Below are 72,089 nucleotides of genomic sequence, written 5' to 3' on the forward strand. Positions count from 1 at the left end.
GTGCCTCCAGTTCAGTGACCACCAGTATACATGTCCCCAATGCAGAGCTATGTGTGCGTGCCTCGAATGACCACCTGTATACATGTCCCCAATGCAGAGCTATGCGTGTGTGCCTCCAGTGCAGTGACCACCAGTGTACATGTCCCCAATGCAGAGCTATGCGTGCGTGCCTCCAATGCAGTGACCACCAGAATACACGTCCCCAATGCAGAGCTATGCGTGCGTGCCTCCAGTGCAGTGACCACCAGTATACATGTCCCCAATGCAGAGTTATGCGTGCGTGCCTCCAGTGCAGTGACCACCAGTGTACATGTCCCCAATGCAGAGCTATGCGTGCGTGCCTCCAGTGCAGTGACCACCAGTATACATGTCCTCAATGCAGAGCTATGCGTGCGTGCCTCCAGTGCAGTGACCACCAGTATACATGTCCCCAATGCAGAGCTATGCGTGCGTGCCTCCAATGCAGTGACCACCAGTATACATGTCCCCAATGCAGAGCTTTGTGTGCGTGCCTCCAGTGCAGTGACCACCAGTATACATGTTCTCAATGCAGAGTTATGTGTGCGTGCCTCCAGTGCAGTGACCACCAGTGTACATGTCCCCAATTCAGAGCTATGCGTGCGTGCCTCCAGTGCAGTGACCACCAGTATACATGTCCTCAATGCAGAGCTATGCGTGCGTGCCTCCAGTGCAGTGACCACCAGTATACATGTCCCCAATGCAGAGCTATGCGTGCGTGCCTCCAGTGCAGTGACCACCAGTATACATGTCCCCAATGCAGAGCTATGCGTGCGTGCCTCCAGTGACCACCAGTATACATGTCCCCAATGCAGAGCTATGCGTGTGTGCCTCCAGTGCAGTGACCACCAGTGTACATGTCCCCAATGCAGAGCTATGCATGCGTGCCTCCAGTGCAGTGACCACCAGTATACATGTCCCCAATGCAGAGCTATGCGTGCGTGCCTCCAGTGCAGCCAGTGACCACCAGTATACATGTCCCCAATGCAGAGCTATGTGTGCGTGCCTCCAGTGACCACCAGTATACATGTCCTCAATGCAGAGCTATGCGTGCGTGCCTCCAGTGCAGTGACCACCAGTATACATGTCCCCAATGCAGAGCTATGCGTGCGTGCCTCCAGTGCAGTGACCACCAGTATACATGTCCCCAATGCAGAGCTATGTGTGCGTGCCTCGAGTGACCACCTGTATACATGTCCCCAATGCAGAGCTATGCGTGTGTGCCTCCAGTGCAGTGACCACCAGTGTACATGTCCCCAATGCAGAGCTATGCGTGCGTGCCTCCAATGCAGTGACCACCAGAATACACGTCCCCAATGCAGAGCTATGCGTGCGTGCCTCCAGTGCAGTGACCACCAGTATACATGTCCCCAATGCAGAGTTATGCGTGCGTGCCTCCAGTGCAGTGACCACCAGTGTACATGTCCCCAATGCAGAGCTATGCGTGCGTGCCTCCAGTGCAGTGACCACCAGTATACATGTCCTCAATGCAGAGCTATGCGTGTGTGCCTCCAGTGCAGTGACCACCAGTATACATGTCCCCAATGCAGAGCTATGCGTGCGTGCCTCCAGTGCAGTGACCACCAGCATACATGTCCCCAATGCAGAGCTATGCGTGTGTGCCTCCAGTGACCACCAGTATACATGTCCCCAATGCAGAGCTATGCGTGTGTGCCTCCAGTGCAGTGACCACCAGTGTACATGTCCCCAATGCAGAGCTATGCATGCGTGCCTCCAGTGCAGTGACCACCAGTATAAATGTCCCCAATGCAGAGCTATGCGTGCGTGCCTCCAGTGCAGCCAGTGACCACCAGTATACATGTCCCCAATGCAGAGCTATGTGTGCGTGCCTCCAGTGACCACCAGTATACATGTCCCCAATGCAGAGCTATGCGTGCGTGCTTCCAGTGCAGTGACCACCAGTATACATGTCCCCAATGCAGAGCTATGCGTGCGTGCTTCCAGTGCAGTGACCACCAGTATACATGTCCCCAATGCAGAGCTATGCATGCGTGCCTCCAGTGCAGCCAGTGACCACCAGTATACATGTCCCCAATGCAGAGCTATGCGTTCGTGCCCGACTGAGAGCAGTGCACTTACCTGTGAGTCACGGCGGCTTCTCCCTCTCCTCTTCTTCGTTCGGCGGCGGGAAGGTGAGCGGCGCTTCTCCCTCCCGGCCTCTTCTGCGGCGGGCGGCGTCGCTGGCTTCTTCTCCGGACTGGACTCCTCTTCGGCGGTGGGAGGCTGACCGGGCGGTGGCGGTGAGTGACTGATGCACGCACCGGCACCGCCCCCATTGCGACGTCAGCGGGGTCACAATCGGATGTCCTGGATGATGATTGGTCCAGGCTGGAGACTGGACCAATCACAGCCAGGATATCACGAAAGTGGGGGTGTCCTAGCGCAATGACCTGCGCCCAGGATATGCCCCCAGAAGGCAGTCAATCGGCGCCTCTTCTGGGTCGTAAACCCCACCCCAGAAGCCGGCGAACGCAATTTTTTTTTAAACTTTATTGTTCTTTTTGTAATTTTTTTTCTCCTTTTTTTTAGGGGGGGGCGGCGCCCTGGCGCCCCCTATGCACAGGTCGCCACTGGGTAAAACCCCTGCACATTTACGAGATACGAAACATGTCCTAAATTAGCTAAAAAATCTTTAATTTAGAGAGGGTATGTTCCTAGTGACAGCGGATGTCACATCTCTTTATACAAATATTATACTTATGCCTGGATAAAGGGTTGCATTTACCCAGAGAAGATTTATTCTGGACCTGCTATTGTTTGCAATGACACAACTTTTGTTGGTTTAATAATATATTTTATTTATAACAAAGGAACAAAGTGGTGTGGCTTTGGGAGCTAAATTTGCCCCTAGCCAACTAGTTTATGTCTCATTGGGAGAGTGAAGTAATTTTTACTGGTATGGAATGGTGATGGGGATTCATTGGAGTATTTTATGAATATCTTAAATACCAATGAACGTAACATACAACTTTCCTTCTCTACAAGTTTAACTGAAAACAACTTCTTAGATTGAACAATTTCAATGAAGGAGGGAGTATTGTACACTAAAACATTCTTTAAAGCTACAGATAGGAATAACTATATACCAATGACAAGTTGTCATCATCCCACCTGGTTGTGAAATGTCCCAAAAGGACAGTTTATGAGGTTTAAATGTAAATGTACATCTAATTTGGATTATTACGAACAAGCAAGTATCCTGAGAGATTGTTTCTTAGAGAAAGGATATGAGGACAAGATTTTAGGAAAAACGATAGAAGATGTGGGAAATATGGAAAGAACTAGATTGTTAGAGATTAAAACCGCAAAAGAGAAAAATAATAAAATATGGCCTTTTATCACTGATTATATTACACAATAATATCAAGTTAAAGGAATTATTAAAAGAGATGGGCAATTCTTAGGTTGGATCCGGTTCTGAGTGGATTGCTTCCGGATAAGCCTATGGTAATCTTTAGAAGGGCTCCAAATTTGAGAGATAAACTGGCCCAGAATATTGTAAAAAAAGGTAACTTTTGTTAGAGAACTAAAAGGTTTTTATCCCTGTAACAACTGTTTCATATGTAAATTGAGCCATATGACACTAAAAGATTACCCAGTTCTCTTCTAAGAGTACAGGTAAAACTAATGATATAGACTAGTTTATTAAATGTGAGACTAGATATGTAGTTTATTTATTAGAATGTGATTGTCAAAAACAGTATATAAGTCAGACTTCCAGGAGGTTGAGGGACCGTTTAAGAGAACACGTGTACAAAATTAGAAAAGGCTTTCAGAAACACAGTTTATGTTTACATTTAAGGAAATATCATAATCATGATCCAAGTAGTTTGAAATACACTGCAATCTCCAAATTAAAGCCCCATTGGAGAGGGAGTAATCAAATTAGGGAAATTTCTAAACAAGAGATGTATGTATGTGTATGATGTATGAGCTTAAGTCTTATTTTCCCTTTGGGCACAATATTATATTCTACTATCTTCATCTTTTTATTACCTAATAATAGGAATGGGTGTTTAAGTTATGTTGGCTGCTTTGATTGTAATTGATGCTATGTACCTATGGAGAAATACATTTTTTTTTTTTTTTTTGCCTACAGGATTTTGTTTGTAAGTTATTATGGGAGTGGTGGAGGTTATATGTATTTCCGTGTTCTACATGAAAATGGCGCCTGGGGGTTACTTTTGGTAGACCGTTGAGATAATGGCACTGTCATCGTAAGAGATGTAGTGCTGGAATATAGTGGTTGTTTACATCTATATGCCTAAGGTAAAATAGCGCCGTAACCAGAAGTGATGTATCGTTCCACAGCAAAATGGCGCCAAAAGCGGATATGACATTTGTCGTGATTCCGCTACTAAGTTATAAATGTAGGGCCAATCACACTGGACACTAGAGGCCCCTGAAGACAAGCATTGGCTGGAAACGAGTTGGGCGGTGCTGCTCATGTGACATCATGCCACCGTGGGTGCCGTTCGTGACTCTTTACTTGATTTGTACAGATTTTTATACTATGGCTATCTTATAATAAATTATACTTCACCGTGACACATTGTTTGTTCTATTTGGATGCCATATGGCGAGGAGAGAGTGTGTGACTGTCCCCTTACCAGTCTCATGTTGGGATCCCTGTGGCGGTGACATTGTTGATGGAACATGGTGTAGAAGGTGATAGGCGTATTGCAAATTAACATCTGGTGAGTTTGCATTGCATGTGGGGTCAATGGAGTGAAGCACTGGAAGTTCACTTTAATTATCACGGGTGTACTTCTCCTTTCTGTTGTGCAAGAGTATAACAATATACTACACCATGATTGTTATTATTTGTCATGTTTTTCCCATGTTCTGATGTGTGGAAGAAGTACTCACAAACACCTACAGAACCTCCTCCTCTGGAGATTTGTACAGATATTTTCATTGAGCTAAGGAATTTGATTTTTATCACCTGCGGTTTTTTTTTGGTGAGTGACATTCTTCATTTTAAGAATTAACAAAACACAGTCAGACTGTATGGACTTATGCTGAATCTCAAGTAGCTGAGTATGGACTAATATACACAGTTTTTATTAGCGCTGCAATCTATTATTATAATTCTCAAACTGTTCTTGGTACTGGCCAATTTGTATGATGTTGAGGACATTTTCTTTATTTTTTAAGCATAAATATTCCATCGATTCACGCCTATTGCACTTGATTAGAATTCACATCTAAAACTACATAAATAAAACCCTTTTGTTCAAGTTGAAATGAGTACGTTTGATTGAAAACGAAATTACACAAAGTGATTCCAGATAACAGTGTAGTTGACACTGTCTGTGAAAATCATTCTGCTCTGTAACATCACAGTTTAAGGGCATATGGCAAGCATGCAATTAAAAATTCTGCTGTGATGAACAACATCCCTTGTAATAGCATTGGTCGTAACAGGTCCTCTTTATGGAGAGATCTGGGGTCTATTGGACCCCAAATCTCTCATCTGGCCTCCAATGCAGTCGATCACACACAGATCAGTCTGAGTGTCCACTACACTGACCACTACACTAACCTACCTGATTCCTATACTTAACTACCTGACCACTACACTAACCTACCTGATTCCTATAGTGACCTACCTGATCCCTACACTAATCAGGGCTCTCCCCAGCACCGGGTACTGTTCTGGAGTCCCACCATCCAGCCACTCCTCTGTATCTCCCAGCCCAGCGAGAGCTCCATCAACAGCCACCGTACACTCTGCACGCAGGACCGCCCCTCCCCCTCCGCCATTCTCACACACATGGTCCGGCCGCACCAGGGGGATCACAGGGGACAGGCTGGACCACAGGAGTACCTGGGTGGGGGGAGAGTGCTGTGGAGTAATGCCCGGGATATGCCTCGTCGGAAAGGGTAGAGGGCTGAGGGAGGCACTCGGCCGCAACACACAGCACACTTGGGACGGCACAGTCGGCATACTCAGTACAGCACAGTAATAATTTTGCACCCCCCACCACTGCCGACGGGCCCCCCCCCTTTCCCAGGTCGGGCCTTTGGAACCATGGCCAAACTGACCGGTCAGTCCGCCCTTGCTGCTAGGAGAAATGAAGAAGTAGGGAAGAGAAATACCACTGACAGCTGAAATGTCATCGGTTGTTAAGGACACGGCAGCCTCGCTCCTTAACAACCAATAATTGCCGGAATTCTTTTGCATAACTTTCAGCTGTCAGTGGGGGAATCCCGATGACGGACGATATCAGTTTCTAGTATCGGTGCATTTGCACGAGTACCGATACTCATGCAAATGCTTAGTATCGGCACGATACCAGTATGGGTATCGGTGCAACCCTAAAATTGGGAATAACTGCTAAGTTTGGATTTGATGAATATCAAGCAGGATTCAATGTACCCCCAGAGAGTCAAACCCAGGCAGATTCATCAGTTTTTGTTCCCCTCTACAGAATTATGCAGAACAGGAGATACCAAGTAAAGTCAGAAGTCCATGTCTGTATATTTGGATCAGGTCGGATGCTCAAAGTATCAAACCTATATGGTAAACATAACAACCAGGCATCTAGATTATTGTAGGAAAAGGAATAGCAAGATCCATTTTCTTTTTTAATAAGATTAATTTAAACCACAACCATTTATGTCTGTGTCTATTGTGTAATTTCACTGTGCAATTTACTGAGTATAAAATTTAATTTTTATCAAATGTCGGCTGTATGCCCAGAACTGGCTCCAGACCTCAAAGATTGATCATCAACGTTTTTTTAGAATTAATAAAAATGTTTATTAAAAAAATATGTTTATAGCACTCAAAAACAAAACAAGATTTGTGGCACCACTTAAAAAGTATTTTGGGCCAAGTTGATCATGTAACAGGATGGACTTCGGCCATCTATAGACTTTTATGGAACTGGAAATATATAAAAGATAGAGCTTTACTCAAGTTTTGCACATCATTCCTTTTCATGCGCTCCATTTGTCATACACTCTGTTGTGTCATCTTGGACAGCAGTTCCAGTGATTTCAATTCCTAAAGTTATCTATCGGAATAGATAGAAGATATAGAGAATGGAGTCCACCACGAAAAAACTTTACTCTGTTCATGGGTTTGATCCAAAGACTCTACTGGAAACCTACTTCTCACCAAAAGCTCCAAAACAGCTTTTTTATGTGAGCACTGAATTTATAATGATTGCTCTTCGTACGGCTTTTAAGTCAGGTATGTGTTTTTTTAAGGTCTGTCTGTGATGCCTGCATGTATGTTGTATTCGTGTTGTTAGTGTTGTTAAAGAGGGAAAATTCTGTATGAAGAGATTGGTGCAGTAGGGTTAGGTTAGTATTGTGGGGTAAAATGATTAGTAAAAAGCAGTGTGCTTTTAAACATAAATAAACAATAGTGCAGCGCTCAAGGTGATATATGTAACAAAAAGCAATATAAAACCTCGATTTAAGAATAAGTTACCAATAGCACCAATTATAAAGTGAATTAAATCATACTTATTGGGTCCATTAAATAATATACCAGTGATGCAATAAACAAAGGACTCGTAAATAAAACAAAACCAAAATGTAGATGCACAGTCCTAAAAAATCAGGAGTGTGATGCAATCCAAAAAAATGTAAACCAAAGTTTATAAATAAATCAAAAAAATCCTAAAGTGAAATAATCCTTTAAAGGAAATAAATTCCATAAGTTGATTAGAGGTCATCCGTGAAGAGACAAAATGTGATCAAACTTCACCATCTGTGTATGCTCCACCACCATAGTATTAAAAAAGCTCAGATCAAAATAGAGATATTAAGCACAGGTACCACCGTCTCAATATTGAATATAGAAAAGAGAACAGGGGGGGTGGGAGCTAAGTGGACTTTAAGGGTACCGTCATGGACAAATAGTATACATGAATACAGTAATTAGAAAAATATCAAAAGTTTATTAAACAAAACCACAGTAATATAAAATTGTCCATAACCTAGACACTATAGGCAACCAATTACACAATAGGTCAGTAATACCAGCAATATTCATATGATTGGTGCATCAACTACAATAGATGGGGCAGATGTTCAAAATGCCCTAAACTGACTGCCACAGTCAGACATGAGGAGTAGCTAGAGTGCTCATATGCCCGACATGTTTCGCGTGTTGTGCTTCTTCAGGGGCGAGCAAAAATGTGTACAGTTGATGTAACACACAAATGGCTACATGTAAGAGAAAGGATAAAATCAAATCACAGCTAGACAAAGAAAAAACATCATCATATCAGTTACTATAGCTTTAAGGCATGTCTGATACCCACATGATACATCTCCCACGGCTGAGCCAAACCCACCTCATCCTAGAGCGGCCCACAAGTCCAGCAATATGGAAGTGGCCAGGTGTAGGTCTCCCCCGGGGCGAGCATTGAGACTGCAGTATATACACGGACCACAGGTAATGGTTAAGAATAAAAGTATGTATCCAGCACTCTAAAATCAAGGATTATTATAATGGTAAGTGTTCCTATAGTAATTTAGCTAGGAGTACCGGTACGTCGCTTTGCCCAGGAGGGGCTGACCGCCGCAGTATATGTACTTGCGGCGGTCGGCAAGTGGTTAACCATTACCTGTGGGCTGTGTATATACTGCAGTCTCCATGCTCGCCCCGGGGGAGACCTACACCTGGCCGCTTCCATATTGCTGGGCTTGTGGGCTGCTCTCGGATGAGGTGGGTTTGGCTCAGCCGTGGGAGATGTATCATGTGGGTATCAGACATGCCTTAAAGCTATAGTAACTGATACAATGATGTTTTTTCTTTGTCTAACTGTGATTTGATTTTGTCCTTTCTCTTACATATAGCCATTTGTCTGTTACACCAACTGTACACTTTTTTGCTCGCCCCTGAAGAAGCGCAACATGCGAAACATGTCGGGCATATGAGCACTCTAGCTACTCCTCATGTCTGACCATGGCGGTCAGTTTAGGGCATTTTCAACATCTGCCCCATCTATTGTAGTTGATGCACCAATCATATGAATATTGCTGATATTACTGACCTATTGTGTAATTGGTTGCCTATAGTGTCTACATTATGGACAATTTTATATTACTGTGGCTTTGTTTAATAAACGTTTGATATTTTTTTTTTTTTCAAGAAAATTTTTATTTGTATTTCAAAAAAATTAACAATAACGCACAAAGTACCATGCATTTACAGAAACTCAAAACATTAATTGCATCAAGCAGTAAACTCTCAAACATGTTCTGTAAAAGCATTATGAAATCAGGAGGGTAGTAGCAATGTAGGGGGGTGATAAGGAGGGAGATGGGGTTAAGGGGGGGGGGGAGAAAGGGGGGGAGGGTAGTCATATGAATGCACTAGTGCATCCTTGTGATTATCTGATCACCAACGAACACGCCCCCTCACGGTGTGGGAATTGGAAGTGTTTTGGGCCTGAACCACGAAAGAGTATTAGTAGAGAGGCAAGCCATAAAAAAGGGGGGGGGAGGAGTGATGAGGGAAGGGGGGGGAGACCGAGTGATCAAACACTGAAAGAAATAGTGACATAACTAATCTTTTAAAATGCAAGCTGAGTACATATCCTAATACAACTGGACATGAACTAAATCGCTGTTACTAGATGGAGTCACTGGTTAGGTGGAACGTGGAAGGGGGGGATGTTCTCCCGTCTGTGTTGTCTGGGAAAGCTCCGTGTGGGCTACGGGGGAGATGGGTATGGTAAAGTTCCGCATATGCAGCCCATTTCCTCCAAAACTTGACTGAGCTGGCTTTGTTCAAGGTCAGGTCCAATTGCTCTTTTTGTAGGAGGGCGGTGAGGTCAGACTTGACTTCCCCCACCCGGGGCGGCGCAGAGGACAACTCTCCTGGACACCATGAAGCAGGTAACCAACCAGGGTTTGTGTTTCCGTACAACCAAAGATCTTTGTTTAAGGTCCACCCCTGGAGCAGGCTTGGGTGTCCCATCCAAGTATCCAAACAGAAGGGGGAGAGGGTCCCTGGTGGGTTGGAGGGTGGTGGTAACCCTAAGGGTCAAAAGTTCCACTTGGTCCCAGAACTTCGATACATGTGGGCACGACAACAACTTATGCAGCAGGGTGGGACGAGGGGATAGACACCAGGAGCAAGCCTGGTAGGGGGAGTCCAGCCGGGAGGAGGAGAAGGGAGCATAGGCATGGTGGAGTATTTTTAGTTGTTACTCTCTCCAGAAGGCATTGCAGATGTAAGTGCAGGTGGTGTTGAATCCTGCCAACAGGAGAGGTTTTGTGGGCGTGAGCGAAAGAGCCTTGACCCAGGATGAAGTGTGGTAGTCTTTGGATTTGGATTCCAATTCGAACTGAAGGGGGCGGTAGATCTGCGACAACTTCAAGGGGGGTTCCATATGCAAAGAGTCCAGAGGGTCAAGGGCAAAACGTCCATTTGGTTAAGAACAGAGAGAGTTTACAAAGCCATGTAGTTGGTGCACGTAGAGGTACTGAATTGAGGGTATTCCAAAGGATGATCGAATGGTAGTGAAGGAAAGTAGAGGTCCAGAAACGGGGTCATAGAGTTGAAACAGGAATTTTAAACCACGGGTTGCCCAGAGGGAGTAGATCCATTCCAGGTTGAGGTGGAAGAGGGCAGGGTGATCTCCAATAGGCAGATATCGGGATACATGTTTAGGTAAACTGAGTTTCTTGCGTACTTCCTTCCATGCAGCCCCAGTGTCTCTGAGCAGGATATGCTGTCTTAGGTGCACAGGTAAGTCACCCAGTTTGCAGTGCAGAATAGCACCAAGACTAAATGGCTGTGCAATTTGCGATTCCAATAGAAAATTTGAGACAGTAGAGGTACCATGGATCCAGTCTAGCCCTACCCTCAATAGGCTACACAAGTTATAAAGTCTGATATCAGGGAGATTCATGCCGCCTCTGGGTCGTGGAGGGTACAACTTATGCAGGGCGATACGGGGTTTCTTAGAAGACCATAGGAAGACAGTGAGAGACTTGTGAAACACGACCAAATCTTTGTGTTTAATTAGGAGGGGTAGGATCTGTATCACATATAATAATTTAGGGAAGGAGACCATTTTATAAAGGTGACATCTCCCAATGAGGGAAATAGGAAGTTTGGACCATCGGGATAGTTCTTTGGTGATTTTCAGGAAAAGTGGGGAATAATTCAGGTTGTACAAGGACGACGGGGTCTTACCAATTTGGATCCCCAGGTATTTAATGTGAGTTTTGGCTATCGGAAAAGGAGAGGACTGTGACCAAGGGGGTGACTGTGTGTATTTCAGGGATAAGATCTCGCTCTTAGCGTAATTTATGCGAAGTCCAGAGCAAAGACTGAACCTGTCAAAGATACTCTTGACCCTTCCTGCGTCCTGTGCCGGATTAGAAGTGAAAAGTAATATATCGTCGGCAAATAGAACCGAACGCAGTTCCATATTACCAACCTGGACTCCTGATAGGGATGCATGATCCGCAAGATAACGGGATAGGGGTTCCAGAGCTAAGTTAAAAGGAGGGGAGAGAGGGGGCAGCCTTGGCGGGTGCCTTCGTGTAGGGGGATGTTGTTTGACAGAAAATTGGAAGTGACTACCTTTGCAGTGGGAGACTTTTGAAGGACAAAACGCAACCACTGAAAACTAACGTTATCAAACGCTTTTTCGGCGTCTAATGTGAGGATGGCAATATCTGCTTGCGGGTAAAGTTGTTGTTGGGATAACACGGCTAGAACTTTTCGAATGTTGGCTGTGGCAGATCAGCCTTTGGTAAAGCCTGATTGAGAGGGATGGAGGATCGTGGGCATTATGTGTGCCAGTCTGCGGGCTATGATTTTTGATAACAGCTTGGCATCAAGGTTGATCAGGGATATGGGGCGGTATGACCCAGGTTTGGACGGGTCCTTACCCGGCTTGGGGATTCGTTTTATATAAGCCTGGGAGCCTGTGGGAATGTAGGGACCACCGTCTAAGATAAACTGGAAAAGGGACAATAGAGAGGGGGACAGGGCCTGTGTCATTAATTTAAAAAATTCTGAAGAGAAGCCGTCTGGGCCAGGGGCTTTACCAGGGGATAATGAGGAAATGGCATCTAAGACTTCTGAGATGTCAATGGGGGCATTAAGTTGCGAGAGTTGTGAGTCCGAGATCGTGGGCAAGGTTACTTCCCGGAGGAAGGTGAAAGCTTCAGCCTCATCTATGGGGTCCTCACCGTAGAGTGAGGCATAGAATTTTTCAATGATCAAATTCATGCCTTCGGGAGACAAGATTTGGGAGCCCATGTGATATTTTAATGATTTGATTGGTACGACTGTGTGCTGACTCTTGCAGAGGCGCGCTAAGAATTTACCCGACTTGTTCCCAAATTTATGGTATTGTAAGTCGTGGACCGACTTATGAAACTGTTCCAGTGACAGTGCCCATTTATCAAAGTCCTGTTTAGCTTCCTTCCACTGTGCTACATGTGAAGGCGTGTGTTGCTGTTGGAGACGGGCGTGCGCAACTTGGAGCACCGCACTGGCCTTAACATAGCCAGCCGCCGCTCTTTTTTTATATGCTGAGGCGAAGGCGATGATACGCCCTCAAAGTACAGCCTTGCCCGTCTCCCAGAGCAGCACCGGGTTATCAGCATGTTGGACATTATCTGAAAGAAAGGCCTGCCACGTGACCTCCAATGCCCTACGCAGATCAGCGTTGTCTGCCAAATACGAGGGGAAACGCCAAGGTTTGTAGGTAGACTGTGGAGTAGAGAGCGATAGGGTGGCCGAGAGGGGGGAATGGTCAGAGATGACCATGTCATGGATCTCAGGTCTATGTCTGATTGGGATAAGTGCGATTCTTGGAGGAGAGCTATGTCCGCGTTTAGGTGGCGTAAGTGGCGTAGTACAGTCATACGTTTATGGGGAGAGCGGAGATCCTTCTCACATTCCATGAGACTCTGCATAAATCAAGGGGGGTGTAATATGAGGATGAGAAGCTTGCAGGGAGGTAGTGACATGAGATGAGTATTGTAGGTCACTCGGAAGGAGTAGAGAGGGGCAATAAAGGGAGACACCTGGGGGTGAGTTTCGTACCGTTCACACTCCAGCATAGCCAGAGTGGGAAGGGGCGAAACAAACAGGAAAGCAAACAAAACAGTAAAACATACCATAAGGAATGTGGACTTCACTTTTTCCGTATGGAGACAAAACCTCCGACAGCGTTACCGATTGATAGCTAAGTCCGATCGCTCTAATGTCAGGTGAGGTGCACTGCAGAGAAGGATGCAGAGTACATGCCAGGCACGGTACGCCATTTGTAGAGACGAAGAGGCATCAGAACTCCGGTAAGGCTGTACATTGGAGGACAACAAACATAGCAGTGTAAAACATAAATACCTTAGTACTGACAGAAAGGCAGAATCAAGTAAAGGCAAACACGGGTTAAGAAGTAGCAGAGGGCTTGGACCAAGTCAGAGAGCTAAATAACATTGGGGATCCAGGAGTGTAGATAGGGCTAGGCAGTAGTGGCAACATAGCTCACATATGCAGAGATAAGCTAACGTGGTCGAGCCAGTGAAGAATAAAGAGTTCAGCGGCGCCTGTCCCTGTCTGAGGAGTTAGAAGAAAAACGACCCCTCTTGGGAGACTCCTTGCGGGGACTGCGAAGGTCTCTGTGAGAGGGCGAGGCGGACGACGCCGCAGGGGGCTGCGTATCCATTGAGAGATGTAGGTGGGTCTGGATGTATTCCGTGGCTTCTTCCGGAAGGGAGAAGGCTTTTGATTCGCCAAATTGGTCTGTGAACCTAAGAGTGGCTGGATAGGCTAGAGTAAACTTTAGGCCTTTTTGGAACAAGGCGTTGCAAGCTGGCTGAAATGCTTTGCGTCGGCGTGCCACTTCTTGGGAGTAGTCCGCGAATAGTAATAGTTTATTGCCATCCAAGATAAGTGATTTGGCATTCTTAAAGGATCACAGGATGGACAATCTGTCAGCATAGTTTAAGTAACGGACTATGACCGGGCAGGGGGTCTTGCGTTCGTTGGAGGGTGCTCCCAGGCGATGAGCTCGTTCAACCATGCGTGGAACAGAGAGACCAAGTGCCTGGGGGATGCGAGTGGAACAAATGTCAGAGAGGTGACCCGTATTAAATGATTCCGGCAGGCCGATGATCCGTAAATTGTTCCTACGTGACCTGTTCTCAAGGTCGTCAATTTTATCCAACAGGTATTGCTGCGTCTGTGCCGTCTTGGCTTCATTGGTAAACGAGGATTGTAGTTCCTCTTCCAGATCAGAGACTCTGGATTCCACCTCCGTAAGGCGTTTGGCCTGGTCACCCAGCTCCTTTCTTAACTGGGTGATCCCTGCGGTTACTGCCCGCTCCACCGCCTCAGTTATGGTAGGCGTAAAGATGGAGGCCACCGCCTGCGCCATTAGCTGGTATTGGGGGTCTGTGGTTATATGCGGTGCGAGTGCTGTGTGCTGCAGGGCCGCGCCATCCACTACAGGTGCGGCGGCCATATTGCCAGGGGGATGGGGAGCGGCCTGGAGCAGCGGATCTGGAGGCAGCGCAGCCAGGTTACCGGAGGCTCCGTGGACTACGAAGCGATCCATCGATGCGGGTAGGTGCAGGGAGACTCACCGGCACTTGAGGAGCTGCGGATGGCAGTCGGCGAGCGGTATGCAAGGAATTTATAAGACAGGCTTGTCGGAGCCGCTGCGCTTACTCTCTGCTCCATACGGCGCCGGAACCGGAAGTCTTGATATTTTTTTAATTACTGTATTCATGTATACTATTTGTCCATGATGGTACCCTTAAAGTCCACTTAACCCCCCCGTTCTCTTTTCTATATTAGGGATAGACCAATTATCGGCAAGGCTGATATATCGGGGGCCGATATGCACTTTCCCCGATATATCGGCACCGGAACTGGCCGATATTGCCGATATTTTTGTGATGTCATTCTGCCTTCTTAGGCCGCCTCCCTCACCTTTGACAGCCTCGTCTGGAGTCGGGACTAGTCTGGCGGGAGTGTATCACAGCCATACACCCACCCACAGCAGCCCGGTGCCAGACAGTCACCTACATCCACAGGCCCTATACCAGCCAGCTAGCCACAGGCACTGTACCAGTGAGTCAGCCAGCCACCCACAGGCCCTGTACCAGCCAGCCACCCACAGCCCCTGTGCCAGCCAGCCACCCACCCCAGGGTGCCAGCCACCCACCACAGGGTGCCAGACAGCCAGCCACCCACAGACAGGGTGCCAGACAGCCAGCCACCCACAGGCCCTGTGCCAGCCAGCCACCCACCACAGGCCCTGTGCCAGCCAGCCACCCACCACAGGCCCTGTGCCAGCCAGCCATCCACCACAGGCCCTGTGCCAGTCAGCCACCCACCACAGGGTGTCAGCCAGCCACCCACCACAAGGTGCCAGCACGCCAGCCAGCCACCCACCACAGGGTGCCAGTAAGCCAGCCATTAAGCAGTAAACAAAAATTAACATGTTCAGTACCAGATTTGTGTCAAAAATTTTCTTTATTTTTCAAAATTTTAAATGTACAAAATATCGGCCCATATCGGCCGATACCAATACGTTGTGACCAAAATGTCGGTATCGGCCCTGAAAAAAACATATCTGTCTATCCCTAAAATAAATATATATACAGTGTATATATATATATATATATATATATATTATGTACTGAGTCAACCACGCAGTTATGGGGACTCACCTCAATCATATCCAGCACTCCCAGATAGTTGGTAGGGAAAGGGACATACTAAAACATTTAATGTGAAAATGGCTTAATGTAGCTTAATGTGTAATAAAGTGCCTAAACCATAACCAATTGCCCTGAAACTTTGCACAGACCAAGTTTTTAACTTTCCTAATATATCCTAGAAGTTTCATGTAGTTTGGTCTTCCAGGAGGCAAACAATGGACATTAAGCTTGTTTTTTGGGGAGCTTAATGTGGCTTAACGTACAAAAAAGAGCTTAGATGTGAACCAATTTCCCCCAAACTTCACACAATAGAAGACTCTATTGATGCTAAGATAGTCTGAAAATTTTAGCTCATTTGGTAAATCACACCAAAAGTTATTCACATTAAGCTATTTTTTTACAATACTAAAACGTTTAATGTCCACGGCTTAATGTAAAAAGAGCTTAATGTACCAAAATGGGCCTTAACCTCAACCAATTGTCCTGAAACTTTGCACAGCCCAAGTTCTGCACTTCCCAAAGCTATCCTGGAGGTTTCATCGATTTTGGTCTCCCAGGTGGAAAACTGGAGACATTAAGCTCTTTTTTTGGGGAGCTTAATGTGGCTTAACGTACAAAAAAGAGCTTAGATGTGAATCAATATCCCCAAACTTGGCACAATAGAAGAGTCTATCTATTCCAACATATTCTAAAAATTTCAGATCATTTGGTAAATCACACCAAAAGTTATTCACATTAAGCTCTTTTTGTACAATACTAAAACGTTTAATGTCCTTAGTATTAATGTGAAAAGAGCTTAATGTACCAAAATGTGCCTAAACCTCAACCAATTGTCTTGAAACTTTGCACAGCCCAAGTTCTGCACTTCCCAAAGCTATCCTGGAGGTTTCATCGATTTTGGTGTCCCACACGGAAAACTGGGGACATTAAGCTCTTTTTTTGGGGAGCTTAATGTGGCTTAACGTACAAAAAAGAGCTTAGATGTTAACCAATTTCCCCCAAACTTCACACAATAGAAGACTCTATTGATGCTAAGATAGTCTGAAAATTTTAGCTCATTTGGTAAATCACACCAAAAGTTATTCACATTAAGCTATTTTTTTACAATACTAAAACGTTTAATGTCCACGGCTTAATGTAAAAAGAGCTTAATGTACCAAAATGGGCCTTAACCTCAACCAATTGTCCTGAAACTTTGCACAGCCCAAGTTCTGCACTTCCCAAAGCTATCCTAGAGGTTTCATCGATTTTGGTCTCCCAGGTGGAAAACTGGAGACATTAAGCTCTTTTTTTGGGGAGCTTAATGTGGCTTAACGTACAAAAAAGAGCTTAGATGTGAATCAATATCCCCCAAACTTGGCACAATAGAAGAGTCTATCTATTCCAACATATTCTAAAAATTTCAGATCATTTGGTAAATCACACCAAAAGTTATTCACATTAAGCTCTTTTTGTACAATACTAAAACGTTTAATGTCCTTAGCTTAATGTGAAAAGAGCTTAATGTACCAAAATGTGCCTAAACCTCAACCAATTGTCTTGAAACTTTGCACAGCCCAAGTTCTGCACTTCCCAAAGCTATCCTGGAGGTTTCATCGATTTTGGTGTCCCACACGGAAAACTGGAGACATTAAGCTCTTTTTTTGGGGAGCTTAATGTGGCTTAACGTACAAAAAAGAGCTTAGATGTGAATCAATATCCCCCAAACTTGGCACAATAGAAGAGTCTATCTATTCCAACATATTCTAAAAATTTCAGATCATTTGGTAAATCACACCAAAAGTTATTCACATTAAGCTCTTTTTGTACAATACTAAAACGTTTAATGTCCTTAGCTTAATGTGAAAAGAGCTTAATGTACCAAAATGTGCCTAAACCTCAACCAATTGTCTTGAAACTTTGCACAGCCCAAGTTCTGCCCTTCCCAAAGCTATCCAGGAGGTTTCATCGATTTTGGTGTCCCACACGGAAAACTGGGGACATTAAGCTCTTTTTTTGGGGAGCTTAATGTGGCTTAACGTACAAAAAAGAGCTTAGATGTGAACCAATTTCCCCCGAACTTGGCACAATAGAATAGTTTATCAATTCCAACATATTCTGAAAATTTCAGATCATTTGGTAAATCACACCAAAAGTTATTCACATTAAGCTGTTTTTAGCAATCATAAAAACACGTGGCTTAATGTGAAAAGAGCTTAACGTACCAAAATGTGCCTAAACCTCAACCAATTGTCTTGAAACTTTGCACAGCCCAAGTTCTGCACTTCCCAAAGCTATCCTGGAGGTTTCATCTATTTTGGTCTCCCACGTGGAAAACTGGAGACATTAAGCTCTTTTTTTGGGGAGCTTAATGTGGCTTAACGTACAAAAAAGAGCTTAGATGTGAACCAATTTCCCCCAAACTTGGCACAATAGAAGTGCCTATCAATTCCAACATATTCTGAAAATTTCAGATCATTTGGTAAATCACACCAAAAGTTATTCACATTAAGCTCTTTTTTGCAATCATAAAAACGCATGGCTTAATGTGAAAAGAGCTTAATGTACCAAAATGTGCCTAAACCTCAACCAATTGTCTTGAAACTTTGCACAGCCCAAGCTCTGCACTTCCCAAAGCTATCCTGGAGGTTTCATCTATTTTGGTCTCCCACGTGGAAAACTGGGGACATTAAGCTCTTTTTTTGGGGAGCTTAATGTGGCTTAACGTACAGAAAAGAGCTTAGATGTGAACCAATTTCCCCCAAACTTGGCACGATAGAAGAGTCTATCAATTCCAACATATTCTGAAAATTTCACATAATTTGGTAAATCACACCAAAAGTTATTCACATTAAGCTCTTTTTTGCAATCATAAAAACGCATGGCTTAATGTGAAAAGAGCTTAATGTACCAAAATGTGCCTAAACCTCAACCAATTGTCTTGAAACTTTGCACAGCCCAAGTTCTGCACTTCCCAAAGCTATCCTGGAGGTTTCATCTATTTTGGTCTCCCACTTGGAAAACTGGGGACATTAAGCTCTTTTTTTGGGGAGCTTAATGTGGCTTAACGTACAAAAAAGAGCTTAGATATGAACCAATTCCCCCCAAACTTGGCGCAATAAAAGAGCCTATCAATTCCAACATATTCTAAAAATTTCAGATCATTTGGTAAATCACACCAAAAGTTATTCACATTAAGCTCTATTTTGCAATCATAAAAACACATAGCTTAATGTGAAAAGAGCCCAAGTTCTGCACTTCCCAAAGCTATCCTGGAGGTTTCATCGATTTTGGTCTCCCACATGGAAATTGGTTCACATCTAGGCTCTTTTTTGTACGTTAAGCCACATTAAGCTCCCCAAAAAAAGAGCTTAATGTCCCCAGTTTTCCGTGTGGGAGACCTAAATCGATGAAACCTCCAGGATAGCTGAGGGAAGTGCAGAACTTGGGCTGTGCAAAGTTTCAAGACAATTGGTTGAGGTTTAGGCACATTTTGGTACGTTAAGCTCGTTTCACATTAAGCTATGCGTTTTTATGATTGCAAAATAGAGCTTAATGTGAATAACTTTTGGTGTGATTTACCAAATGATCTGAAATTTTCAGAATATGTTGGAATTGATAGGCTCTTTTATTGCGCCAAGTTTGGGGGAAATTGGTTCACATCTAAGTTCTTTTTTGTACGTTAAGCCACATTAAGTGCCCCAAAAAAAGAGCTTAATGTCCCCAGTTTTCCACGCGGGAGACCAAAATCGATGAAACCTCCAGGATAGCTTTGAGAAGTGCAGAACTTGGGCTGTGCAAAGTTTCAAGACAATTGGTTGAGGTTTAGGCACATTTTGGTACGTTAAGCTCTTTTCACATTAAGCCACGTGTTTTTATGATTGCTAAAAACAGCTTAATGTGAATAACTTTTGGTGTGATTTACCAAATGATCTGAAATTTTCAGAATATGTTGGAATTGATAGACTCTTCTATTGTGCCAAGTTTGGGGGAAATTGGTTCACATCTAAGCTCTTTTTTGTACGTTAAGCCACATTAAGCTCCCCAAATAAAGAGCTTAATGTCCCCAGTTTTCCATGTGGGAGACCTAAATCGATGAAACCTCCAGTATAGCTTTGGGAAGTGCAGAACTTGGGCTGTGCAAAGTTTCAAGACAATTGGTTGAGGTTTAGGTACATTTTGGTACGTTAAGCTCTTTTCACATTAAGCCACGTGTTTTTATGATTGCTAAAAACAGCTTAATGTGAATAACTTTTGGTGTGATTTGCCAAATGATCTGAAATTTTCAGAATATGTTGGAATTGATACACTATTCTATTGTGCCAAGTTTGGGGGAAATTGGTTCACATCTAAGCTCTTTTTTGTACGTTAAGCCACATTAAGCGCCCCAAAAAAAGAGCTTAATGTCCCCAGTTTTCCGTGTGGGAGACCAAAATCGATGAAACCTCCAGGATAGCTTTGGGAAGTGCAGAACTTGGGCTGTGCAAAGTTTCAAGACAATTGGTTGAGGTTTAGGCACATTTTGGTACATTAAGCTCTTTTCACATTAAGCTAAGGACATTAAACGTTTTAGTATTGTACAAAAAGAGCTTAATGTGAATAACTTTTGGTGTGATTTACCAAATGATCTGAAATTTTCAGAATATGTTGGAATTGATAGGCTCTTCTATTGTGCCAAGTTTGGGGGAAATTGGTTCACATCTAAGCTCTTTTTTGTACGTTAAGCCACATTAAGCGCCCCAAAAAAAGAGCTTAATGTCCCCAGTTTTCCGTGTGGGAGACCAAAATCGATGAAACCTCCAGGATAGCTTTGGGAAGTGCAGGACTTGGGCTGTGCAAAGTTTCAAGACAATTGGTTGAGGTTTAGGCACATTTTGGTACGTTAAGCTCTTTTCACATTAAGCTATGTGTTTTTATGATTGCAAAATAGAGCTTAATGTGAATAACTTTTGGTGTGATTTACCAAAAGATCTGAAATTTTCAGAATATGTTGGAATTGATAGGCTCTTTTATTGTGCCAAGTTTGGGGGAAATTGGTTCACATCTAAGCTCTTTTTTGTACGTTAAGCCACATTAAGCTCCCCAAAAAAAGAGCTTAATGTCCCCAGTTTTCCGTATGGGAGACCAAAATCGATGAAACCACCAGGATAGCTTTGGGAAGTGCAGAACTTGGGCTGTGCAAAGTTTCAAGACAATTGGTTGAGGTTTAGGCACATTTTGGTACATTAAGCTCTTTTCACATTAAGCTATGCGTTTTTATGATTGCAAAATAGAGCTTAATGTAAATAACTTTTGGTGTGATTTACCAAATGATCTGAAATTTTCAGAATATGTTGGAATTGATAGACTCTTCTATTGTGCCAAGTTTGGGGGAAATTGGTTCACATCTAAGCTCTTTTTTGTACGTTAAGCCACATTAAGTGCCCCAAAAAAAGAGCTTAATGTCCCCAGTTTTCCACGTGGGAGACCAAAATCGATGAAACCTCCAGGATAGCTTTGGGAAGTGCAGAACTTGGGCTGTGCAAAGTTTCAAGACAATTGGTTGAGGTTTAGGCACATTTTGGTACGTTAAGCTCTTTTCACATTAAGCCACGTGTTTTTATGATTGCTAAAAACAGCTTAATGTGAATAACTTTTGGTGTGATTTGCCAAATGATCTGAAATTTTCAGAATATGTTGGAATTGATACACTATTCTATTGTGCCAAGTTTGGGGGAAATTGGTTCACATCTAAGCTCTTTTTTGTACGTTAAGCCACATTAAGCGCCCCAAAAAAAGAGCTTAATGTCCCCAGTTTTCCGTGTGGGAGACCAAAATCGATGAAACCTCCAGGATAGCTTTGGGAAGTGCAGAACTTGGGCTGTGCAAAGTTTCAAGACAATTGGTTGAGGTTTAGGCACATTTTGGTACATTAAGCTCTTTTCACATTAAGCTAAGGACATTAAACGTTTTAGTATTGTACAAAAAGAGCTTAATGTGAATAACTTTTGGTGTGATTTACCAAATGATCTGAAATTTTCAGAATATGTTGGAATTGATAGGCTCTTCTATTGTGCCAAGTTTGGGGGAAATTGGTTCACATCTAAGCTCTTTTTTGTACGTTAAGCCACATTAAGCGCCCCAAAAAAAGAGCTTAATGTCCCCAGTTTTCCGTGTGGGAGACCAAAATCGATGAAACCTCCAGGATAGCTTTGGGAAGTGCAGGACTTGGGCTGTGCAAAGTTTCAAGACAATTGGTTGAGGTTTAGGCACATTTTGGTACGTTAAGCTCTTTTCACATTAAGCTATGTGTTTTTATGATTGCAAAATAGAGCTTAATGTGAATAACTTTTGGTGTGATTTACCAAAAGATCTGAAATTTTCAGAATATGTTGGAATTGATAGGCTCTTTTATTGTGCCAAGTTTGGGGGAAATTGGTTCACATCTAAGCTCTTTTTTGTACGTTAAGCCACATTAAGCTCCCCAAAAAAAGAGCTTAATGTCCCCAGTTTTCCGTATGGGAGACCAAAATCGATGAAACCACCAGGATAGCTTTGGGAAGTGCAGAACTTGGGCTGTGCAAAGTTTCAAGACAATTGGTTGAGGTTTAGGCACATTTTGGTACATTAAGCTCTTTTCACATTAAGCTATGCGTTTTTATGATTGCAAAATAGAGCTTAATGTGAATAACTTTTGGTGTGATTTACCAAATGATCTGAAATTTTCAGAATATGTTGGAATTGATAGACTCTTCTATTGTGCCAAGTTTGGGGGAAATTGGTTCACATCTAAGCTCTTTTTTGTACGTTAAGCCACATTAAGTGCCCCAAAAAAAGAGCTTAATGTCCCCAGTTTTCCACGTGGGAAACCAAAATCGATGAAACCTCCAGGATAGCTTTGGGAAGTGCAGAACTTGGGCTGTGCAAAGTTTCAAGACAATTGGTTGAGGTTTAGGCACATTTTGGTACGTTAAGCTCTTTTCACATTAAGCCACGTGTTTTTATGATTGCTAAAAACAGCTTAATGTGAATAACTTTTGGTGTGATTTACCAAATGATCTGAAATTTTCAGAATATGTTGGAATTGATAGACTCTTCTATTGTGCCAAGTTTGGGGGAAATTGGTTCACATCTAAGCTCTTTTTTGTACGTTAAGCCACATTAAGCTCCCCAAATAAAGAGCTTAATGTCCCCAGTTTTCCATGTGGGAGACCTAAATCGATGAAACCTCCAGTATAGCTTTAGGAAGTGCAGAACTTGGGCTGTGCAAAGTTTCAAGACAATTGGTTGAGGTTTAGGCACATTTTGGTACATTAAGCTCTTTTCACATTAAGCTAAGGACATTAAACGTTTTAGTATTGTACAAAAAGAGCTTAATGTGAATAACTTTTACTGTAATTTATCAAATGATCTGGAATTTTCAGAATATGTTGGAATATATAGACTCTTCTATTGTGCCAAGTTTGGGGGAAATTGGTTCACATCTAAGCTCTTTTTTGTACGTTAAGCCACATTAAGCTCCCCAAATAAAGAGCTTAATGTCCCCAGTTTTCCATGTGGGAGACCTAAATCGATGAAACCTCCAGTATAGCTTTGGGAGGTGCAGAACTTGGGCTGTGCAAAGTTTCAAGACAATTGGTTGAGGTTTAGGTACATTTTGGTACGTTAAGCTCTTTTCACATTAAGCCACGTGTTTTTATGATTGCTAAAAACAGCTTAATGTGAATAACTTTTGGTGTGATTTGCCAAATGATCTGAAATTTTCAGAATATGTTGGAATTGATACACTATTCTATTGTGCCAAGTTTGGGGGAAATTGGTTCACATCTAAGCTCTTTTTTGTACGTTAAGCCACATTAAGCGCCCCAAAAAAAGAGCTTAATGTCCCCAGTTTTCCGTGTGGGAGACCAAAATCGATGAAACCTCCAGGATAGCTTTGGGAAGTGCAGAACTTGGGCTGTGCAAAGTTTCAAGACAATTGGTTGAGGTTTAGGCACATTTTGGTACATTAAGCTCTTTTCACATTAAGCTAAGGACATTAAACGTTTTAGTATTGTACAAAAAGAGCTTAATGTGAATAACTTTTGGTGTGATTTACCAAATGATCTGAAATTTTCAGAATATGTTGGAATAGATAGACTCTTCTATTGTGCCAAGTTTGGGGGAAATTGGTTCACATCTAAGCTCTTTTTTGTACGTTAAGCCACATTAAGCGCCCCAAAAAAAGAGCTTAATGTCCCCAGTTTTCCGTGTGGGAGACCAAAATCGATGAAACCTCCAGGATAGCTTTGGGAAGTGCAGGACTTGGGCTGTGCAAAGTTTCAAGACAATTGGTTGAGGTTTAGGCACATTTTGGTACGTTAAGCTCTTTTCACATTAAGCTATGCGTTTTTATGATTGCAAAATAGAGCTTAATGTGAATAACTTTTGGTGTGATTTACCAAAAGATCTGAAATTTTCAGAATATGTTGGAATTGATAGGCTCTTTTATTGTGCCAAGTTTGGGGGAAATTGGTTCACATCTAAGCTCTTTTTTGTACGTTAAGCCACATTAAGCTCCCCAAAAAAAGAGCTTAATGTCCCCAGTTTTCCGTGTGGGAGACCAAAATCGATGAAACCTCCAGGATAGCTTTGGGAAGTGCAGAACTTGGGCTGTGCAAAGTTTCAAGACAATTGGTTGAGGTTTAGGCACATTTTGGTACATTAAGCTCTTTTCACATTAAGCTATGCGTTTTTATGATTGCAAAATAGAGCTTAATGTGAATAACTTTTGGTGTGATTTACCAAATGATCTGAAATTTTCAGAATATGTTGGAATTGATAGACTCTTCTATTGTGCCAAGTTTGGGGGAAATTGGTTCACATCTAAGCTCTTTTTTGTACGTTAAGCCACATTAAGTGCCCCAAAAAAAGAGCTTAATGTCCCCAGTTTTCCACGTGGGAGACCAAAATCGATGAAACCTCCAGGATAGCTTTGGGAAGTGCAGAACTTGGGCTGTGCAAAGTTTCAAGACAATTGGTTGAGGTTTAGGCACATTTTGGTACGTTAAGCTCTTTTCACATTAAGCCACGTGTTTTTATGATTGCTAAAAACAGCTTAATGTGAATAACTTTTGGTGTGATTTACCAAATGATCTGAAATTTTCAGAATATGTTGGAATTGATAGACTCTTCTATTGTGCCAAGATTGGGGGAAATTGGTTCACATCTAAGCTCTTTTTTGTACGTTAAGCCACATTAAGCTCCCCAAATAAAGAGCTTAATGTCCCCAGTTTTCCATGTGGGAGACCTAAATCGATGAAACCTCCAGTATAGCTTTAGGAAGTGCAGAACTTGGGCTGTGCAAAGTTTCAAGACAATTGGTTGAGGTTTAGGCACATTTTGGTACATTAAGCTCTTTTCACATTAAGCTAAGGACATTAAACGTTTTAGTATTGTACAAAAAGAGCTTAATGTGAATAACTTTTACTGTAATTTATCAAATGATCTGGAATTTTCAGAATATGTTGGAATATATAGACTCTTCTATTGTGCCAAGTTTGGGGGAAATTGGTTCACATCTAAGCTCTTTTTTGTACGTTAAGCCACATTAAGCTCCCCAAAAAAAGAGCTTAATGTCCCCAGTTTTCCATGTGGGAGACCTAAATCGATGAAACCTCCAGGATAGCTTTGGGAAGTGCAGAACTTGGGCTGTGCAAAGTTTCAAGACAATTGGTTGAGGTTTAGGCACATTTTGGTACGTTAAGCTCTTTTCACATTAAGCCACGTGTTTTTATGATTGCTAAAAACAGCTTAATGTGAATAACTTTTGGTGTGATTTACCAAATGATCTGAAATTTTCAGAATATGTTGGAATTGATAAACTATTCTATTGTGCCAAGTTTGGGGGAAATTGGTTCACATCTAAGCTCTTTTTTGTACGTTAAGCCACATTAAGCTCCCCAAAAAAAGAGCTTAATGTCCCCAGTTTTCCGTGTGGGAGACCAAAATCGATGAAACCTCCAGGATAGCTTTGGGAAGTGCAGAACTTGGGCTGTGCAAAGTTTCAAGACAATTGGTTGAGGTTTAGGCACATTTTGGTACATTAAGCTCTTTTCACATTAAGCTAAGGACATTAAACGTTTTAGTATTGTACAAAAAGAGCTTAATGTGAATAACTTTTGGTGTGATTTACCAAATGATCTGAAATTTTCAGAATATGTTGGAATAGATAGACTCTTCTATTTTGCCAAGTTTGGGGGAAATTGGTTCACATCTAAGCTCTTTTTTGTACGTTAAGCCACATTAAGCTCCCCAAAAAAAGAGCTTAATGTCTCCAGTTTTCCACGTGGGAGACCAAAATCGATGAAACCTCCAGGATAGCTTTGTGAAGTGCAGAACTTGGGCTGTGCAAAGTTTCAGAACAATTGGTTGAGGTTAAGGCACATTTTGGTACATTAAGCTCTTTTTACATTAAGCCATGGACATTAAACGTTTTAGTATTGTAAAAAAATAGCTTAATGTGAATAACTTTTGGTGTGATTTACCAAATGAGCTAAAATTTTCAGACTATCTTAGCATCAATAGAGTCTTCTATTGTGTGAAGTTTGGGGGAAATTGGTTAACATCTAAGCTCTTTTTTGTACGTTAAGCCACATTAAGCTCCCCAAAAAACAAGCTTAATGTCCCTTGTTTGCCTCCTGGAAGACCAAACTACATGAAACTTCTAGGATATATTAGGAAAGTTAAAAACTTAGTCTGTGCAAAGTTTCAGGGCAATTGGTTATGGTTTAGGCACTTTATTACACATTAAGCTACATTAAGCCATTTTCACATTAAATGTTTTAGTATGTCCCGTAGGGAAATCCACCCGCCCAGAATTGGAAGAAAGGATTCACCTTCAGAAGGCAAACTCCCGACATATGGCAAACCACATCAGTTTGGCAGGCAATTCTCAAACACGTCTGGAGGAAACATCAAGCAACCGCACATAGTGTAAAACTGTAATTATACGTAGCAGCAGTGTGCTTTTACCTTGAACGCTGAGCAGTTTCCAGGTGGCCAGCTCCTCACATGCCTCGATGGGTGGGGTGTGAGAAGTGTCAATTTGAGACCCTTTTGAGATCATTCAGAGTTCATTGGCAGATGCATTTGACCACCCTCTGATCTTCATTTGACCTGCTTCAAGCAGTTTTTGTATTAACATAGACTTATATGGAAATGCAAAGCCCACATGAAGCTAACAAAAGCCCATTGACACAAAACTTTTCATCTGCTTCTACATTTGTTATCATTAGATGTGTCAGGTCAGTTTTCAAGCTTTATTGCCTAATGGACTGTATACTTTGTCTACTGCAGCCAATGTCCTTTGCGTCATATTAACTCTTCTGCCACATAAGCACATTTCTTAGACTTTGATAAGAAACTATTCCACCTACAACCAATAGCATGGTAATAAAAAAACTGAAATGCACTGAATAAACAGAACAGTTATTTGGAAAGATGCTGGGTGTATCTTTTTTAGTCTGTTCCCTATTGCAGTAGGTAATAATACTTTGAAACTACTGATCAATATTAGGATAAGAGTTGGCGTCCCTGACATACTGATGAACCTGTTTTTTTGGCTACTAAATGTAAGTGGCCCTACATTGGGTATAAGAAATCCTTGGTCCTACTACACTTTCTTTGTTTTCTCCTGTGTACCATATAGTCTGCCTCTACTCCGGGATCAACTTGCCCTAGTGATGGACCTTATAGACGTTTATATTATTCTATGAATTATATTAAATCATATCCCATTGAGGGGTGATATTTTTACCTCTTGTGCCTCTCACTCTATCTTCTTTTTTCCTTTCTTCTCTTTTCTTAGTATAAGAGTTGCCTATCTATACAATTTCCAAGACAAGTATATATAAAAACAAATTGAAAAGGATTAAAGGAGTTGCATGGAAGCCAGCCAGCCCCCAGTCTGATGTACTCACCCTCCAGTCTGCCACTAACCAAGTGATTGGAGGTGTACGCTTCTCAGCTGGTCGTTTTCAGTTTGTACCATCTGAAGAACATTGCTATTAGAGCATTGAGATACTATACCAGTCGTGGATGGAGGTGGGTTGGGGGAAGTTTGGGCTGCTCCCTCCCACCTGCCTCCTATCCACCCATTAGCAGCCATGTGCTCCCAGAGTGGACACTCAAATTTAAAAGTGTTAGGGACTGCAGATAAAACAGGGTGCCGTGTCGTGGCTCTGCAGCTTACACATGCGTTTGCAAATGCGTGTCAACTAAACCCCTGTTCTTTATTTATATCGAGACAGGTCTACTTGGTTGGTGGTAGACTGGAGGGTGAGTACATCAGACTTGGGGCTGGCTGGCTTCCATGCACCTCTTTTAATCCTTTTCAATTTGTTTTTTCCGATACAGGGATGGAGACGCTGGGCATACCTGCCGGTGTCTCACTTAAAGTCCCACATAGCCCACATTGTCTAGACAAGTATATATAAAACAAAACACTTAACCTAAAAATATACTTGCACATGGTAACACTTATGTTAATCTTTCATTCCTTTTTTAATATTTTCTGTTTTCAATTAAATCATACATGGCAATCCTACCAGCAATGTTTATCCACAGGAACCTTTTTTTAAGGGTGACAACACTTAATACAGCTGCAGAGGATCTTAAATCTTGTGAGACTGCGCACTTGTGAGATCTCTTGTAGGATTTGGGATCCTCAGCTTTTCAAGGATCTCATGAGAAGGTCCAGAGATGTCAATCTCACCAAGGTGAAAGTGCATTTTTCAGAGAAACTTACACTTTGCCCTGCATGGGCAAGGGGACAGTGGCTGGCTCTTCACAAACAGTCCAGAGGCTGCTCATCCCCACAACCACCAGTCCACACACAAATGAGCTCCAATAATTCAGTCTAGGGGATGTCTTTCTGTAATCTATTGCTTGTAGAACTCTAAATAGGAGAGGGGTAAGGGCATGGGATACTTCAAAATGCTTGCACAGTAACATGAGGATACTCTGTTCTAAGCTCCTACTCCAGGATTCTGCTGAGGACAAGGGAATGGCCAGTATTCTGAGACCCTATGAGAGCCGTCTCAGTCTAAGCTACCTCTGGTACTTATATCCCAAAAGCACATAGTCACCAGGAATTAATATACCGTATATACTCGAGTATAAGCCGACCCGAGTATAAGCCGAGGCCCCTACTTTTACCACAAAAAGATGGGAAAAATGATTGACTCGAGTATAAGCCTAGGGTGGGAAATGCAGCAGCTACTGGTAAATTTTAAAAATAAAAACAGATACCAATAAAATTACATTAATTGAGGCATCAGTAGGTTAAATGTTTTTGAATCTTTATTTCAAAGAACAACAGTAAATTAGCTCTATAAGTGGAAAAGAGGGTCAATAAAAACAATATATAACAATATTGATACCAATCAACAATAACTTTACAAGTACAAAAACCTTAGCTCAATCAGCAACCAAGCTAAAGCGCAAGAGTTAAAATCCTTCAAAACTGGATTCCTCCTCATCATCTGTATGTCCAAACAGAGCTTCAGCTATAGCTGGTGTGAGGTTATCAGCATAGACATTGTCATCATCATCATTGAATTCGCAGTCATCGCCATCACTGCTGTCGTTCTCATACAAAGCGCTGTCTTCACTGCCATCCATAGCATTACTAATGCCACATTTCTTGAAGGCGCGTTGCACCATGTCCTCTGGAATCTCTTCCCATGCATCACGAACCCACTTTGCTATTAATTCAATGTCGGGCTTCATCAAATTTCCAGTTTTTGTCAGTCGGGCCTGACCAGATGACATCCATTCATGCCACATCTTTCGCACACGGTCTTTGAAAGGTTTATTTAAACACACATCTAGGGGCTGCAATACAGATGTAAGCCCACCTGGAATAACAGCCAAAGTAACTTGAGAAGACTTTGCCAATTTTTTTATTTCATCAGAGGTGTGGCCTCTGAACATATCCCAAACTAGCAATGATGTTTTTTTCTTTAAGGCTGCTCCTGGTCGTTCATTCCAAATTTCTTCCAGCCATTTTTTTGTTCCGTCTTCATCCATCCAGCCTTTAATATGTGCGCGCACTATAATTCGTGGTGGGAATTTGACTTTTTTAGGCAAGGTCTTTCTTTTAAAAATAATGACAGGCCGCAGCTTAGTTCCATTAGCCAAACATGACAGAACGACTGTGAAATGTTTTTTTTCATTTCCTGTGGTTCTGAGTAAAATAGTTTTTTCTCCCAAACTTGCCACGGTTCTGTTGCTTGGAAGATCAAAGGTCATAGGTGTTTCATCCATGTTTCCAATATCTCCCAAGTCAAAGTTATGGATCCTTCTTTGTTTTATGATGAATGAATGGAATGACATCACTTTTTCATTAAGGTCTTTTGGCAACTTCTGCGAAATCTTAGTTTTTTGCCTCAAACATAAAGAAAACCTATTCATAAAGCGGGTACACCATCCTGCTGACGCAACAAAATTTTCAATGCCTGGTGCTTTTAATTTTTCATCCTTAGCCATTTGAAGGGCACGTAAGCGAATTCCCATGCGTGTTACGCAGTAACCATTTTGACGACACTCCATAACCCATTTATGCAATTCTGTCTCTAGAGCTTCATATGAAGTCGTTAAACCACGTCAAGCTTTTTTTGCCTTTGGAATCTTTTCCAAGTCAGCTTTCATTTTCCGCCGCTCCCTCACTTGTTTTTCATCAACACAAAATTCCCTACTTGCAATACTGTTATTGCTTTCTTCTGCTCTTGACACAACCTTAAGTTTGAAACCAGCTTCGTATGACCTGCGTTTTTGTTTTGATCCAGGATTGGTAGAAGTATTGGGATCCATTTCTAACAGGATAAAAAAAAAAGAGACTCTGAAAAGGAATGCCATACTAAGGTATAGCGATTGAATTCTCAAAATAAACTGTAAGCCCTAGTTATAGTTCTTAAAAGAAGTCCATTTACAGTAGAAACTGTATGCGGTCCACCCCAGGTACCAGCACACAGATGCGGGCAGGTTCTTGCCCAGTACGACACGGACAATACAGAGGCTGCTGGCGTGCAGGAGAAAAGAAGAGCGGTGATATCAGTAGTCATCGGACTTCTCACAGAGGCCGCAGGCGCCCGCAAATGAGCGGGATAGACCAGAGAACACCCGCACTGCACCAGAAACACACCTACGCATTACAGCACATTACATTACAGTACATTATACAGTACATTACAGTACATTACAGCACATTACATTACAGTACATTATACAGTACATTACAGTACAGTACATTATACAGTACATTACACAGTACATTACAGCACATTACATTACAGTACATTACAGTACATTACACATTACATTACAGCACATTACACAGTACATTACAGCACAGCACATTACACAGCACATTACAGCACATTACACAGTACATTACGCCTCCCCCCTCCCCCCCCCCCCCTCAACCCACGTCAACCATAAAGAGAAATGTTACCGTAAAAAAAATAAAAATCTATAAAATAAAATATTACTGTAAATATCATATTAAAAAAAAAAGGAAACCTTGAGTTGTGGTCAGTGGTACATTACACCTCCAACCCCCCCCCCCCTCAACCCACATTAGGCCTTCACCTCCCCTCCACCCCCCCCCCCCCCAACTCACATTAAGCCTACACCTCCAACCCAAGTATACCATAATTAATAAATATATATATATATACTGAATAAATAAAATTAGGAACCTTGGGGTGCTGATGATGTGCAGAATAGATGGTGACAGTTTCCTCAGTTTCTCCCGCTCTTCACTTCCTCTTCAGCAGCGCGGCTGCCAGCACTGGCTCCTCCCACAGTGTGACGTGCGGGTGCAGCTCGTCCACTGTCTCTCCGCTGACTGTCTCCTCCTCTCCTCTGCTACAGAGGAGACAGCGGCGGCGGGTCATGTTATTCGGGCAAATGACTTAACGGCAGCAGATGCGGGGCGGGTGGGTCGCGATGGTGACATACAAAGCCATTGCTGCGGGCGCAGCTCGTCCACTGTCTCTCCGCTGACTGTCTCCTCCGCTCCTCTGCTACAGAGGAGACAGCGGTGGCGGCGGGTCATGTTAATCGGCAAAATACTGTATTCACAGCAGCAGATGCGGGGCTGGTGGGTCGGGGGTGACATACAAAGCCATTCCTGATCGTTCCTGGCATTTCTCCATTTTCATTTTTTTTCTCACTCGAGTATAAGCCGAGGGGGTGCTTTTTCAGCATAAAAAATGTGCTGAAAAAATCGGCTTATACTCGAGTATATACGGTAGCGTCATTACACATAGTCCCCAGGACAGCTGCATACCGTCCAGCTTCCTCCGGACACAGTCCAGTTAGGGGGACAATTCCTCTTTTGGCCAGAACCCTGATGATGAAGTCCCACAGCCAGCTCCTCAGAAGATCACTTCAGGTCCCTAGTTTTGCCACAGCTGAGGCCTCAAAGAACATAAACTCAGTACACAGACTGCCTCTTAGGGCAGCAGCCCTAGAGGATTTGGAACCCTCCCTGCTGAGGAGAGAACAATCTCCCCAGGGCCTCTGATTATTTATCACCTCTCCAGTCACCTTCTGGACACTACAAATCCAGGGATTGACTAGGGCTTGATAAATATTGAGGCTGGTCAGTTGAATCTCCCTCTCTATATTCTGGAGGCTTCTTCCAGAGGCAGGGGAAAGCATTCAAATTCCAAGCCTGTGAAACCTTGAACAGAACAGATTAAACAATTACTGACACTTGACTATAGGAGCCAAAAACTAGATTTGCCTAGCATCCTATACTAGGAGGGTGCTACATATTCTTTAGTGAACACTACAGATAAGCTGAGATATCAAACTGACTTAAAGAAAAACTTTGCCAAAACTGTGCCAAAGCTGCATTGTACCACAACCCAACCTTTGGCCCAGCCTATTTAAGAGAAACCTCAATACTGTTGTAAGTACCTGATCCCACGGTAGACAGAATGGTGGAACCCCACCCTGCTGTCTATACTAGCTGTTAACAGTCGCCATAGCAATTTTTTATGACTCTTATGTGAAACATAGCTGTCTCTTCAGTTCCCTTGACATTGAGGGTTTCTTTAGTAATGGAGGATTTTATAGGAATACTTTTTACGTATGTAGATATTTTGAAGATTTAATCCATGCATTCATCTCTCCTTGTAGGTTTGGTTAAAGGGAAACATTTGATTGATATTAGTCTTGGCTCTATTATCCATCACCTGGCAGCAATCTGTGAGTTCTTAGAAGACATTACTGTTCTAGAACTGAATGATGGTTGTGTCAAGGAACTGGAAAAATGGTTACATAAAGAACCAGATGCCAATGATTGGACACACGTCTCAAAGGTTATGAAGGAGATAGCAGATGGCAGGTTTGTATCAAATGTCATTCTTTATGTCACTTTCTACTACCATTTTACATTAAAGCAGAATTACGCTGTATCTGAGCACCACAAACCAAAAACTATATATAAATGGTTTTTAATATCCAAAGTAAACTCCTACATTCATCCATGTCTCCATGCTTCATTTTGCTAAGAAATCAAATTGAAAAACACCCCCTTATCAGTTCTGGCCATGGCCATCTTCATCATTCATGTAGCATTTGGAATCTATCTTCCCTTAGCTGAGGCATGCAGGCAGGAGGGTGTGCTTAGCTGAGAAATTCCCTCCTGAAGAAGAAAAAATTAAAACAAATAAATATGATATACTTTACTATCTATATACTAATTCTAGCAGCATGAGGATTAAAAATAGTCAGTGCTGATTGAGAGAGTTTAGTTCTGCTTTACTGTAAAGTTTACTTAGCTAACAGTTCGCAAAGCCCACTCTAAGGAATACATTCACTCCACAACTCAATATACTTTATACAGTAATATGATTTTTTTTTCATACATACAATAAATAGCACATATAAAGCCCATTCCAGGCAACTACAAAAGTACAGTTTGCAGAGGAGTTATTTGCTTGTTTAGGTCTAGGGGAACAATTAAAAAAAATTGACTTATCCAAACCGCTGCTCATCCACGCTGTGAGACCAAACCCCACAGAGTCTTCTTCTCCATGCTTTTGTGGTCTAGGGTCCTGACATCATCAAGACCAAAGCAGGGTCCCTACCCCTACATTCGACATGTTGATTTTGAGGGACAGGCCACTGCTGAAGAGTTGGGGATCACCTTCTGGCAGGGAGTGGAGGATCAGGTAAGCAAAAGTGTTCTACTCTCCCCTAGACAAAAAGAGCAATCAACCTTTGCAGTGCAGCCCTATTCCAAGGATAATTTTACATTATTCCGGAGTTGGTCTTGAAGCATTGTTAAATCCAAAAACAAAAATGTGATATACTGTATTGCAGCTTACCACACCTTAAAGCGGAGCTCCACCCAAAAGGGGAAGCACCACTTGTTTGCACCCTCCCCCCTCCACTGCCACATTTGGCACCATTTGGAGGGGAGCGGGTACATGGTTTTGAAAGGTACCTGCTCCCACTTGCAGGTAAGATTGCCAATTTATGTGCATTTCCGGCCCTTCCTCCTTCCCCCCGCTGCTTTCTGGGACACACACAGGTCCCAGAAGACAATGGGACCATTCAGAAAGCGCAGATTGACTCGCGCATGAGCAGTAGGAAATGGCTGTGAAGCCTGAAGGCATCACTGCTGGTTTCCCTTACTTTTAATGCTGGTGCCTGCACCAAAGCTGGTTGACGAATCGGCTTGGGGTGCCGACATTGCCGAATCCCTGGACAGGTAAGTGTCCTTATATTAAAAGTCAGCAGCTACAGTACTTAGTATTTTTCCAGACTGGAGCTCCTCTTTAAATTTAGTAATTAGTAATGAATTAGTAACCAATCGGCTTCCAGGTTTTATTGTCAAAGCTTAACTGAAAAAGCTGAAGTTAAAAAATGATTGGTTACCATGCATATCTGCATTTGGAAAGATTTGAATTATATGCAATTACAGAAACGGCTTCTTTTTTACTTCTAGGATAAAGGTTTTACATAAATGAATAAATGCTGACCATGGTAGGCACCCCAGTCAGACGTAAGTGGTTTGTCTCAACCTTCTAACTGCCACTTTTGCTGGACGGTTTGGCCTGTTAGAGGAAGTTGAAAAAAATAATTACTGGCAGGATCAATGGGTGAAAAAAAGGGAAAGAAAAGAAAATATCGCATCAGCCTGCTCACATTTATCTCTCATGTACTGGCTACCTCTCTTTTTTAAAAATGCACCACACTAATTCGCATTGTACTGTGCTACTGTGTGATCTGGTGCAGGCAAAGGCACTGTAATTGTGACTTGCATTTGGGGTGCCCTTAACAATGTATAAGCACCCGCAGCAGATCGCAAACACAGTGCGTTTTTGAACACGTTGTAGGAAACAAACACAGAACACACCTTTCCGGCACAGCATTTTGGTGTGAACCAGCCCTCAGTCAGTGTAGTACTTCGCAAAGGCAGGGTTTAGAAAAGTCATTGTATTGTTACACTTCCAAAGACTGGAAATACATTCTCTGTACAGTATTTACTGAAAGTAAAATTGTGTTGGATTCAACTTCTGTGACTGACTCAAGAAATAAGCTGTTTGTGGATGGTGCCAAGTCAGCAGGTGATACATACAATGCATAAAGTGGCATCTAAGAGTAAGAATCTGACTGTAACTCCCTTCTGTAGCTAAATATATCAAACTGACATCATGTGAGAATCATGGTATTATTATATGACAATGATCCTTTGCCATAATGGTGTCAACAGTAGTTAGACTGTTGGATAGCATTACCCGCTCTTTACATATGGCTGCTCTCATTTTCCTCTCTCCATTCCTGGACATTGATGCTTTCAGTGTAGCAGGATGGGTAATCAGACAGAATTCTGGAAAAAGAAATGAACAAATTTCAGAAAACCAAATATTCTGGGACACCCAGGCTATAAACTGGAGACAGTTGCCATGCTTGCAAGGCATAGAAATCTTAAAGTAGAGCTAAAGGCAAACTTTTTTTTAGTTTTGGATATAGAGTATAGAGGATTAGAGCACCTGTTGGTTTTTATTGCTGTCTGTGCCCCTATTAGGGAGATTCGCCATTTCTATTTGTCCTGTTTACCATCATTGCAAGTAAAAAAAAATCCCAAATTTTGGGTTGACCCTAGAAAAGTAATAGCGGGGAAATCTTCCAATGGGGACAAGAGATTCCCTTAATTCGTAAGGATTTCCTCTCATGTCCTGTTTTAGCCATGAGACAGGAAGTGAAGGAAAATCTCCCCAATGGGACAAAGTTGGCAAAAATAAACCTTACAGGGGTTATAACCCTCCTTTACTATATCCAAAATGAACAAAAATGTGACAAATGCAACCTGGACAGGGGCTTCTGGAGGGGACTAGGGGCTAGCTTTCTACCCACTGGTTATGGCCCATGGAGGAGACCAGGGATTTTGTCTGCTTCTCCCTGTCAGATCATGGAAAAGAGCTCAGTTCAGACTTTGATCCCATGGAGAAAGCAGAATATTCTCTAATGATGGACAACAATGTAATGAATGCTGAAAGCCAGGTTTGGAATAATTCTCTGAATAAAGACAATAAACGCTTCCCTTCTAGAGTGGATGGAAAGGTGTAATAGTAAAATTGTACAGGTTAATGGTCAGAGGGAATACGGTGGCCCTCCTGCAGACTGGGTTGGAGAAGCCCTTCCACTTGGGACAGAAATATGTATCAACAATCTCCCTCAAAAAATCTATGAAGATAAATGAATTCCACTTGTTCAGACTGCTGCAACATTGTATGATTTTTGTCTTATGATGACTTGTCTAGTGGACAGAATTCACAAGTGAAAGTTGGTTTATGAGTGTTGGATAGCCCTGGGTCTCCTTTCTGGGGAACTGGTGCCGAACTGTCTGGGTGGGCACTGACTAGAGTCACCTAGGCTTGTCTATGTGACTAGTTGTCAATTAGCTTACTGTTTAGCTGTTAAATGGATTGTTGTTTGAAGTTCTATGAGTGAAGGAGTTCTTTGGAGTGAGAAAGGGGAGAAGGTAAATTAGACTTTCAAGAGAGATGAAGATGGGCAGTGCAATGGAAAGTTGAGGGAATAGGAGAGGAGATGAGCAGTGCTATAGAAGGGGGAGGAGATGAGCAGTGCTTTGGAGTGAGGAGGTGCTACTTGCTATCAATTGTTAATAATTTAACTGTAGTTCCACATTAAAAGCAACCCTATAGTGCAGGGGTGGGGAACCTACGACCTGCGGGCCGTATGCGGCCCGCAAAGTCATCTGATCCGGCCCCTTGTGCTTGGATGACCAGACGTCCCCAGACTGAGGACACTGTCCCCGCTTTGCATGGCCGATCCTGGGCGGGGGCGCCCAGGATCGGCCCTACCATCAGTGGCGTAGCGTGGGGGGTGCGGGGGGGGGGTGGTGTAAAATGTAGGGGGGCGAAATCCCACGCCGCCGTGTCACTCCAGGCCGCCATGTCCCCTGTCAGGCTGCGCCCTGTTATTGGGCGAATAGTGTCATGTGCAGCAACAGGGGTCTGGCCTGTCTCAGATCCTGCTCCTGGAGTCCCGCCTCCGCATCTGTGAACCGCGAACGTCCCTTCTCCTCCTCAAGCCTGGATCTCCGGTAAGTCAGCATCCACACAGCCAGACAGAGTGAGTTAGGGGAGAGCAGTTCGGGTCATGCTGTGTAGTTCAGTATAGGAAAATTGTAGGTAGGACAGTGTACTGTAATGGTTAGTGTAGTGGGCAGTGTAGTTTAGTGTAGTGGGCAGTGTAGTGCAGTGGGCAGTGTAGTGTAGTGGGCAGTGTAGTGCAGTGGGCAGTGTTGTGCAGTGGGCAGTTTAGTGTAGTTGGTAGTGTAGTGGGCAGTGTAGTGTAGTGGGCAGTGTAGTGCAGTGGGCAGTGTAGTGCAGTGGGCAGTGTAGTGGGCAGTGTAGTGCAGTGTAGTGGGCAGTGTAGTGTAGTGGGCAGTGTAGTGCAGTGGGCAGTGTAGTGTAGTGGGCAGTATAGTGCAGTGCAGTGGGCAGTGTAGTGCAGTGGGCAGTGTAGTGTAGTGTAGTGGGCAGTGTAGTGTAGTGTGGTGGGCAGTGTAGTGCACTGTAGTGGGCAGTGTAGTGCAGTGTAGTGGGCATTAATCACTCTGCATTAAGGGGGGCACTGATCACTCTGCATTAAGGGGGGCACTAATCACTCTGCATTAAGGGGGCACTAATCACTCTGCATTAAGGGGGGGCACTAATCACTCTGCATTAAGGGGGGGGGCACTAATCACTCTGCATTAAGGGGGCACTAAGATCCAGCAGTACCAGCCAGAGCCAACAATACCCACAGCAGAACCAGCCAGAGCCAGCAGTACCCACATCAGTACCAGCCAGAGTCAGCAGCACCCACAACAGTACCCGCCAGCAGCACCCACAGCAGTACCAGCCAGCAGCACCCACAGCAGTACCAGCCAGCAGTACATACAGCACAGTATCAGCCAGCAGAACCAGCCTGAGCCAGCAGAACCAGCCTGAGCCAGCAGTACCCACAGCAATATTAGCCAGCAGTACCAGCCTGAGCCAGAAGTAGCCACAGCAGTACCAGCCAGCAGTACCTACAGCGCAGTACCAGCCTGAGTCAGCAGTACCCACAGCAGTACCAGCCTGAGCCAGCAGTACCCACAGCACAGTACCAGCCTGAGCCAGCAGTACCCACAGCATTACCAGCCAGCAGTACCAGCCAGCTGTACCAACCAGCAGTACCAGCCAGCTGTACCCGCCAGCAGTTCTTTTCAAAACTTACCACCACAAAGAGCCGACTGCGCTCAAGACTGACCGACGCAAACCTGGAAAACCAGTTGCCAGTAGCAACATCATCAATACCAGCTAACATCACACACCTCACCAAAGAGACGCAGTTGCAGCCATCACATTAGGGGTGAGTTAATTAAATGTTTGACCAAATATAATAGGCGCATTTTTAAGTTGATAATTTTGTGCGGCCCCCGAATGATTTTATAAATACCCAAATGGCCCTTGGCAGAAAAAAGGTTCCCCACCCCTGCTATAGTGGAACTCTCAGGACAAAAAAGCAAAAATACATTTAAAAAAAATCCAAGGCAGAACTAAGACTTTACTCATGCACATGTGTTGACAGGAGTAAAGAGCAGAGTGAGTAAAGTTGGTGCTGTCAGCATCACTACAGGACACACTGTTGAAGAGGTCAGTAAATGGAACTGCAGTGAGTAGCAGGAAAAGAGGCATCTAATAATCAGAGAAAAGTCAAATACTGAAGGTTCTGATGGATGTTGTAGCCAGGGCTCAAAATTTCAAGTCCTGAGCTACTAGCCAGGCCTTAAGGGTTACTCGCCACCAGTTGCCCCACCTAACTCCTACCCTGCCCCGCCCCTAAATGCGCCCTCAAAAAATTATTTTATAAAATGACACTGTTAAATGTTTTTGCATGAATACAGAAGTTGCACAAATAAATAATAATAACAACAGTGTGATTGTATGTGCGTTTTACCTGGATTTTAGGTGCACTTCTATTGAATTCTATTACACAGTGCATTTTCTGAAGCCGCATCAAAGATGCAGCATGCAGGACTTTAAAGCGCTTTCATGAAAACGCATTTGTAATAGAAATTCAATAGAAATGCACCTAAAATCCAGGTAAAACACACATACAATTACACTGGCCAAACCACAGTTCACCAGTTATTAGGGATAAGAGAGTGAATAGGGGGGGGGGGTCTGGGTTGTAATAATATATGTTAATGAAGAGCAGAGTGAAGGACTGTAGAGAAAGTGCTAAGGCTGTATTTTGGGACAGGACAGGGTCAGCTAAATGGCTGCTTGGAATGCTCAGAGCTGGGACCAGAGGCTGCAGGACATACAGTACAGATTTATGGAGAGGACAGCTGAAAGATAGAAGTAGATGAAGGGTTAATGTGAACAGAGAGTACAAGAATCACTGCTGACTTACAATTGTGCAGGGAAGATAAAGACAAGTGCGAGGAGACAAAGTGAAAGTGACCTGGCCGGGAAGGAGAACAAACCAACAGGGGGAGGGGAGCTTGGAAGGAGAGAAGTGATTAACGGCTGCAGGAGAGATAAGTGGCTGGAATGGAGGAGTCCAGAAATCATGTATTGTGCTGCTGCAATAACAGGAGGGAGAATGACATTCACTCCTGTCAGGCAGGTGAAGGCAGAAGCTCCTAGTGCGCCCCCCCCCCCCCCATCACAGATATGGGCACTGCCCACCCCTGCACTTACCGACAGTGTTCTGTCTCTTCCTCTCCTCTCTCGCCTTCAATCATTTTCCACTCGCATTTGCGAGCAGGCGAGTGGAAAATTTGAGGGCTGTTGTAGCCATTGGTCATCAGAATCTGCCTATATTGCAGCAAACTGATGCTAATACGTGTTTTGGTGACAACAGTGTTTAGCTCTGAGAATGCAGAGCCACTTTCCTGTATGTGCTGTATGACAGAGAGGTAAGAATCACAAAATTGGCTCAACAGAATTACAAGATATAAGCAGGGCCGCCATCAGGGGGGTACAGCCCATACACATGTAGGGGGCCCGGGCGTCCTGAGGGGCCCCAAACAGGGAATGGTTGCCACCTGTCCTCGCAATGCCATTCAATTGTATGCTCCGCCGTTCCCTTACAGACTGGCACTATGTTGTGGGTCCTGTCCCTCACTAGCCCTCACACACAGCTGTAGGCCCTGCCCTCCCCTGTTCTCCAGTTGTTCACCCCTGGACAGGAGGGGCGGCATTTACTAGAACCATTCACCTTTATTTTCCTGGGATGGATAAGATGGGACTGGAGGAGGAGGACGACATGGAATGCAGGAGGACATGGGACTGTAGGAGGACAATGACACGGTAGGTGGGCCCTGTGGAATGTTGGTGGTCAGGCCTAGGGGGGGGCCCAGGCCAAAAACTGTGTAAGGGGCCCCAAAATTTCTGATGGCTGCCCTGATATAAGTGTTTTAAGCTGCTTGCCCGGAGTCCAGTTTTATATATACTAATGACGGTAACGCGGTTAATAATGTTTTTATGAAGTTATGGCTGTTTTTAAAACTTTTAGTGTTTGTATTTTTCAGTGATAACTGGCAAGCCAGAGAGGAAACATTAAGAGCTAAATTGACACACGTCAGTAAATGTGACTTCACAGAAGAAAAGCCCACAGGGTCACTAGTATTGCCAAAAGCCGACTGTCTTCTGAGCATGTGGGCGCTACAATCGATCAGCAAAGACCAAGAGGATTACTCCAAGTACCTGAAGAAGTTCTCCTCCTACATTAAACTAGGAGGATATCTCTTGATCTATGGTGATATCAACGTGACTTTTTTTAAAGTTGGGGAATACAAATACCATCTCCTGACACATGACGATGATTTTGTAAAAAAGGCTTTAACTGATGGAGGCTTCAAAATTTTACAGTACGACAATGTGGAGAGGAAAACTCCAAGGGATCTTGTAGATGTGGATAAATCTTTCTTTGTCATTGCCCAAAAAGTGAAGGAAGTGTAAAAATGGACAAAGACCACCACTCAGGGAATTTCCCAGTCTGCATTTGCCACTTCAATCTCCACTCGCTGGAAAACAATCAGGATTCACTGAGATCAGCAACACATATAACATACTGTACCTTGGCCATTGCTTTACCACAGACTCATTGCTTTCTATTTCTCAACATTTGTCACAGGTGCATTGAAAATGCTGAGAAATGTTGGCAGATCCAAGCAGATGAATGTTGCTTGTTATACAGTGCCTTGAAAAAGTATTAATACCACATGATATTGTCCACGTTTTGTCATGTTACAACCAAATACGTGAGACTGGAGCTTCACCTTCCAGCAGGTAAACAACCTTAACCACTTAAGCCCCGGAGGATTTGGCTGCTAAAAGACCAGGGGTTTTTTGCGATTTTTTACTGCGTGACTTTAACGGACAATTGCGGGGTCGTGCGACGCTGTACCTAAACGAATTTGACGTCCTTTTTTTCCCACAAACAGAGCTTTCTTTTGGTGGTATTTGACCACCTGTGCGATTTTTGATCATGCGCTATAAACAAAAAAAGAGCGTCAATTTTGCAAGAATAACAATATTTTTCACATTTTTTTATATGAAATTCCCCAAAAAAAATGTAAAAATCAAAATTTTTTAACATTTTCGGCCAATTTATTTTATGCTACATATGTTTGGTAAAAAAAAATCGCAAAAAGCGTATTTTGATTGGTTTGCGCAAAAGTTATCGCATTTACTAACAAAGGGAAAGATTTTTGTCATTTTTGGTGTTTTTTTTAACGCGTAATGGCGGCGATCTGCGATTTCTTTTGCGGGACTGCGACATTGCGGCAGACAGATCGGACCCTTGACTGACATTTTTGACACTTTTGGGGTTACCAGTGACATTACTGCAGTAATCAGTGCTATACATATGCACTGTTACTGCAAAAATGACACTGGCAGGGAAGGGGTTAACTGTATTGGATAGGGAGGGGTTAAGTGTGTCCTAGGGGCGTGATTCTAACTGTATAGGGACATTGCTATTGGTGTAAAAACAAAGATCAACGGTCCTACATAGTAGAACCATCTGATCTTCATTTTTACACCAGGGAGAATGACGGGCGGCTTGTTTACATAAGCTGCTCCGCCTTTCTCCCTTCACCGGAGCGATCGTAGTGTGACCGGCGGACATCGGGTCCGCCGGTCACACGCACTGACTTGTCAGTGAACGAGCCGCGGCGCGCGCGCGCCCGCCCGCAATTGGCTCTCAAGTCAGTGACAGGTGAGTGACGTATCCATACGTCACTCTGCCTGGCCGGGGCTGACCGCCGCAGTATATAGTTGTGCGGCGGTCGGCAACCGGTTAAACATACAGCCAGAGCTACAATAAAATAGTTTAGATCAAAGCATATTAAGGTGTTAGAATGGTCCAGTCAAAGTCAAGACCTAAATCCAATTGAGAATATGTGGCAAGATTTGAAAATTGCTGTTCACAGACACTCTCCATCCAATCTGACAGAGCTTGAGCTATTTTGCAGAAGAATGGGCAAAAAATTCACTCTCTAGATGTTACTTGCAGCTGTAATTGCAGCAAAAGGTTTTTCTACAAAGTATTGATTAATGGGGGCTGAATACAAATGCATGCCACACTTTTCAGATATTTATTTGAAATTTTTTTTTTATAATTTTTTTATAATTTTTCTTCCACTTCACACTTATGTGCCACTTTGTGTTAGTCGATCACATAAAATCCCAATAAAATACATTTATGTTTTTGGTTGTAACATGACAAAATGTGGTAAATTTCAGGGGGTATGAATACTTTTTCAAGCCACTGTTTATAGCCCAATACAAATTGCTGGTACAGTGGCACAGTTGTTCACCAGTCATCCTATCAGACATCAGAATGTCACCTGTCCAACTACAGGTAAGGTGTCCACACATTCACTTGTGGATTGATGCACCACATTTTCTCTCTGATGGTAAGATTCGATGATAAAACAGTCACTTGATGTTACTCTTATGCCTGGCCTGCATGGCTTTGGGCAGTGGGACCCACGATCTTGCAATAATTGACACAGAGCTCCATTTATAAATGTTGCACCATGGCAAAATCACTGCTTTATATGTTAGTTCACCATTCCAGAAAGAAATATAAAGGTGAACTAACAACGGACACACTCCCAATTCCCCTGGTCCCCACTATACTTACCTTGAGGGTTGCCAACCTGTCACCACCCCCACATATGCCCCAGATGCTCTAGGATTTGAAATGCCTACTCTTCTCTCTCTTCTCAGCCATCACTTCCAAGGTTGACCAGATGGATACTGATTGGGCAGCGCTGTTTCATTGACTGAGAAGGGCAACAAAATAATAAGGAGATTGGAGGACCTCAATTACGAGGAAGCACTAAACTTATTCTCCCTGGAGAAGCAACGTTAGAGAGGAGATATGATAGCAATATACAAAGATCTCAATGGGGATTCCAGCATAAGTAGGAAACTATTCAGTCTCAGTAAGTGTAAGAAGACACAGGGCCACACAATGAGATTGGAGGAGAAGTTTTTTTTAACCTAAAGCTGTAGAGGGGAGTTTTCACTGACAGGGCAATAAGGATGTGGAACTCTCTTCCACAACTGGTGGTGTCAGCAGGGAGTATTGATAGTTTTAAAAGACTCTTGATGAGCACAACATACAGGGATATGGGAAATGATTATCAACACTGACACACATACACCTACACAGGTTGAACTGGATGGACTAGTGTCTTTATTCAACTTTACCAACTGTGATACTATGACTGATCTATCTGGTCCATGCTGGAAGCACTGATGCAAAAGAGAGCGAAGAGCAGGGATTTTAAATCCCCAGGATTGACTGAAGGGGTGCTGTCAGCTCGGTAATCCCTAAGGTATCTGGGGACCGGTGAGGGTTGGTTGGAGACGGCGTTAGTTTTCCTTTACATTTTTTCTATAAAGGTGTACTAACACTTTAAAGAAAAAACAGTTTTGAGTACAGCAGTGTGCTCCACAAATGAGCAATGTGCTGCACTGGCTGCGGCTTTCCAAAGTAAGTAGACTACCATTTATTACAATACATAATACAGCCCAGGCATATAACCAGCCAAATGTGATGGCCTCTCTTTGAATGACTGAATTCCCTCTGCAGCATTGTGCCTCATGCACATGGGTGCCTGGAGACTTCGAATGTAAAATTTGGGTGTATTTGCCCACTCAGGAGATACAGGTGCTGCATACAACTGACCATTGAAATAAATGGTTGTTTGCGCGCGTGTTGGCATGTAGTCACAAACACAAGCAGTCTGCCTCCTGGATTGTACATCCATAAGCATGTTCATGTTTACACCACCAGTGGTGTATACCCGGGTACAGCCATTTATTTCTATGGGAAGCTGTACACAACACCTGTAGCTAGTTGTAGTAGAGAAATACGCACGCATTTTACATTGTACGGTCTCAAGCACCGATTTGAATGAGGTCTTAAAGTGAATCTAAACATAAAAACTAAAATGTCATAAGTTGCTGCTTGACTAAGGCACCCCAGATGTAATTAGGACACTTACCATAACCCTTATCCCAAATCCCAAAACCCCTTAAATACACTTCCTGCAAGAAACACACGGACACCTTTATTTGAGTAAAATTGGCCAACGTGGCCATTTATTAACCAATAACAAAAATATATATAACACATTCCATAGAACAGGAACCAAAATAGTATAATAAAAGATAACCTAAGGTTGCCGATCTTTGGAGGCCCCAAATACCAAGTACCATTTTTGTATCTGTGTAACTATTAACTGTCCCCAGCTGCAGCACCGGCTCGGGGACGACCTCAACACATAGCAGATATCTCCCAATTTAAAATACCAGTTAACCCATCTATTAACTGGCATTCCCCAGGTGACTCCACCCACGCTGAACTGTGGCCCGGGAAAGAATGCAGTGAGCTAACTCCCCCCCTGCAGCCCCTTCCTTCACTAACACCTTGGCCAATAGCAGAAAACCCCCACGACTGCCTAACTTTGTTAACCCCTGCTAGGATAATTCCCCTGCTGGCCCAGTCATGATAGCCCTCCACTTATTTCTTCAGTATTTTGCTCCGGGCTGTACTTACCAGTCCTAAGATGTAATGGCTTTTTTCACTTTCTCAGGCTTTTTCCCCCTTTTCACTTTGTAATCATGCGACAAACACACTTCCTGTCTCTGGGTGGCTACACTTACTCACTGTACTGGATTTATGAAGGTAGCCATTGTTATCGCAAGGCAGCTCTCCTGATTTGGACTACAAACACATCTTTCTCTCTTCATCTCCATTAAATGGGTCACAGTGTAACATGTGGTTCACAAAAGATTACTTGCAGAAGATAAGGTTGCCTTTGCTTTTAATTAAATTCACAGGAGATTACAAGCAAACTATTTTTGGTATAGCCAACAAGTTTTTTTCTGTACTTGCTGAAAATAAATCTTAGCCTGTGCAGACCCTGGATGGTCTTGCTGATTCATCCCAGGTTCTAGAGGCACACAACACTTGGAAAAATTCACTTAACAATAACCAGGCAGTGAGTGTCTTTCTATGCTTTATTGCTGGTTGAACCTGGTTGGGGTGTAGGGAAGCTTTTGGGATACTCTGAATTCAGTGCACATAATAACTGGACTACACTTTCTATTCTGCCTACTCTCCTCATGGAAATCTCCTTCTTGGCAGAAGCACAAGCACTTCTGGGCCTCCCAGCAGAGCAAGTCCCACTTTAGCAGCATTGACACAGTAACACAAGGGGTTAAACAGCAGTTACTAAGATCCTGCTTCCCAATACTTGGATAACCCCTGACCGATATTGGTTAGACCTCTCTCTAGTGAATCTGTAGGCCAGATCATCAGTGCACCCCTTTTACTGGGCTCCAACTGCTTCCAGGAAACAGGCCCCCCTCATCTCCCACTGAGCTGGGAGTTCAATGAACTCTCTGCAGGCTCCAGCTAACCTGGCCAGAAGGGAAACAGCCCTTCAGGCTAGGATCCTATCCTTCCGGACAAGAATCGTAGTTGAGCCTGCTCCACACACACACTTCTCCAATGTTTACAGAGGAGCCAGAAAGACTAAATTTACCTGAACCTCTCTAGCAACCTATTCTAGGAGGGTGCTACACTTGAAAAAATGAAAAACAAATGTAGCCACCACATCTAAGGGCTGGTAAGTTGCAATAGTCCCATATGCTCTTGGGTTTGGATGTCCTTTGAAGCTGAATTGTGGAAAATAAAAATTTTTACTCTTGCAGTGTGTAAGCAGATGTTCCCCTTTTAATGTGTGGCCACGCCCCTAGGTAGGTGTGTCCTCTGTACTATCCAGGCAAAAAAGAGAAGTATCGACCACATTTCAACACCGAAGGTGAAGAATAGAATTTAATGAGTAAAAACATATCTTGACAGTGATACAACCATCATGGACAAAACAGGCAACAGGAGGGAGCAGTTATACATTAATATATATTGATGTAAAAATGGAGTAGTAAACATAAATTAAAAAATAATGGCTTTACGTTCAATGATGGATGATCCTTCTGACAAGGGAGGTGCAGTGGTTGTTTTAAACACAGATACCTACAAAAATGAAGCAAATAGACAGCTTTCCAATGAGAACATCAATTCTACCCTGAAAAGTGATCCCAAAGAGAGATATAAGGGCCTCCTGAAATCATTAGTTGATTTTATTTGTGGGCCTTTACACCCAAAGAGTCAAAGGCGTTAGTTCCAGATTGTCCAGTTTTGGCCACTTTCCATCACCTCCCGAAGGTCCATAAGGGAACCAATCCAGTCCTGGGTAGACCTATCGTCTCTGAGATTGGATCCCTTAATGAGTGCTTGGGGGAGTGGGTGGATGGCCAGTTGCAACCGATTGTTTAAACTTTACCAAGTTTTCTTAGGGACATGAACCATTTGTTAGCGATTGTGGAAAGTTTTTAATGGAGTGATCAATTTGTATGGATTACATGTGTCGTTTCAAGTCTATACTTTTCCATACCAAATGATTTGGCCCTCAATGCGATTGAGTTTTCATTAAAGCATTACACTGATTTATTTGAGACGCTACAAAGCTTTATTTTGGAAGCCTTGGAATACCTTTTGCTGCATAAATACTAGTTTGACGAGGAGTTCTATATCCCCAGAAACGCGGTGGCCGCAATGGGTGCTAAGTTTTCACCCTCCCTAGCCAACCTCTATATGAGTTGGTGGGAGAGGTCTCACATCTATGGAGATGGGAACCCCTTCAGAGGTCGGATCGCGCTGTACCTCCGGTACATTGATGAACTGATCTTTGTATGCCAGAAAATTATGATTTGACCTCTTTCTTGGATTATTTAAACGACAATACATATAATCTTTCGTTTACAGGGCACACGGATGTTGACGTGACATTAGAACACCATGCAGGTAGGATCATTACTCGGCTATATAGGAAACCATGAGCAGGCAACAGCCTTCTGCACGCCCATTCTAGTCAACCATCTCACACTGTTAAAGGTATCCCTGTGGGACAATTTTTAAGACTCCGCAGGATATGCAGTGAGGTCTCAACATTTAAAAGAATCTAGTCTTCTGTACAAATGCTTTCTGGTGGTGGCTATTCAATGTGGTCCCTGGATAGGGCCTACAAAATGGCTCTTAATGGGGACAGGGATAGTCTTTTGACCAACAGAAATAAGGCAAGAATAATGGGAAACCAACGATCGTGTATGACATTGGCAGTTCCTTATAAACTGGAATTTAAACAAATAAAACAGATTGTTCTCAAACATTTACCCATTTTACATAATGATGAGATTTGTGCTAAAATTATAGATAAGGGGGTTGTCGTGATGGCTAGATGGGCGAAGACACTGGGCAACTTTTTGTCTCCCAGTTTTTTTGCACCCAATAGAACCACATCCCGTTTCCTAACCTGGCTTTATTTTAAGGGCATTTTTAAATGTGGCACAGGAGACTGTCCATGCTGTTCTCACATTTTGCCAGGCGACACCTTTCATTCTTCAGCTCATGATAGGACATATGACATTAATAAATATTTTAATTGCAATACCAATTCTTTAGTTTATCATATCACTTGCGAAGAATGCTCTATTCAATATGCTGGCAGAGCAAACCGTAAACTTAGCAAAAAGTTTTGTGAACATTTAGGTGACATTAGGGGGTGTAAGTCAACCAATGTCGCCCGCCATTTTAATTCCATACATGGGGGCAACCTCTCTCTGGTTTGTGTACATTTTATAGAACGGGTAAGAGTAAACTATAGAGTGGGGGGGGGGGTGCCTTACACCTTCTCTGCAAGAGGGAAGTTTTCTGAATAATTAAACTCCAAACAAGAATGCACAAGGGGTTAGACTTTGAGTGGGGTGTCACACACTACTATGAATAGTGGTGTGTTTCATCTTCCCCATGTATATATATATATATATATATATATATATATATCTTGTTGGTAGAATTGGGTGGGGGGTTTGAGGGGCTTTTCTCTTCACCTCCCTCCTTTCCGACCCCTTCATGAGGAAGATAAGGATGTTGTTGCTAGTTCGCCATGCTTGCCGTTTTGCTCGGTGCGCCTTTGTTGTGCCCCTTTTCTTTGCTCTGCCTTTCTTTTTGTGCTGCCTTTTTTGGCTGTGTTTTTCATTTCATATTCCTATATTATTTCTTATTCTTTATGCGCCCTGACATCTTGATTGTGTGCCCCTTGACAGTCCCTAATTTAGATGGACGTTGTTATGGAAGGCCCAGTTATTCATCTTAATTATGGGTTAATTTAACATTATTATTGAGATAAGGATATTGCTAGTTTTTGACTATGATGAGATGCATGTGTTTAGGTAGGAATGTGGGATGTGGGGATACATGTCGGCATGTGTTATATACAGTTTTATAGCATTTTTATATTTGGAGTTTTTCTTTCCTTTTACAATAAGGATGTTTTTCTATACCCACATGTTTATATCCACATGCCACATTCTCGGCTTTTTAAATTTATGTTTACTACTCTATTTTTGTATCAATATATTAATGTATAACTGCTCCTTCCTGTTGCTTGTTTTGTCCATGGTGGTCGTATCACTGTCAAGATATGTTTTTAGTCAATAAAGTCTACGCTTCACCTTCGGTGTCGGAGTGCGGTTGATACCTCTCTTTTTTGCCTGGATGTTGCTCAGCCCGTTGACTGGACATGCACCTGAACACTGAGGGTTTGATTATTTTCACCTAAGCGGCTTTTACCTTGGTGTTGTTTAGGTGTCCTCTGTACTAGCCCAGCCCTGTCCCTATATATAGCGAGAGGAGGAGCTAATGGTGGTTTTTCGTCTGCAGCAGTACAACAGGCTGCAGTGATAACAGGAAGCACTCCCCCTGGGGGCCCAAGAGAAAGAAGCCATGTGGTCCAGGGTCTGGAAAGGATTTTATGGAACCTTAAGTTGTGAGAAGCACAACAGCACCCCCTACTGAGCATTTAGCAGGACTTTGATATTAGTACAGCCATAATGTGGGCAACTTCATGTTTTGCTTCCTTACCCAATGTTTGGAGACCGTCTTTGCCATATGCCCTTTAATTCCATATTTAGCAATTCTGTCTTCCCTTCAGCGATAAACTGATCCCAATTTTTAATTTGGCAAAGGGAAGGAAGGTCCCCTAATCAAGCAAATACTTCAAACTGGCAAACCGCCGGCAAATTCCAATCTCCTGCCATAACCATCACATGGCATGGATGGAACACTCAAAACTAACCCACTACCTAGATTCTCTAACACCACCTTATTTATTACTCCGAACCTCCACTGAATTAAAAAAAAAACTGCAACATACCGACAGACCTGAACATGCATTGCCTACCATTTACCAACTACTACGTCAAGAAACCCATCCCCAAGCCCCAAACTTCATCTTCAAATGGGAGGCAGACCTAAACCTTCAAAAGAAGTGTTTTGGGATTTCACATAGAATGCATGAGCATAATGATAAAATTGTATCTTACTGGTACCGGTGTCCCACAACCCTACGTAAGATGATGCCTAATGTAACCTGGATCAATGTTATGGAGCTTAAGCACATACATTACTCCATTCTGGGAGAAGATTTTACATATGTATTTTACACTTACAGGTGATAAAATTCCTAAGAAGCCTCTGATTAGTATTCAAAATATGATCCCAGGTTCTTATAAATTTGAACCAGGCATACTAAGGCATTTCTTAGTATGTGCATGTACTCTTATCGCTAGAGGTTTAGGAGTGTGTCTATGGGAATGTTTGACCATTCTTCCAGAAGCGCACTTGTGAGGTCAGGCATCATTGTTGGAGAGAAGGCCTGGCTCACAGTCTCCACTTTAATTCATCCCAATGGTGTTCTATCGGGTTGAGGTCAGGACACGCAGGCCAGTGAAGTTCCTCCACCCCAAACTCAATGGAGGAACCTTTATGGACCTTGTTTGTGCACTGGGGCATCGTCATGTTGGAACAGGAAGGGGCCATCCCCAAACTGTGTCCACAAAGATTGGAGCATGAAATAGCCAAAATACATTTTGGACAAACGCCTTAGGAGTTCCCTTCACTGGAACGAAAGGGGCCAAGCCCAACCCCTGAAAAACAACCCCACACCATAATCCCCCTCCACCAAATTATTTGGACCAGTGCAAAAAAGCAATTTCCATAAAGACATAAATGAGCGAGTTTGGGGTGGAGGAACTTGACCTCAACCTGACAGAACACCTTTGGGATGAATTAGAGCAGAGACTGCGAGACAGGTCTTCTTTTCCACATCAGTGCCTAACCTCACATGCGCTTCTGGAAGAATGGTCAAACATTCCCATAGACACACTCCTAAACCTTGTGGACAGAAGATTTGAAGCTGTTATAGCTGCCAAGGGTGGGCCAACTCAATATTGAACCCTATGGACTAAAACAGGGATTCCTTTAAATTGGTTGTAAACCTTTACATATACCTAGTGAAGTGAATAGCCTCACAGGGATACACAGGGATGAAACAAATTTCCCTACATAAGTTTATTTGCATATCTGCTGACTTTCCCTTTCTACACTCTTTGGAAAGTGCAGATCATGTTAAAAAAAACTTTCTTGCTCTTCCAGCAGTGGGTGTGGAATCTGGGCTTACACTGTGTGAGAACTGATTGGAGGAAAGGCACACACACACCCCCCTCTCCAAATAGGCAGAGGAATGGAGGAACATACAGAGCTGTAATCAGAATAGACCAGCTCTCTGCTTATCTACCTCTAAGCTCCCTCCCTGATACAAATTTTCACCTGCTGTTATCTCGTGTGTCTTAGAACTTGTCAGAAGTGACTTTGCTGATAACAGATGGACAGAGCAGAAGAAATAAATGACACTTTTGAGAGAGATGGGTAAGCACTACAGATATATGTGCCTAGGTTGAATTTCATGAATAAACAACCACTTTAACGTTCACGTGCGTGTAAAGGTAGGTGTCCCAATACTTTTGTTAATATAGTGTATAAAATGGAATTATCATGGGACAAAGATAAGAGGGAGGGTTTAAATTTAACAAGATCCACATGGCTTTATCTTAGACATTCGATGGATTTCACTTTATATCTATATCAAAATCAATAGAGCTCTAAATATATTAATTGGAGGCCTCTGAGTTGAGATTGAGAGGGGAGTAGCACCTGGGAAAGACCTATATCCCCCCTCCTCTGCTTTTTTGTTTGTTGCCCCTTTTCTGTTTCCCCTCTTTATAGGTATTCAGTATGTACCAGTGCAATACTTACATATGACTCATTCTTTCCTTGACATTCTGACTGACCATATTCACATTTAAATATGAACCGACTATTTTTTCCAGGTTATACTTTCTAGCTGATTATGAATCCTTTAATCCTTGTTGTCCTAACAATTTCACTATCTAAATATTGGTACATTATAATTATCATCTTATATAGAGAATACTAAGCCTAAGATGTACTCCACAATCCCCAACTTATCCCAACTGTGAACTTTATTATATTGTACCCCCATAGGCAACTATGTATACCCATTGATAACATTCACCTATATCCCAGGCAGTTGCTGCAATAACCTATAAGACATTGTACAATGGTCATTGTATTATAATATATATTTGCATGTACTATATACAGTACCTAAAGATTACAGTTATACAATATCTATACTGTATTCTGTATGGCTCTGTTTTGAAAATTAATAAAAACAGATTAAACTAAAGTTAAAAGAAAAGCCACTTAATGCCTCTTCTTTGTCTAAGCTTGGGAGTATAAGAAATATGAAACAGTAGGTTCAGCCTCATTTGGGAAAAAGAGTAAATGTGCATTTATGCAAACCTGATCTCCTCAGGAATACAGGAATAGGTTGTGATAAGGCTTTTTACCTTAATTGTTTAACCACTTTAATACAGGGCACTTCCCTCCCTTCCCGCCCAGGCCAATTTTCCCCTTTTAGCGCTGTTGCATTTTGAATGACAATTGCGCGGTCATGCAACACTGTACTTACACCAAATTTTTATCATTTTCCCCCCACAAATAGAGCTTTCTTTTGGTGGTATTTGATCACCTGTGCGATTTCTACTTTTTGCTAAACAAATAAAAAAAGACAGAAAAGTTTTAAAACAAAAAAAAAATTTTTGTTTATGTTATACAATTTTGTAAATAAATAAGTTTTTTCCTGCACTGATGAGCACTGATGAGACTGCACTGACAGGCACTGATGAGGAGGCAATGATGGGGTGGCACTGATGGGGTGGCACTGATAGGCGGCACTGATAGGTGGCACTGATAGGCGGCACTGATAGGCACTGATATGTGGCACTGATAAGTAGCACTGATATGCAGCATTGGTGGGCACTGATAGGCGGCACTGCTGGGCACTGATAGGCGGCATTTATGGGCACTGATAGGCGGCACTGACGGGCACTAATGGGCACTGATAGGCAGCACTGGTGGGCACTGATGGGCACTGATAGGTGGCACTGACGGGCACTAATGGGCACTGATAGGCAGCACTGGTGGGCACTGATGGGCACTGATGGGCGGCACTGATCGCCACTGACGGGCGGCACTGATGGGCACTAATGGGCACTGATAGGCGGCACTGGTGGGCAATAATGGGCACTGGTGGGCGACACTAAAGGATGGCAATGATGGGCACTTGTGGGCAGCACTGATAGGGAGGACACTGGTGGGCATCACTGATGGGGAGGGCAATGGGGGGCTCCCTGAGCCCTGATTGCCATCCCTGGTGGCCATAGTGGGCATCCCTGGGGTCATAGTGGGCATCCCTGGGGTCATAGTGGGCATCCCTGGTGGTTCTAGTGGCATCCCCCCCCCGAGGGTCTGCACTGGTAATCAATGATCTGATTACCAGTGCCGACCCCCCCCCTGTCAGGGGAGCCGCCGATCGGCGCTCCTTTACTCGTGCCTGTCAGGCACGAACTAAGGAAAGCCGATCAACGGCTGTTCCTGTTTTACTATGTGACCAGCCGTGATTGGACACGGCTGATCACATGGTAAAGAGCCTCCGTCAGAGGCTCTTTACCGAGATCGGAGGTGCAGGGTGTCAGACTGACACCTCGCATCACCGATCGCCGCTCTGCGCGCCCCCGGGGGGCGCCCAGAGCGGTGTTATCCTGCCGCCGTCATATGACGTCCGGTCAGGATAACACAACCACATTCCCGCCGTCATTTTGTAATAGGGCGGGCGGGAAGTGGTTAAGGTAACAAAAATTCTGGGTGCAGCCCCCCTTATACTTACCTGAGCTCCATCTGGATCCAGCGATGTGCATGAGAGCAGCAGCTCTCCAGGATCTCTCTCTCCTCATTGGTTCACAATCACAGCCAGTGAGCCAATGAGGAGAGGGGGAGGGGGGATCCACACCCCATGTGAGAATGGACAATGTTGGTAGCTAGCCTACCCGAGTACCCCCATAGTAAGAGGCTAGAGGTGGATCGGGGCTGCTCTTCGCAAAACAATTGCACAGAGCAGGTAAGTATGACATGTTTGTTATTAAAAAAAAAAAAAAAAAATCTTGCCTTTAGAAACACTTTAATTCTCATGGAGCACAAGCCAGGTGACCCGGACCCACGTGTGATATGGGCCCAAGTGTTCGATCAGACTACTGGAGAGCTAATCTGGACCACAAGCCTGTGTAAGAAGTGCTCCAGGTGTAAGTGGTTAATTTGGACTATGATCATCATGGGGGCTGCAGTAAGATGCACATGCACATCACATTTGTGCATGTGATGTCTGTACAGGCCTGTGCATAGAATACTGTAGGAGTCGCCTTGCAAATCTGTTTGCTGCTACATCATCCACCTTGTGGTTGCCTGTTGTCAGTGACTTTCTTCAAATCCTTAGACTGTCCCTAAAATAGCTGACAACTATGTGCATTCTAAGCATTCTTTGCTTTTTTATCTCCAATATTTAAATTAATATTTTCCAGCATTTAGCAGAAGTCCTGTTCAGTAACGTCATACAGTATGTTCAATTGGGGATGTGGCAAGGATTGGTGGTTATGTGTGAACCAGTGCTCCTCCTCCTCCTCTGTATATGTAAGTACAGTTATTCTTTACTGTCCCGATTGCTCTAAAATAATGAAAGATGAAATTTAATTGGTTGTGGTGGGTTAGATGGGTTAGGTTGGGTGTCACGGTTGCTCTTTGATTTATTTGATGGACTCTTTGGAGAGCTCATTACAGTCCTGGTCAGTAAATGGAATGCTCAAAGTCCAGGACTCCTTGGCATAGAAAATCAATAAAAAAAAAATCGATGCAAAGTTGCTTGGGCATATCTACAAAGTAGAAGTCCCCAGTAGCATGGCCGCAGGAAGATAATGATACCAAAAGCAACTTTATACTCAAATCAGATCATAGATATAGATAATAGCATGCAATGTCAAGCTGCAGCTGGCAAAGCCGGCAGAATATTAGCATGCATAAGGAAGGGGATATATTCCAGGGACAATGCTATAATCCTACCACTTTATAAAACTCTGGTCTGGCCACACCTGGAGTATTCTGTCCAGTTCTGGTCACCAAACCTCAGAAAGGATGTGCTGGAACTGGAAAGAGTCCAAAGAAGGGCAACTAAACTAATAAGGGGATTGGAGGACCTTAATTATGAGGGGCGATTACAAGCGCTTAATTTATTCTCCTTGGAGAGGAGACGTCTGAGAGGGAACGTTAGGTGATTTACAAATACCTCAATGGCGATCCCAGCATAGGTAAAAAATGATTTAGTCTCAAGGAGTGCAAGAAGAGACGTGGCCACACAATGAGATGAGGAGAGGAGAGGCTGCGTAAGCGGTTCTTCACTGTAAGGGCAATAAGATTGTGGAACTCTCTTCCACAATTGGTGGTAGCTGCGGGGAGTATGGCTACTTTTAAAAGACTCTTGGACGTGCATCTCACAGATCACAACATTGCGGGTTATGGGAAATGATCAGGCCACTGACACACACACACACACACACACACAAACACACAAACACACAGGTTTAACTGGATGGACTGATGTCTTTATTCAACCTCAACTACTATGTAACTATGTAAGATATGAGACCTATCCATGGAGGGACGCACCTTCCTTTACAGACTAGACAATGGCATCCTGACTGCCATTAGGTATCAGGATGAAATCCTTGGACCCATTGTCAGACCCTTACGCTGGTGCAGTGGGACCTGGGTTCCTCCTGGTGCTCGACAATGCCCAGCCTCATGGGGCGAGAGGATGCACCCAGTTTCTGGAGGATGAAGGTATGGATACCATTGAATTGCCCCCACACACGCCTGACCTAAGAGAGAGAACACCTCTGGGACATTATGTTTTGGTTCATCTGACGTCACCAGGTTGCAACTCAGTCTATTCAGGAGCTCAGTGATGCCCTGGTCCCCCAAACACCCCCCCCCCCCCAGGACACCATCTCTCATTGTTTCACAAGGAGCATGCCCTGACATTGTCAGGCATGCATACAAGCATATGGGGTCCATACATACCATTTTGAGTTGCTGCAATTACATTTCCTGCAAAATGGATTAGCCTGCTGCATTCTTTTTTCACTATGATTTTCTATGAATTCAGCCCTCTGTAAGTTGATCATTTTAATTTCCATCAAACGATGTGGCATCCTTTCCTTCCTAAAATGTGTAAGTGTCCCTGCGCTTTGGAACAAAAAATGTGCTGGTAAATGTATATAACCTTGTGGTGACAACCTTCTCCTTCAATACAGTGAATAATGAAAACATGGGGCTGCTGCTGACAATAAGGTGCGTGCCTTTAAATAGTGTAGTGTGGTGAATGTCAGCACTGCTCCTCTACATAAATCCCACAATTAAAATTATATGTGCCAATCTTCCTGTGAATATTTTCAAATTGCAAGTTCAAAACATCAAACACTTAAAATTGTGTATAAAGTGCAATGTGCAAAAAAAAAAAAAAGTGTCCTTGTGATCAAATATAAAATTCATATAGGTAAACGCCCATATAAATAAATTTAGTCCATGAATAAATTGCTGATACTGGACTTCACCTGATTGTGAAACACTCCGTGCTCCCCTTTGTGTCCCCACTCACCGGAACTAATAAATATAGAGACCTCTATTGATAGCCGGCAGGGTAGCCATCAGAAATTCTGGGGCCCCTTACACAGCTTTAGGTCTGGGCCCCTCCGGGCCTGACAACCAACATTCCCCAGGGCTGGTCCTCTGGCCATCCCACCAAATCTGCCCGCTGGCAATCCCACCCAGTCCTTCAGTGCCCCCACTTTTATTTTAACACTCTTACAACTTAATATATGAAAATGAATCCAATCCTGCAAAAAGACATCCCCATATATTCAGCAAAGAGATATCCCAATCCAGCAAAGAGAAATCCCTATCCAGTAGAGACGGCCTCATATATTCGGCAAAGAGACATCCCAATCCAGCAAACAGACAGGCTCATATATTTAGCAAAGAGACAGCTCAATCCAGCAAAGAGACATCCCTTCGGCTGCATCAGCTTACTCTGCGGCCACCCTGCTTTAGCAATTGCTAGTTACTACAGCAGCAACAACTTGATCTCGTTGGTTGGGCATGGGCAGCTGGGCCCCATGGAACGCCTGGGCCCCCTACATGTGTATAGGCTGTCCCCCCCTGATGGCTGCCTGATAGCCGGTATCCACAGAGCTGGTGGGTATTCCTATCCTCAGATACCTTTGCCAGATTCTGTTCCTTACGACTTCTCCACCACGGGTGTGCATATAAAGAATAAGCTCTCCATAGTGTAATACGCCATATTTTGTTAATCACAGGCAGCAAGATAAGGAAAGCAGCAATTTTAATTGTAAGTGGATATATTTTTGTATAATAAAAGTCGTATCAGTATTACACTATGGAGAGTTTATTTTTTATATGCACGTATGACATGTTTTTTTTTATTTGATTAAAAAGGATTAAAGCTTTACAGTCACTTTAAGGCAGCCACTGATTTGAGTCAGCCGCCAACACACTCATGCGTGTCTAAATCGCACCCTGGAACTTTTTCCGGTAACACAACAGTACTACATTTCGTGTGTTGCAGCTCAGGTTTCTTACCTTAATGTGTTGGGTAGCCATTTAAAATGATAGTGTGAATCTAGCCTGGAATATACTGGAAATAGCTCATTTCAGCTGAATCTTCAGTTGGGCTTTGACAAAGTATCCTGTGTTTTACGTTTGTAATAGAACTCTGCTGACATCTAGTGGCTATTTAGGAGATTGTCAGTGATAACGTACAAAGGAAACCACATCAAACAAAAAAGGTGTAAGAAATGAATCCTGAAAAATGTGGTAAAAATATTGCATAACATAATAATAATATGAAGAAAAGTTACCTTGTATATTTTAATACAAGAGTCCTGGAGGAAGGAGGGAAACTAAAGGGGTGATAGGGGGTTGAATGATTAATTGATAATATTGGGTCCATGGATTTTTAAGGTTTTTTGTAAAATGTAACATTTGTACTCATTTATTTGTCTTTCTTTCATACATTTCTACATTGTACTTTTGATGGTTTAAATCAAATCTTGATATAGGTAAGCACTGCCACCTTTTCAGCCCAATTAAACTTAGAAAGGCGCTGGGACTTCAAACATTAAGCACTTTACCACCGGAGGATTTTGCTGTCTTCCGTCCAGGCCACTTTTTGCGATTCGGCGCTGTGCGACTTCAACTGACAATTGCGCGGTCGTGCGACGCCGTACCCAAACGAAATTTACGTCCTTTTTTTCCCACAAACAGAGCTTTCTTTTGGTGGTATTTGATCACCTGTGCGATTTTTACTTTTTGCGCTATAAACAAAAAAAGAGCGTTTATTTTGAAAAAATAACAATATTTTTAACATTTTTTTATATGAAATTCCCCCCAAAAAAGATGTAAAAACCAATTTTTTTTTAAATTTTTGGCCAATTTGTTTTATGCTACATATGTTTGGTAAAAAAAATCGCAATAAGCGTATTTTGATTGGTTTGCGCAAAAGTTATTGCGTTTACTAACAAAGGGAAAGATTTCTGTCATTTTTGGTGTTTTTTTTTTAACGCGTAATGGCGGCGATCTGCGATTTTTTTTGCGGGACTGCGACATTGCGGCGGACAGATCGGACCCTTGACTGACATTTTTGACACTTTTGGGGGTACCAGTGACATTACTGCAGTAATCAGTGCTATATATATGCACTGTTACTGTAAAAATGACACTGGCAGGGAAGGGGTTAATTTTATTGGAGAGGGAGGGGTTAATGTATGCCTGGTGCTTACTGACGTGTAGGGGGGGAGGTGACTGTGTGAGTCATGGACAGATCGGATGTCCAGCTATGCTGAACAGTCCGATCTGTCACTCCCTGTCACTATGGAGATCCGCCCGCTGTGTTTACACACAGCGGGCGGATCTCCAGACTCGATCCCCGACGATCGGGTAAGAGCAGCGGCGATCGCCGCTGCTCCTCCCCTGGCCCGACTCCCGCTGTGAATGAAAACAGCGGGAGCGAGCCTCCGGCGGCGCGCAAGCGCCGCCCAGAAGGGGGAGTGTCTAACGACATTAATACTACGTCGCTGGACGATAACGAACCACTCTGCCGCAGTAGTATTACTGTGAGCGGTTCTAAAGTGGTTAAGCCTTGTGTGAACAGGGCATACAATAAAAAAACTCCTGTACAGGAACATATTTTACCGCACGGGGAGACACAGGTGCCCTGTGCATACCTTTACAGGAAGTCCTATTAAAGTCTATTGGGACACGGCTGCTGTGTCCCAATATGAAATTCATGTGGGTGCGTGTGCTTCTGTGCCCATGTCCCCAAATGCCCACAGAGTGAGTTAGGGACAAGGAACTTAGCTCATGCATGTGCGTGTAAGAAAACTCAGTCCTGCACGGATGTACAGTATTGTACACCCCGAGTGAACAAGGCCTTATTTAAATCAAGCAAAAAGAAACCTCCAAACAAGTTCTGACACACGGCTTTTCTCGATGAGTACCCCAGAAGTAATGCAAACCATGATATAGGAATACAAAAAGGAGCTTGACAAAGAATATGGTCATTAAAAACTTCACTTTACTGCTAAAATGTGATTTGTACTCTTGGTTTTAGTGTTATAAATAAATATTATTATTATTATTATATAGGATTTATATAGCGCCGACAGTTTACACAGCGCTTTACAACTTGAGGGTATACAGTACAAATACAATACACTTTAATACAGTAGGAATCAGAGGGCCTTGCTCGTTAGAGCTTACAATCTAAGAGGGAGGGTCAAGAGATACAAGAGGTAATAACTGTGGGGGAGGGGCTGATGGAGAAAATAAAGTACAGTTGTTAGGTGGATGTCAGATACTGTAGGTTTCTCTGAAGAGATGTGTTTTCAGGGATCGTCTGAAAGTAGACAAAGTAGGAGAGGATGTGTAGTCCAAAATGCTCTTATATGTGAGCAGTGAGTATGGAGCCTGCTGGATGTGAACGTCTGTTTATTGAAGTTTGCTAACAAGTGTAACTCACCCATGAAAATATAGAAAGGAGAGTCAAAACCAAATGTCAGCAGTATCATTGGCTTATAGCAGCTGTCAATCAAATCCTGTGATGAAGGAGCAGGGAGCAGGGTTGCGCTGTCTGTGTTTATGGAAAGCAAGACATAGGATTGAGCCCACAGGTGTGCCACCATAGAAACTACCTTGATGCATTTCACCACTACTGGCTTGCTCACAGGGACATTTATGTATGCAGTTTCCATCTTCTGAATGAATTCAATAGAAAGAGGAGCCAAGTTTTGGAGTGTGGCTTACATTTACTTTACTGAGAGTGGAGATGGGCTGTGGTAGCCAGCACCTGGATCATCCATTTGGAATGAACGGAGCAAATCTGGAGCAGAGCTATGGGTTCAGATATCCTTATGTACAATAATGCAAAGTTTGACTTAATGTCAATGGGTTAGTAGGCAAGAGGCTTCCCCTCCAGCTCTAAACTGCTCCCTGACTGGTGTATGAAATGCAAGATGGCAGCACCCAATGGAGGGAAAAACTGGGCCTCAGGGACAGACTGTGACAGAGTTTTTTCATCACTAATTATGTGTCAATGGGTTGTGTATAAGCTGAATATTTTATACATGGCAGTAGCTTCTGTAAACATTGGTAAAGGAAAGGGTTGCTTTAAGGGTCCCTTTTTAGGAATCTTAACACCAGAAACACACACACGCATGGCATTAGAGGAATGAACGCATTTATTTCAAAGAAAAACATACAGCTTGACCAATTTTTAGAAATCAGGAGTCAGCCAAGCCTATTTACAACCATAGCATTTACCGATGTTAGGATTAATGGGTGGTTGATGTACATATTAACTAAATTGAATTAAACCGCAATGTGAGACAACCACAGAGCTAGAAAATTGCACTGCTTACAGAAAGGCGGCTTGAAGGTATGTTTGGTCCTTTTCTTTACAGTAATGTGCATTTTGAGGTGTATTAAAATCAATAAAGTGGATCTGTCACCACATGACAGACGTTTTTAACTGAATAAAATGAAATAGGTAGCCTATTATCTGGGATTTCTGCTGGATATTCGGCCGCCGAACGATCAGCCGATTTTCGGCTTGTTAGTATGATGCTTCCGACAGCCGACAGCGCACTTTCGGCCGAAAAGAATCTGTCGTGCAGGCATTAAAATTTTTGTTGGCCAACACCAGAACGGCCGATTGTTCACCAGATTTGCAAGACTGGGAATGCTCAGAAAAGAAAAAAGACCAGGAAAGTTAACCATCACATGACATCACTTCTGCAGTCGGCTGTTGTTGGCCGACAAAATTTGTGTGCAGTCTTTTGCAGTTTTCAACAGACAAGACAGCCCTTGGACAAAAGACAGCCGATCGTTCGGCCGACGATCGGTATGTGTGTACGGGGCTTTAGTATGATGCTTCCGACAACCAACTCCGACTTTTCGGAAAAAATCTATAAAATTTTTGTTGGCCGTCAACACAACGGCCGATTTTCGTGCAGTCAGTACAGATTTCAACAGGGAAAAATCTGATGAGCAAGACTGGGCATGCTCAGTGAAGAAAGAACACAAAGAAAGCAACCCAACACATGACATCACTTCTGAAGTAGAATTTTGTTGGGCAAGAAAATTCGTGTGCAGTCTAGGCACATTCCAACCAACAAAACACAACTCTGGACAAAAGACGGACGATCGGTCGGCCAATAATCGTTGCATGTGTACGGGGCTTTAGTAACATGACTCTGCATGGGCTATATACATTATTCAAGGACTGAAGGCCAATTCCCCTGTCCTTTCCCACTCCAATTATCCCCTTTTCCCATATTGCATTGGAGGGGTCGGGTTGTTTGCAGCAAGAAGTTCTCTCTTCCGCCCATACTCTCCTTAATGGAATGCTCTAAAACTCACTAACACAAAGCCAGAACATTGACTTTCCGATCAAAAGTCGGTATGTGTATATTGTGCATCATAGGTTCAGAGGTGCTCAGGAAGAGTACAGAAGTATGTCTGCACTTCTAATGGTGCCAATTGGTTAGCTCACCCCGATAACATTAACCACTTCTGGACCGGAAGATTTTCCCCCTTAACCACTTAAGCCCCGGAAGATTTTACCCCCTTCCTGACCAGGGGGTATTTTGCGATTCGGCACTGCGTGACTTTAACGGACAATTGCGCGGTCGTGCGACGCTGTACCTAAACGAATTTGGCGTCCTTTTTTTCCCACAAACAGAGCTTTCTTTTGGCGGTATTTGATCACCTGTGCGATTTTTTGATCACGCGCTATAAACAAAAAAAGAGCGTAAATTTTGCAAAAATAGCAATATTTTTCCCTTTTTTTTATATGAAATTCCCCCAAAAATAAATGTAAAAATCAAAATTTTTTAATATTTTCGCCCAATTTGTTTTATGCTACCTATGTTTGGTAAAAAAAATCGCAAAAAGCGTATTTTGATTAGTTTGCGCAAAAGTTATTGCGTTTACTAACAAAGGGAAAGATTTTTGTCATTTTTGTTGTTTTTTTTTTTAACGCGTAATGGCGGCGATCTGCGATTTTTTTTGCGGTACTGCGACAATGCGGCGGACAGATCGGACCCTTGACTGACATTTTTGACACTTTTGGGGTTACCAGTGACATTTCTACAGTAATCAGTGCTATATATATGCACTGTTACTGTAAAAATACACTGGTAGTGAAGGGGTTAACTTTATTTGAGAGGGAGGGGCTGTGTGTGTCCCTAGGGGCGTGCTTCTAACTGTGATTGGCTGGGGCTTCAACTGTATGCAGAGTGATCAATGGATCTACACAGGGCTGCTGTTAGGAATGATGGGGCCCCGTACAGCCTACCTGATGGGGCCCCCTTCAACCCCATCCCTGGCCCCGCCTCAAAACAAAATGCAGGTTTGTCACCGTTTACGTATATGTGCGGGACCAACATGCATGTTTGCAATTACTCATGAACAAGGGGGAATGGGGGCTTTAAAAAGGTTTTACATTTTATTTTATTTATGTTACTTTGTGCAAAGTTGCTGGGGCTATTATGATGCAGGGATGACCAAGATATCACCCTTCCAATCCAGGGACATGCCAGTGTTCTGTCAGAATAGCGCTACCTATCAGATTCTGCTACCGGAAGTAATATACAGACTAGAACAACTTACTGCGCATGCGGCATGCATTCCAACATGGCTGCTATGCATACCAATAGCTTTCCTAATGACACGAAGCAGCGGCGGACATCTTCTTACACCCACGCAAGTCTTCAATTTTACATTTATTTTATCAGTAAACTGACCTTATAGAATAAATCACAGTATTACATTTGTATTATTATTGTATTCTAGTAAATATAGCGAGAAACCTGCGGCCAATGTGGTGACGGCCACCTTGGTACACCCCGCACTGCTCAGCGACAAACTGATTATATAGTGAAATAGACTGTTCCACTCGGCTGCGGTGAAATAGTCTATTTCAGTATATAAGGTGAGTTTACTGCTAAAATAAATGTAAAACTCCAGACTTGCGTGGGTGTAAGAAGATGTCCGCTGCTGCTTGGTGTTCTGTCACATTAGGAAACCTATTGGAACGCATAGCAGCCATGTTGGAACACATGGTGCATGCGCAGTAAGTTGTTCTTTCCGAATGCCACTTCTGCTAGCAGAATCTGATAGGTAGCGCTATTCTGACAGAACACTGATACATCAATGGGCGGGAAGAGGTTAAAGGGGAGTGGTTTGACTGTGCATGTTTACTGTCCCCCAAACACAAGTTTAAAGTAGCATCTCACTGTGTCCTATAATCAGCAGCATGAAAATCACACAGGCTGCAGGTGCCCTGTCACAGTGTCATATGGATGCTGGGGATGCTGACTTTGTTATGCAGTAACACTCACTACAGCCATAGCTTAAAGTCAGCATCCCCAGCATTCATGTGACACTGTGACAGGGCACCTGTAGCCTGTGTGATTTTCATGCTGAGATCATAGGACACAGTGAGGTCTCTGTCCTCTGCTCTTCACTCACTGTGTCCAATCCAGCCACGCTGTCCTCCTGCTGTTCCCTGTCAGCTGCTGAGCAATCTGCCTCCGTACATGATCACACTCTGCACTTGAGTAAGGGGAGGCGGGGCTGAGCAGAGAATTATTGTATCCCTCCGCCAGGCAAGGCAGTGGACAGCAGCAGCCAGGACTATATTGCAGCAAATCAAAATGGAACTAAATCCTATGTATACATGCGCCCCGAAAATGGAAAAAAAGTCCCGCCACTGCACTCACTTCCTGGGCCCTTCTGCTGTCATTATAGGGACCAGGAAAATGTAATTACACCCCCAAAAAATTACAAATTAGGAAAAGGTTTAGAAAAAACGATTTTTTTTGAACATGCAGAAATTTACTGTGATGCTGCCCGGGCCCCTTGTAGAGCTGATGGAGCCCGGGCCCGGTACAACAGGGCTGGTTGTACTGCCCTATCAGCGGCCCTGGATCTACATAGTAGATCCATGTGATCAGCTCTCATACAGAGAGGAGAATGACAGGCAGCTTGTTTACACAAGCTGCCTGACTTTCTCCCTCTCCCCCGCCGATCGCAGAGTGGCCGGCGGCGATCGGGTCCGCCGGTCACGCGCGCGGGGGGGTCCGTGACCACGCGGGAGCGGGAGCGCGCCTCCGGCGGCGCGCGCTCGCTCCCTAAACCCTCACAGGCGAGCGACGTAGACCTACGTCACTTTGCCTGTGAGGGGCTGACCGCCCACGTAGATAGTCGTGCGGCGGTCGGCAAGTGGTTAATGACCAGGCCATATTTTGCGATTCGGCACTGCGTTACTGTAATGGACAATTGCACGGTCATGCAACGCTGTACCCAAATAAAATGTATGTTCTTTTTTTCCCACAAACAGAGCTTTCTTTTGGGGATATTTGATTACCTGTGCAATTTTTATTTTTTGTGCTATAAACAAAAAAATAGTGACAATTCTGAAAGAAAAAACAATATTTTTGACTTTCTGCTAAAAAAAAAATTCTCAAAAAAAAAAAAATTAAAAATCAAATTTTTTTAACATTTTAGGCCAATTTGTTTTCTGCTACAGTAGTACCATTTATGTTCCTGTCATACCGGTGATGTGATTTTAATGCTGCAAAAAAGATGCCAAGGAGTGCAGCAACATTCTGGATTTTTGCATTTCTTTAAATCTCACAGATGAGCTATGCAGCACCCTGGGCTCCTGTTCACAACATGAGATTTTTGGTAAAAAAAAGATCGCAATAAGCATATTTTGATTGGTTTGCGCAAAAGTCATTGCGTCTACTAACTATGGGAAAGATTTATGTCATTTTTATTGTTTTTTTTTTCTTTTTACTAGTAATGGCGGCGATCTGCGATTTTTAGCGGGACTGCGACATTGCGGCAGACAGATCGGACCCCTACCTGACATTTTTGACACTTTTGGGGGTACCAGTGACATTAATAAAGTAATCAGTGCTAAAAATATGCACTGTTACTGTACTAATGACACTGGCAGGGAAGGGGTTAACATTGTGGATGACCAAGGGGTTAAATGTGAGCCTAGGGGAGTGATTCTAACTGTGGGGGGGGGGGGGGGTGGCTTCTGAAATGACCATAGAGACCTGTGATCCTATATAGAATGATCACAGGGGCTCTATGATCATTCCAGAGAGAACGGTCGGCTGTGTTTACAACGGCTGACCGTTCTTCTCTCACAGCAGGAAGCGATCGCGGGTGTCAGGCAGCAATCGGAGTCGCCTGACCCATGCATCGGCTTCCCCGCAGCCGAATAGGGGCCGACGTGTCTCGCGCCCTAGCTCCCTGCTCGTGACCGACGTAGCCCTACGTCGGTTTGCGCAAGGGAGCCACATTGCCGCAGTAAATAGGTGGTGGCCGGTCGGGAACCGGTTAATGGCCGTTTACATTTTTGTGGCATGTTAACCTGTGTTGCATTAAGGCAGCCCATTGAAATGAATAAGCTACCAACACATCCCAAAGTGTCAAAAATCGGATGTGACCATTGGGGCGCCATTCAAAATGAACAGCGATAACTTGCACATTGCCATGACACACTGGTGTAAATAGGCCCTAAAGGTTACTGAAGAAATAGATGGTCAGTAATGGCAGTTTTTCCTCAGTATAGGTTCCTTTAAATTGCCTTTCCACATTTAAATTTGTTCAGGATCAACAGCAGAACTCTCAGCTAATCATGGCAAACTAACATAATATAAAGCAGTGTTTCTCAACCTTTTTTTCAGCCAAGGCACCCTTTAAAATTCTGCACAATCTTGTGGCACCCCATTTTATAATAGTTTTACATAATGCAGCAGCATCAATACATGTAGAACACCCAACATTAGAGGTGATTTAGTCTTACAAAATAAATACACCTTACACTACAATACACTTACTGACTACAGTAGTACCATTTATGTTCCTGTCATACCGGTGATGTGATTTTAATGCTGCAAAAAAGATGCCAAGGAGTGCAGCAATATTCTGGATTTTTGCATGTCTTTAAATCTCACAGATGAGCTATGCAGCACCCTGGGCTCCTGTTCACAACATGAGAAAGTCGATCTCTCACCTTGAGCAGCTTTTCTTTGGCTTTACTGATTTACAGTAAGCATGGACCTTAGGAGCCTACAATATACAGTAATAGCGCTATAGGTTATACAATGTATATGACTGAGTAGCCATCACTAAGGCTCCTTTCACACGGCCGCTCCGTGTGTCCGCAAATCATCCCATCCGTTTGCGGATGATTTGCGGACATAATGTAAGTGAATGGCACTGCGGGTGTCAGCGGAATACCATCCGCTGACATCCGATTTTCCTCCTGTCAGTTCCGTTTTTACGAATGGAACAGAACCCCATTTTTCCTTCCGTGTAAAAAACGGAAAGGAAGGAAAATCGGATGTCAGCGGTGTCTTTCGCTGACATCCGCAGTGCCATATACTTACATTATGTCCGCATATCATCCGCAAACGGATGGGATGATATGCGGGCACACGGAGCGGATGACAGAAATGTCATCCGCTCCGTGGAAAAAAAAAAAAAAAAAGTCCCGCAGCGGACCTTTCACACAGAGCGGCCATGTGAAAGGAGCCTAAAAAAAAAATGGGACCCTTGCAGTGTTTTTGTTTTTTTTTTTTCAATAGGTTTTTATTATTTTCAAGGAGTAACAAAACAAGAGAAACACATAGTTGTGATCAAATGCTTTTCGTCATAATGTAGATTAATACACATAAGCAAGATATGCAAGATTAGGAGTACATAGTGGCAGTAGAAACAACATTAGCGCAATATGATGCTTATTTCTATGGGCTTAAGCTATTTTCAGTCCATATTTTCCAAGATTTGGCAAAGGACAAGCATGATAGCTATTAGCCTTTCAAAGGTGTAAAAAAAAAAAAGATTGAAAAAAAGTGTTTCAATCTTCCTCTTCCACTTTTTACCTCTTATATTCCTACATTTTTTCTCTCTTCCCTCCCTCCCTCCCTCCCTATCAAAACCCAAAAGAAAAAAAAAAAAAAAAAAAAAGGGAAACCCCCCATAAGTTTTTCTCTCCTCCTCTCTCTCCCCCCCTCACCCCTCCATCCATAGCCAATGTTCAAGTGATCAAAGCAATCAATAAGTTTTTCCAGATTACTTTATCCTATTGTAAGTTGTTTCCCTTCTTCCGAGATTATGAATTGACTCCACTCCTCCCATATTTTCTTATATCTTCCCTGCCTATTCTGAGAGGATGCAATCATTTCCTCCATTCTCCTTATTTCCTCTACTCTATTTACCCATTCTCCTATCGAGGGGGGGTGTGCTTTTTTCCAATTACTCGGTATACATGCCTTTGCTGCATTTATCAAAAATGGGACGATCGAGTTTTCGTAACTCTTTGTCCATATATCCGACAAGTGCAGCAGAAAAAGGGCTGGTTTTTCTTCTATTCTATTTTCAGTAAATTTCTGGATTACCTCCTTTACTCTTCCCCAAAAGGGTTTAACTTCTGTGCATGTCCAGAGAATATGGACCAACGTACCTATTTCTTTTTTACATCTCCAGCATTCACTGGTTTCTCTTGGATACCAATTATGCAATTTCTCAGGAGTAATATACCATCTCATCATGAACTTATAGTTCATCTCTTGAGTCTTGGTACATCTTGCTGGTTTAAAAGTTAGTCTCACTATTCTCTGCACCTGCCCTTCTGTTAACTCAAACCCTAAATCCTTCTCCCACTTTCCCACCCAATGAGGTTTAACTTGCTCTTCTGGTTCCATCAGTAAATCGTAGGAGATTGACAGTGTACGTAGTAGTTTCCCTGGTTCTACACATAGCTTTTCAAATTTTGTTAATGCTCTACCATACTTCTCTGAGTCCTGTATGGAGTCCAGGAAATGATGTAGTTGCGCTGCTTGCCAAAAAGATAAGCTATATGCACCATCTCTCTCCAGCAATTCACTGATCGAAGCCCAGTTATTTTGTATAAGAAATGATGAGGCCTGTTCCTGTTTCTTTTCTCTCAGCTGTATAAAGCTTCTGGAGTCTAAGCCCGGAGTAAACTGCGGATTCCCTAATATTGGAAATAAAGGTGATTCCTTCTTCGTTAGTTTACTATATATGCTCGGATGCGAGCATATCCGCAGTGTATTTCCTATTATTGGGTGATTTTTCAACTCCTTAGGCAACCACTGGTAGACCCATATCGCCCTCTTTAAGTCTATTTCTGTTTGAGTCTGTTCAATTTGTACCCATAGTTTATTTTCTGAATGATGCCACCAATCCAATATCCTGCTCATATGTGCTGCAAGATAATAGACTCGGACATCTGGTACAGCCAGACCCCCATTCTTTTTCGGTAGGGTTAAAGTTCTACGTGCTATGCGGGGTCTTTTATGGGCCCATATATACTTTACAAAAAGAGAGTGTATTGTCTTGAAAAACGCGCTTGGTATCTTAACTGGCAAGGCACGTAATAGATATAAAAATTTAGGTAGTACTATCATTTTTAATAAGTTGCATTTACCGAACCAAGAATGTAGCCCGCCATTCCACTGTTTAAGTAGTTTCCTAGTCATTTCCAAAAGTGGTAAAAAATTAAGGTCAAACACCTGTATTAACCTTGCTGGTATATATGTCCCCAGGTATCTCACTGCATCCTTCTTCCATTTAAAGCCAAAACTATCTCTTAATAGGTTAATTTGAGCTATAGATAATCCTACGCCCATTGCTTCTGATTTTCCATAGTTAATCTTTAAATAGGACAGGTTATTAAATTTTCTAAATTCCTGTAGGAGATTTGGCAGTGAGATACCCGGTTTAGTCAGGGAAAATAATAAATCATCTGCGTAAGCAGCTACTTTATATTGCACTTCTTTTACCTCTATCCCTTCAATATCCTGATTCAGTCTGACCCTGCACAAAAACGGTTCCACCGTTAAGGCAAACAGGAGGGGAGACAGGGGACATCCCTGTCTAGTACCATTCCTTATTGGGAAAGCTTCTGATAATAACCCATTGGCCTTTACTCTAGCTATCGGTTCCGTGTACACCCTAGTAATCTTCTCTAGCATATTTTTTCCTAATCCGATGTGTCTGAGTACGGAAAACAGAAACGGCCATCCCACTCTATCAAATGCCTTCTCTGCATCCGTACTCAGCACAACATAAGGGATCTTTTTTTCTTTTGCTACTTGCATCAAATTGAGGATTCTTGTTGTATTGTCTTTTGCCTCTCTAGATGGCATAAAGCCTACCTGATCTAGGTGTATTAATTTTGGAAGGAATTCTGCCAATCTACTTGCCAAGATTTTAGTCAGTACTTTTAAATCCACATTTAATAGGGATATTGGCCTATAGCTGCCACATGCCGCTGGGTCCTTACCCTCTTTTAATATTAACGAGATGTGAGCTGTAAGTGTATCTCTCGCTAGTTTCCCTTCTGGACCTGAAGCATTATACAGCTTTGCCATATACGGTCCCAAGATATGGAACAGTACCCGGTAATATTGTACCGTTAGGCCGTCTGGGCCAGGTGCCTTCCCGGGATTCATGGCTCCAATTGCCTGTTTTATTTCCTCTAGTGTAATCTCGGCTTCCAGACTTTCCCGGTCCTCCTCTGAGAGTCTAGGCATCTGTGACTGTACCAGATACTGATCCATATCTTGCTGTTGAGGGGGTGCCTCCTGTAGATTATATAGAGAAGTATAGTATATCTCAAATTCTTTCAATATTTGTTTTGGCAAAGTCTTTTTAATTCCCTCTCTTGATGTGATAGATGGTATATAGGCTCTTGTCCTCTGCTCACGCACAGTTCTAGCCAGTACTTTCCCGCATTTATCTCCCGCCTCATAGTTTAATTTGCGGCATCTTTGTAATGCAGCTTTTGCTTTATACTGTAACAGGTCTGTTATCTGTTTCCTGACTAATTTTAACTCAACCAAGGTTACATCTATTGGTCTTTGTTTATGTTCTATCTCTAGTTCTCCAAGTTTTCCCAATAGCTGTGATAATTGCTCATTCCTTTCTTTTTTAATACGTGCTCCATGTTTTATAAGGATTCCTCTCACAACTACCTTATGTGCCTCCCAGAGTATTCCTATCTTACAGTCTGGTTGTTCATTTATTTCAAAAAAACTTTTCATTTCTTTCTCAACTTCCCTTAATATTTCTTCCTTTTGTAGCAGACTTTCGTTTAGCCTCCAGAAGCTCCTCCCCTGTGCAGAATTCACCACCAAATTATACAGCAAGGATATAGGTGCGTGGTCTGACCATGTGATACTACCTATACTTGTTTTTTGAACTGATTGTAATTGTGCATGTGGTATAAGAAAAAAATCAATTCTAGAATAAGTCTTATGCGGCGTAGAGAAAAAGGTGTATTCTTTTTCAGAGGGATGTTGTAACCGCCATGCATCTATAAGTTGAGCTTTATGTATTGTCTTTAAAAATTTTTTATTCCTTCCCGCTGAAAAAGTCGATGTCCCTGTAGATATATCCAATGCTGGTGTTAATGGGCAATTAAAGTCTCCTCCCATAATTAACTGTCCCTCTGAAAACCTCATAGATTTCTCTATTACTTTAGCTATAAACCTTTCCTGTCTTTTGTTGGGCGCATAAATTGTTGCTATTGTTATTTGTATTTCTCCTATTTTCCCCTTCACAAACAGAAATCTTCCTTCCGGGTCTTGCATTTTATCTTGGAAAGTCCAAGGGACAGAGTTTGCAATAAGTATGGAGACTCCTCTTGCTTTAGATTGTGTATAGGTGGAATGATATGCATAAGGGAAATTTCTGTTTTTAAGAAAGGGTAGTTTATCCGTCCTGAAATGCGTTTCTTGGATCAGTGCTATACTAGTATGTAACTGCTTTAGGTCAGATAATAGCATGTGTCTTTTTTCTGGTACATTAAGTCCCTTGACATTATATGATACCACCTTTATATTTTCCATCCTTAGCTCGTGACACAAAAACGAGCAAAAGGAGGAAGAGAGAGAGAGAGAGAGAGAGGAGAGAGAGAGAAAAAAAAAAAAAAAAAACCCCTCCGCTTTCCCTAAACCCCCACCCCTCCCTTCCTACGGGTTTGAGGGGGACGATCTCCACAAGAGAGCGACCCTCTCCCCCGTAGTTTCGGATAATAACAAAACTTATCCTTATTTCACACGGTCACTTTCGTGCCACTTGTGTGACTCTATAGATAGGGTCGTGCCCTGAAGTGATTCTCTGTGGACTCTCCTCCACCTCCTCCCGCCGTTTTTTATGTGCTTATTCTATCCTTTTTTTATTCTAAGATTTACCGGAGTTTCCTTTTCCCCTCATATTCTTCAGCTTCCCCCAGTAAGTAGAGGCCTTCCTTTCTCATTAAATTACCAAAGGACATTAAA

At 43.0% G+C, this 72,089-nt stretch overlaps 1 protein-coding gene across 1 annotated transcript; it reads left to right on the plus strand.

Moving 5' to 3' along the window:
* The first annotated feature begins 7,032 nt into the window (after positions 1–7,032).
* LOC309555794 (nicotinamide N-methyltransferase-like) lies at positions 7,033–41,438 on the plus strand. Its single transcript, XM_082257957.1, has 3 exons — positions 7,033–7,240; positions 32,854–33,061; positions 40,760–41,438. Exons 1-3 carry the CDS (start codon positions 7,090–7,092, stop codon positions 41,187–41,189), a joined length of 789 nt encoding a protein of 262 aa, XP_082114083.1. The 5' UTR covers positions 7,033–7,089; the 3' UTR covers positions 41,190–41,438.
* The last annotated feature ends 30,651 nt before the right edge of the window (positions 41,439–72,089 follow it).

This window comes from Pelophylax lessonae (assembly GCF_965119305.1).
Source record: "Pelophylax lessonae genome assembly, chromosome: 1".
NCBI lineage: Eukaryota > Metazoa > Chordata > Amphibia > Anura > Ranidae > Pelophylax > Pelophylax lessonae.

Excerpts from the sequence above, each read along its gene's own strand:
- LOC309555794 (XM_082257957.1), top strand. The coding sequence starts at position 7,090 with ATGGAGTCCACCACGAAAAAACTTTACTCTGTTCATGGGTTTGATCCA. Across the intron at positions 7,241-32,853 it reads TCGTACGGCTTTTAAGTCAG|GTTTGGTTAAAGGGAAACAT; the intron begins GTATGTGTTTTT and ends CTCTCCTTGTAG. Across the intron at positions 33,062-40,759 it reads AAGGAGATAGCAGATGGCAG|TGATAACTGGCAAGCCAGAG; the intron begins GTTTGTATCAAA and ends TGTATTTTTCAG.